The sequence below is a fragment of the Lepidothrix coronata genome, unplaced genomic scaffold, assembly GCF_001604755.1.
Source record: "Lepidothrix coronata isolate B3197 unplaced genomic scaffold, Lepidothrix_coronata-1.0 Scaffold5, whole genome shotgun sequence".
Lineage (NCBI taxonomy): Eukaryota > Metazoa > Chordata > Aves > Passeriformes > Pipridae > Lepidothrix > Lepidothrix coronata.
This window is the reverse complement of record NW_016690185.1, coordinates 3,791,351-3,850,620: the sequence shown is the minus strand read 5'-3', so window position 1 is coordinate 3,850,620 and position 59,270 is coordinate 3,791,351. Positions and strand designations below refer to the sequence as shown.

Genomic DNA, 59,270 nt, shown 5'->3' with positions numbered 1-59,270 from the left:
ACCTGGAACTTCAGAGATGCTTTTTGTGACCTTAACAGTCTTGAGGAGGAATTGCTGTGTTTTCGTGGCTGAATCATGGATTTGGAGACAACATCTGGGAGCAGGCATGCAATCTCCTATGTGAGCCTACTCTCTAGCGCAAAGAGAATGAAGGCTGGATTTGGGGAAGTGTTAGAAAAGCTGTAGGATTGCACCAAGAGGCTGGGGAGAGGTCAGTGACACCATAAGTGCACTATTACTTGTAAGGAGTTTGGCACTCTAAATTGTGTTACAGAAGTTGTCACTTTACAGAATTCAAGGCAACACATATGCCTGTATTTGCAGTGTACCTACAAGTTAGTATTTTTTTAAAGTTATGTACCTTCTTCATGTCTATTACAAGGTTCTTGTTCAAGTAAGCTGTAATCTCTACCACCATTACAAATAGATCAAGAATTATACTTTTCATTAGCTGCATTTTCCAGATCAAAGTGTTGAAAAGATTCAAGCTTGTGACTTTGGCCCACTTCAGCCCAAAGCAGCAGAGAGAGTAGAGACCTTAATATATGAATGAAATCCAAGAATGTATGCAACTGATACCCTCAACGCACTCAAGATAAGCATAAAGATTAACCTTTCTGCTTCATCCATTAATCGTCAATTGAAAACTACAATGCTACTCATATCCTGCTGAGGATTGATGAATATCTCCTCTATTATTAAAGGGAGGTGTAATATTTAAATATATAACCTTATATAGCCTTGCTACTTAGACAACTTTCCTTAACTCTGCAGATTCTCAGGACACAAACATTTTACCTCCCACCCTTAAAAAAACGCTCTCGCTCACACTTGTACAGCTTGCGGAGACTTACTGCACAAGATTCAATGATCTCTTGTGCCGTGTGTAAAGTTACTTTATGCTTAGTGTTTATGACTGGAGAGAAGCTTCTTTCTTTTTTTCTTAAAGACCTGATCTGTATAATTTCTTTTTAGTTTTGCATATCCAAGAAAAGATTTTTTCTTATTCATAACACTGACAGTCACTATCCAATTTTTAAAAACCCAAAAGGTAAAAATAACAGTTTTTAAAAAATGTTTATGCTGGCTATCAATGCTGAACAATTTTTTTATTCAATGCTTCTTGTATTTCATTTACTACTATCATCTCCATTTTTTTATGAAGGATCTTGTAAAACATTTGATGTTGTCACTTCATAAGGAGTTTGTGAATTATTTGTTTTGGGAGGAGCTTAAGATACTCAAGAGTGTTTCCAAAATGCAGTGTCATTGAGTATCAACAGCTCATTGAGTTGTGATTGAGTCATGAGTATCAACAACTATTTCTTGGGGAGGAGTGAGAGATGGGTCAAGAATTTTTTCTTTTAATTTGGTTTCCATCTTCCATTCTTTTCCCTCAGTGACTGCGCAATGTTTGGCTGGTCTGTCAGGGAGTACAGAAGTAACCAGAGAGGAGAAGCCCTTTCTTTTTAGCAAATCTTCTTCAAAATGAACTTGGAATTGTAGCCAAAATGGTTTGAATTTATAACATGGTTTACATTTATGTGTTTGCAAGCCCCACTGAAAATGCATCTCAGGAACTCACAGCTTCCCATTCTTTCAATGAGTTTAATTTTGGGAACATGAGTTTGTGTGTGGGGAGGAAAAAAATCTAAAAGGGAATTGAGAGTCCAGAGTTTCTTTTACCCAGAGCATAGTATTGCCTAGTTCTGTACATATATATGTTAGTGGTTGAAGATGGATGATGTGGCTGCTCTTATCCAAGTTTTCAGTGTGATTTAGAAATCTGTAAATTGAACCGTATTAAAAGGGATTATTATTTATGGTTAGTAGGTGTTGCAAACCTACAGGCTGTAAGATAATATTCAGAACACAGCAGCAGAAATATTACCTACCATCAATACAGTTACCAACCACAGGTGTTTATGTTATTTGTGCTTTATTTTTTTGTTTGTTTTTTGGTTCTTAAAAAAAACCCAACTAATAATTATTTATTTGTGAGGAGAAGACAACACATGGAAACTAATGTGCGACTTTTTTTGGTCATGTTATAATTCACTCCAAATATTTGAAAGTTTACTTCAATAAATGTAGTTGTAAATGCAAGTGTAAACATCTGTTCTTGGGTATGGTTGAAGCACTGGCATGAATGATGTATTTGCAGAGAGAGGAGATTTAGTAGACTACAGCCATCAACCTTGTTTCCTCAGCACCACCAAATATGTTCTTTGTTCCCCATCCCATGACAAGAGAGTAGCTGCAGCCTCTTCCCCCTCTATGTCTGTGTCTCAATTTAACCATCTCTTTGTTAGTAATTTTCTTTTTTAAATGAGATAATTTTGCAGTTTTGAAAATGTTTCTTTAGCTCACTAAAACTAGGAATGGTTGCAGACATTTGCAAACATTGTCTTTTAAGTGAAGGGTTTGCTAATTTTTGCTAGAAAAAAAAGTCCTCCAAAATCTTTCTCTCTTTTTCTGGCTCACTTGTGTCAATTTGTTTAGGCTTATCACCTCTGCAAGAGTACACTCGACTGAAATGGGGAATTATATGAGTTTATTTTAAAAAAAGGTTGTATACCACACTCAGCATTAAATTTAATGAAGTGCTCAATTCTTTTCAACTTACACTAGAGGATACCATATCTTTGAAATGGCATTACTTGTAAACAGATGCAAAACCATCTAATGAAACTGGAAACCAGCAGGCAGAAATAAAGAATAACTTCCTAGGTTACAAACTTGTATTAATAACAGTCTGAGCCTAACGTTTTCCATGGTCATGTTGCCAGAAGTAGAATCAGGAAAAAAAAAAAAGGAAAGAAAAAAGCTGTGGGCAAGCTTTAAGTAATTCCATGTTGCATTTGCCAAATGAGCTCCACATGGGTAATGCATATGCTGAATTCCTCTTTGTTTTTTAAATCTATTTTAAAAACTTTCTTTATGTGATGCTCTTTTAACAATACTTCATTCCATATAATGCCCCAGAGACTTATCTGGTGGAGGAAAAAAATCTGTATCATTGCAGATTGTATCGTGCTGCTGCATTAAGCCTAGAACAAAGTGGACTCAATATTTTAAAAGCAGTCTTTTTCAGCCTGGTGAGCAATTGAAGACAGACAAATCAACATTTAGGATTAAAGTGGAGGAAAGATCAGAGTGAGTGAGAAGGGTTATGAGTCAGAAAACTGGTGTTTTGTGGCTGACTGAGACCTCATTTGGTCAGGAAGGTTTTCAAACACAATAGCAACATACTTTTAAAGTGTCTATTTAGTACCTTTCTGTGGAGAATGAAAGTATGAGGGAGATTTCTGACAGCTCAGATTGGAAGAAAAATACTCAAACACCATGGATTTTAAAATGGAGTCCTTTTCTGTGCTAACAGTCTTCATGTTAACCTTTTCATTATGTGAATGAAAGGGCCGTGCCTCCCTACTTACATCACTGTGCAGGATTTTTTGGTTGTTTTCCTTCTCTCCTTTTTTTTTATTCCCCTACTTTTGGCAGTGTTTTTTCATTCCATGGTCAGTGAGTGGCAACACTAAAGGAATCCACTTCCTTTAGGGGAACAGGCAGGGCTTCTGTAACAGCAGACACATTTGTTACGAGTCTAAAGAATTGTGCTATGCACCTGAACATCAAAAACATAGATGCTTTCCTTTTTTCTTTTTTTTTTTTACCCTAAAGAAAAAAGCAGGGTATTTGTAGAATTGCCCTGCAGAATCTTACATTCTTCTTCTACCTCGAGGGAAACATTAAAACCAGTTAAGGTGGTACATTCTCATCAGACCAGGTGTTGGCCTAAACCATTGACAACATGGGAATAATACATAAATGCCTGATCTCTCTACCCACAGCCAGGAGGAGCCCATGACACCATGTGTACACAGAGCACAAGAAAAACAGTCCCTGCTTTCTGTTTTGCAGAGGTAAGGAATTGTGCAGTATGCGTTTGACTTACGAGATGAGGAAGAAGCACCACTGCAAGGCTGTGCTACTCTGCAAACCCTAGTGAAGTTCTCTTGTATGTGATACCTTTAAAAGTGCTTGCTCAGCTTTCAGCAGCAGTCCAAGGGGTCTGATATGGGTCTCTATTCAGCCTAATTTAAACTTTTTCCTGTTTACCCTTTACAAGCAGGTGTTGCTTAGCCTGAACTGTATTTGCAGGACAGTTCTAAGGCTCATGTAAGCTCTGAAACTGATTTAGTTTGGAAACCATCTTCATTCTTCATGCCTCTGCTTAAAGCTATGTCTGTTGTATCAGAGGGAAGTAAGCTTGGAGGAAGAAAAAAATTCAACCCCTGGTATCTGTAAAGTCTGACATAAGTGTTTTCTGTTCTGTTTACCTTAATAGATATTTCCTGTTCCCAGATGGATGATGCCTTAAGTCTGAAAACAATGAGTTAAATTTAAGATATGAGCTATTTTGAGTGCCTAATCTGAAAGAGCCATTTGGGATTGATGTTGAGAGGAAGATAAGCAGCAGTTCTGCAAGTCAGCACCTCCAAATGAAAGTTACTGTGGAGAGCTTGACATTTTGTAGTTTCTGAATTGATGAACTGAAATTTTGGAACATGAGTTAAGCATTTATGTGACAGCAACAATGATTACTTACTGCATACATGCCTCTCATGGTTCCTCTACACAATGACATGAAAAATTTCTTTACAAATTTCTATTTTTAATATTAAAAATATTTCCAGTACTTTACAAATCTACTTTGGTATGAGTTCATTGTTTGTTTTCTTTTCTCAGATTGCTAAATTGCCTTCTGAAAGCAGGCAAGGAGAATTGTAATGCAGGTCTTGGCTTGTCCCTATCAGGTTCATTGTTAAGTGTGTGGTGAACATGCCTAGGCATGCCACAAAGGAGCAGCAGTGCATGATACCATGACTGGTTTGGCTCTTTGAAGCCCAGAGTAATGCAAACTTTGATGAATAGTTGGGGTAGCTCCTGCAGGGAAAAGTGTTGAGACAGACCACAAATAAAGGCGCGTCTCTTCTGACATGCTGGCTTGAAATTACTTTGCTCAGTTTTCAGTAACAGTCTTGCCAGGAGAGAGCTCAGCTCAGGTTGATTTAAAATTAGGTCTCAGGTAGGCTGAGCTTGTGTATAAATGAAACAATGCTTTTGAGGTGCTGGCTGAATGCGTTCCAGCAGCAGGGTGTTGAACTCTAGTGTTAAGACTGAAACTAAGATATGTGATAAAAAGGAAACAAATAGAAGGGAAATCTGGTGCTGTTGCTGGTCATATCAGAAGGTACAACAATGCGAGTTTCACTTTTAGTCCTGGAGACCTTGCTTCACCAGAGCTGCCTCAGTCTCCCCCACAGCAGCCTCGTCTGTGCTTGTCTAAAAACAAGTAGGTCCTGCCTGTGCAGGCCCAACCATGGTATTTCCTGGCTACCAGGATCACTGAACCCTGCAAGAGGAGCCTTTGGGTGTAGGTATTTACAGAGTTTCAGTCACTGCAGGTTGGCGAGGGGACGCTCCTCTGTTCCCTTTCTTCTGTTGGATCACTTCTGTTTATGGGGCACCACGTAGCTTAGTTTTGCATGCACTCCTTGTGCTGTTTGAGCAACCAACTGGGAACAACCAGTTTTCTGTGCCCCTCCAGAACCTGGAATCATTTCTGGGAAGCACAAATCTGTGCCTCTGAGGGGGTGGGAACCACCGAAAGAGGAGTCAGGGGCTCCACCTCTTCCCTCTTCCCTGTGCAGGAAGTTATATGGGAGTTTGCTAGGCTGTCACCCTGGTGGGGACACTGCTCTCCAGGACAAACAGAGGAGGTATGACCTCAGTCAACTCTGTCCTTTGCAATGAAATGCTGTAAACAAGGGCTGCCTGCATGTAATAGTTCTTTGTTAATCTAAACACAACTAATATAAAAGATGTGCAAGGCCTTGAGAAACTGTTCAGCAAAACAACAGAGCTAAAACCCTCATTACCAAGCACTTAACTAACATGCTTCTGATTTCTTTGAAAAGAAGTTCAGAAAACACCCAGTGAAATCCTGCAGCCTTTTTCCTGAACTCCTGAACGGTCATTAAAATCACTGTTGCCCTGTTTAAGGAATTTGAAGTGTGATTCTTAAGGCCAAAAATGTGTTTAGAGTATCCCCATCTCACCCTGCTGCAATAAGACCCCAGTCCCAGAGACTGAGAGCACTGGATGATCTTTCGTCTCCATAGTGTCAGTTCAAGCATTGTTTCCTTTATTTCTCCTTTTTCACTTGCCCTCACACTTCCTCAGCCTGTGCCAGTAACCTAGTCAAAGGTGACATAACAAGCTGCTTTGGGGAATAGTTCTGGGGCTCAGAATAACCAAGCAAAAAGGTTCTGTCCACTCATTTTCCTACAGGCTGGCACCACTGTAGTGTTGAAGGTAGGTGGGAAGAAGCAAAGGTCATTTAATGTGGTACCACTACTGAAAGAAAGACTTATCAGTTTTTCTTTGGTGTTCCTTCTCCTTGTTACACATAGACCTTACTTTTCAGAGTAGTAATCGCATCAGTTTAAAAGCAGTATTACTGAAGTATTCTATATAGAAGGTGACCAGTCTTTTCAGTATTGATGTTCAAGTGGTGAGTAAATAAGTCCTTGCTTAACAAGAAAACTAGAAAATATTAACTGATTTTTAGAACGATTTTCTCCTTCCAATTTATCATTTCCAATTTAAGGCAATCTTGAGCATTTGATGCTTAAATCCCATTGAGTTCCTAGGCTACTTCTCTAGCAAGGACATCTTGTTAAGTCAGTGATAAAAACTTGACTAGTTTATCAGGGTAAAACCTTACAAACTTCATCAAAAAACAAAAGCAAACTATCCACAAAATAAATTGTCTTGTTTGATCTTTTCACTATTTCAGCTCTTTCCTTCTGTCCACATTCTCCAGCTCCAGGTAGCAAGGCAGGGAAATGCTGGTGCGTGTGGGTGGAGCACTGAAGAGCTGTTACAAACAGCTCTGTTGTGGTCCTACTACTGTGCATAGTTCTATTTATTGTTTCACTTCTACCTGAAGTTTTGTTATGGATGAAGGGTTTGTAAATTCCTTTGGAGTTTCTCTCGGTGAGTTCTGTAGGGGTGAGGGTTCAGTGTGTGATTGACAAAAATACCTGGATGCATCCTTCAAATATTTATTGCCTTAGGCTTCTTGTAGCTGCTTTTATGTTTGGGGATTTTTTTCTATTCCTGCTTTTACTGCTGAGTTTTTTCTGATTCATCATAAAATCCCACTTTATATTAGTAAGTAAATAATTCTGCACAGTCTCCATGACTGTTAAAGTCCCTTCTTACATTGCTTTATAAAACTTGTTGGGGTGATCTGGCACTTTGTGTACTTCTGAATGAGCCCTTATGAATTGACTTCTATTGCTTCCTCTTATTGATGGGAGCAAGGAGGCAACAGTTAGCAAGTATTACCCCAGTGCAAATTGAAGACATTCTTTTATTGATTTTTTTCCTTCCATCCCATCTCTTAAGTTTTCATACCACCACTGAGTCTCCTTTTTATGATCTGAAGCAGACAATAGACAAAGATCCAGTGAAAATAGCTGCAAATGTGACGAATGCCAGATATTGAAAAAACATGTGTAGCACAGGGTAAAATATTAGCAACTCAAACATTCATGCTGACCTTTCCCCTTTAATGCCAGAATGCTTGTGCTCCTTGAAAGCAGAATATTGAGAAATAAATCAATTCTTATTAACCCCACCCTCACAAAATGAATAAGGCAGTTGTAGCTCACTGTCACTGTCCTGAAACGGAAACACATTATACACATAGGTGGGAATGCATTTTGGAGATTTTAAAAGGCCTGGTTTCAGCAGTCTGAACCCCTTTCCCCAAGCCCCAAAGTCTTCTGGAAAACTGATATTGAAATAGCAGGCCAAATAACCTTAAGCAGAATGGTGATTGATTTGTGTAGTTTGGATCTATCCTTTAGAATGCTCTAGTGAAACGATTCCCTATAAAATTCTATAAAAATCTTTAGAAATATTTTCCTTTTTTTAATTATGTAGATTTCTATCAGGTAAACTTTTCCTTTCTGCTCAGCAGCCAAGAAAGTCTGCTCTGCATGGGGTAGCTGAGGGTTACACAGATAAACTGGATTTAAGTGTTGTGAATTTTAGCATGACTGTACCTAAATTTTGATTGCCCACAAGAATGCAGATTCTGAAATGTTGTACCTAAATTTTCTACGATGCAGTTGAGGCAATACCGCTGGAAGCCTACTGAACAAATAGCTCTTAAAGTAGGCCTTAAAAAAAGCTGAGGTATGTTTGTAAACTACCTCACAAACACCCCTTAGGCGACACAGAGAGATGCTCCATTTCCCTCCAATTTCTTCACTTTGGACCTCCTGAAAGTAGGTACACAAATCTCAGATTTTAAAAAAGCAAAAAATTTACTGACTGACCTGTATTTAGCTGATAAAACAGTCTCTGTGCAGTGCTGCACTGAGATGTGCATCTCAGTTGGCATTCCACTGTACAGCTGATAGGATCTTTCAGTTCCTGTTTCAAATCAGAAAAATAGGTCTTAACAGGCTTAAACAGACACTTTTAAAAATCAGTTTATGAAAATCATTGTATTAGTTCTGGTGATAAAATCAATAATTCCCTTTTCTCATCCCAGGAATGGCCACACTGAAGAAAAACACCTTTAAAAAAAATTTAAAAATTCTAAACCTCATGTAGGATCAAGACAGAGCAACAAGTTAATTAAATTTTCTGCACCAATCTGAGTCTCAGGTTGAATTCACCCTGTATTATTTTAGCATACAGGATGTTCTGCATTAACTGATCACAGTTTCCAAGTAACTATGCATAAAAAGGGACAAATAATTCAAAATTAAGTATCTGTGCAATACAGAAGCTACAGAAAAACATCCTTTAAAAGGTCAAACAGACTATGAGGAAGTTCCTCATTTGGGAAAGGGTAGTAAAAGTGCTTTGTGGAAAATTCTCAGCTGGTGTCTATAAACCCAGTCATACTGACACTAGTAGGCCTGTTGAATTCTTGTTATCTTCACAAAACAAAGAAATGTATTAACACATTTGCTCGCTAAATGGTTGTTTACTACCTTCAAATACACAGGTGTTTGCTACTTTGATAGCAGAGTGTGGGTGCATGGTTTTCCATAGAAGACAGTGAAGCTGCATTGTTCAGAATAGTGAATAGCCAGAGAATACTCTGCCACATATGCGTTTCAAAGTTGAGTTGAATGTTTTGGGGTTTTTTTCCACCCATGCATTATACACTAATTCTGCTCCATCAGTCAGCAGATGCATTTAATTCTAGGTGTCAGTTCTGGTCTCTGTGTATTAGCTCAGTATTATTTTATTAAGACTTTTTCTTCCATGTGAGAATTGTGTGGGTGTCTGAGACCACTTGATCTTGAATTCAGTGTGAATGTTTGGGCTTACTGTTTCTTTAAAAGGCTGCTGTAGGTCAGGATTTTAAAGGCCTGGGTAAAAGCTTTAAGCATCTTATCAATCCACTCTCAGTGGTCTGTTTTAGCAGAATGTACAATAACTTGACTATTTTTCTGGAATCACTGAGACGTCTTTTTTTTTCCTTCCCTTTGTAAGACCATATGGACCATTACTGTTTTGAGGGAAAAAAATATTTTTCTTAATAGAAGACTGCATTTGGATGCAAATGTCTTCTGAGATGCTGTCATGGGACTGATGTTTTCTCCAAGAAACACTCAGTACCTGCAACAGCTTGTATGTACAGATAACATTTTCTTGTTGTACCAAAGCAAGGCTGTAAGGGTGCTAACGTGTTGATTGTGAAGAGTACCTCGCACTTGTCTTCGTTCTGTTTTACACACAAGCTTGATCTAGGTAGGCACTGAAGAAATAATCCTCAGTCTGGAGAATGAATATACTCTGTTTTAAGGAAGAATGATCTATGTTTGATTTTATACTAGTGCTTCACATAGAAATCATTGTATCTGTGGACAACACAATTCTTTCCATCACTGGTGCTGCTGGTGGGTTCCCTTCTTATTCCAGGAGTTTTGCAAATGACTTAAGGCTTTTCAAATGCCAAAGTCCTGCTTCTAGCCTTTGTCTCAATTCAGAAAATATGTTTCTCCCTCTTCAAAAACAATTTACTTTAGTAAATACTGAGGTCCTGGCACAATCCTGAAAAACATCACTTCCCTTCTTTTTTTTTTCTTTTCTTTTGCTGGCTGTTGTAATTTTTTAAACCTTTGGGATTTGGTGCTTTACCAATCTATCTGAGGCTCTCTGTCGTTCTCTGCCAAAACCCCACAATATCCTTTTTTTATAGACTGATGACTTAGCAGATGGTATATATTACCTTCTGCAGCCTTGCATGGGAAATGAAGATTTGTACATTTTTGGAAGGCATAAAATTTTCTGTAACTTCATATGGTTGTACATACACACACATATATGTTTGTTCTGACAGTGATGCTGTGCCATTACTGAAACAGTACGTCCTTGATCAATTTAATTTAGTGAGCTTGGAATAAGAGAGTTAGTGGAGAAGCTACACAGTTCTCTACCAGTTAATCTGTATTAGCAGGAGCATGTTTCTCTCTATGAAATAAAATGATAACTTTACTTTTTGGGCCAAGTATCTCCACAATTTTGCTTCTTTTTGATGTTACAGTGTTTGTTTTTGAGAGGAAAGGCATTACTGCTGAAAAACTGTTTGACATATCAAAACCTGTGACCTGCATGTGCTCTTTATGTGATGTTTTCTGCTTGATATTTGATTATTTGCAGAGCACACCACACACAGCAAATGCAGGTTTCCAGTATCTGTGTTGATAATCTTCACTTAAGGAACTGAGCCCAGAATTCTATGTTATGAAAAGTTTTCTGTTCTCTTTCATTTTTCTTTGTAAAATCAAAAATATTTTACAGTCCCTTCCTGCCAATTCTTTTCAGGCTTTCTGCAATCTCAGCAAACCTTCTTCTTGCTATTTCAAGTGGACTGGCTAGACATGCAACAAGTTACAGATTTCAGTCCTCTGTACACAGGGAAGCTGCTCTCCCTTTCTCATTGCAGATACCACGACATGCTGGACTTATCCACTCTCACAGTCCTCACTTAAGCTCTTAGATTTGTCAACTGTTTCCAGACTTTAATTTTTTTTTTTTTAATCCTGGTTCCAGCTGTAAAGTAGGTCATTCAGAGTTAGAAAAAGATTAAGTTTTTCAGATCTTATTCCCAAAATATGTCACCTAGTATTGACTGAAACCATTTTGAGAACTTACAAAAGCTAGAACTGTGCAGAATAGTAAAATATTTAACTTAAAAAATATTTTCTTTTTTTTTTAGTCTTCTTTTTAACAAGTACTACCTCTAAGTAAATGTTGAATCTAGAAGTGAATTTGAATTAGTGGTGAGTACTAGCTTTATAACTTTCTATTGTCAAGAAAAAGTGAAAAGCCAAACAAAACTCACCCCGGCTAATATTCACTTTGATTAGTGAGTGAAAAAGCAAACTCAGCAGCTTTGCTGCCACTTCTGGTGCTGGAGACTGCACAATTGTCTCACCCTTCCCCACAGAGTGGGGGTCACTCCTTATTTTGTTCTCTTAGTCAAAATTTGGACACACTAGGCATATGAGGATCTATACAAGGGTAAATTGAAAGCAATGTTATATGCAAGATGTGAGTATATGGGTAGTCACTATATGGGAATATCTGTGCAGCTGCATCTCATTTCCAGGTTGCTGTCTTTATTAACTGCATACAAATACACCAGCCCTCCAGATGTTGAACTGGCCTGCCTCTTGAGTGGAAGGCAGACATATGAATAAATATGATAGGATTTCTAGATGTTATGTAACCTCTTGATTTGAGAGCTGAAAATCTGTGCCAGAATATGTAATAAGATCTTTCCTTGAAGATGGAAAGGAATGTTTTTATGGATAGGTACATACTTTTACAGTGACATTTGGAATTATCTGCTTTGAAGAAATAGATATGAATCTCAGTGGAAGGGCAAAACTCTTTTGAAATTAGGTCTCTGGGAGAATGCTGGATAGTCTTCTGAGATCTGCTTAAAATATGTTCATTTATCCTAATGATAATTTGTTGGATGGATTTAATATTTTTAAGTGAAATGGGACTTCATGTTTTGTAATGCTGAAACAGATCATACCATTTTTCTAGCCAAAGAAAGGGAAAGAGCCTGAATGTAAATCTCATCTTCCTCTTGAACATTAAAATATGGCTGGAAAACAGCAACTACCGAAGAAGTATTTTGTTCATTGTCCTGCTTTTCATACGAGTGTAATAGTAGAGTGATTCTTCTGGAAATATCCTAACTTTTTGGGATGGGAGGGTAAAGGATATTTAGAGTAAAGGATGCTTCATTAATACAAATATCAAAATAGTACAGGCAACAATCTGAACATCCATTCTTATTGAAACTACCAACAGAGCACTAGTAGACTAAGAAATGAAAATACTTTAACTGCTTCGAGGAAGTAGCAAGAAAGATGGATTTGAGCACATGCCAAGAGATGTGTAAATAATAACTATGATTACAGTGGCCTTCCTGCATAACTAAGGCCAAATGAAAAACATGCTTTAGCGATCTTTTCTGAGAATTTAACCCCTGAATGTGTACAGTTGCAGCCTGGTCAATTCAGGCACCTATAACGGGGTGAATATTCTAAAATGAGACATAAAAAAAAAAAGATTAAAAGTTTGGCAGCATGGTCTTTTCTAGTTCCCTCCCATTACATTTTGTCTCCTTTCTCCAGGACAGAGTCTGGCACAGTGACTCTGAACACATGACAGTATGTTCTGCAGGAATACAGCTAATTACTTAGACATGAGTAGCCTTATTTTTAAGGCTGAGCAGGGAACAGGTCCGAGTACACATATATTATTACTGCTGCACGTATTTTTGCAAGAGAGAAGGCTGAGGTGAGCATTTGCAAAAGGTTGCTTCTTTGTTTAAAAACAATTAGTTTAAGTCTCTTAATTCTTAAATTTATTCAAAAAAAAAATCCTAGCCGCCCCATTTCTACTGAGGCAAAATTGTCAGCATTCAGCACCGCTAAGTAGCTTAATGATAACCATAAACCTATGCTTTAGAAAAGCCATTATCCTATCTGTCCTCCAGTCTAGGGTTGCTCAGAGTAAAGCTGTTCCCACACAAAGGAGTGAGAAATGAGCGGCATCATGCATGTCTCCTGCCAATATTTAGACGTTTCAAACCTTTCAATTGGGCACGATGGATGTTGATGTCAACTCTCTTATTAGAACCGGAATATATTTACTTTCTCCTTTTGATGCTAGTCTACTAAACACAGAGTACTAAGTAGTGGGGGTTTTTTGCATAAGACTGAAATCTAAATTGTCCTGGTGAGTTCAGAAACCACCAGGCCCTCACTGAGCTTTTGAAGTTCACCTGTGTGTATGGCCACATGTGACTGTCTCATCTGCTAAACAGGGACTCTGATGTTAGACACATGCAATAACGAGGCTGGTCATTTAATGTCTACATGTGTTGAATTTAAAAAGAGTCTTTCACACACCATAAAGGCAGTGATCAAATTATCTATAGAGATATTCAAGCATAAACCAAGAGTATACATATGACACTGAATGGGGAGCTACTGATAGATAAATCAGTACTAAAATTTATAAGCCCCATCCACTTCTTATACAGATTAAAATCTAGAAAAACAGTTTTAAAGTCCAATGTCTACTATTTGACATTATAATGGGGATGGCACATAACTGCAGGGAAACAACAATAACCATTGACTGGCTTTCAAACTGATCCAAAGGTGTGACAGAATTGATTCATTATTTTCATTCCAAAAGCATAAAATATAAAAAATTATCACAGGGTCTCCCCTCAGGGATCAGAGTGCCATCTGCAGTCTTTATGGAATAATACGGAGCTTGGAGAAAAGCTTACCTCCAAAGGTCTTTACATCGTTCCAGGAGTGTACAATATTCGTATTTGAAAGAGCTTGTCACAGTTCTCCTTTTACTTATGCAAACAGAAAAAAAATGCTTAAACTCTAGGCACAAACCCTGTTGTATGCAGATCCCAACAGAGGATTTATTTTTATTGCTTCTTTAATTTTTTTTTCCCTGCATAAAAGCTGTCTACATGTAGGTGACAGGAAACATTCCCTATCTCTGCAAAGACATGAGAGGAGAATTTCAAAGATAGAAGTAACTATGAAGTTTTACTTTGGCATTTCAAACTGTGTGTGCCTCTGATTTAGCTGAAAATGAAGAAGTCTGAGGCAGACTAAAGTTTCCTCCATTAAAGAGTCTTCATTCTGTTTTTCATGATGGGATAGAGGAAGGTCACACTGTCTTAAATATATGCTTCTGGGTCAAACCGAGTTGCTTTTGAGCCCCAGGAACTGTGTATTGCAGCTGACCAGCCTCTTAAGTACCACGGCTTTTTCCTTAATCCCAACCATACCCACACAGCTAAAGCTTGCCCTATAAATTGAAGATTCTCACTTGTTCAAGAATCACCATTAGTACAAAAAGCTTGGAAAACGTCTTTTTTGCTATGAAAAACTGCAGTTACATACATTGCAGCCCATTTTTTTACTTCTTCCTGCTTCTAATTTCATGAGGGAGTGAATATTACCTGTGGCAGTAACATTTACAGAAGGTCCCGGTGCCACTTTTGTCCCACAGGTGTCCTCCATCATGCCCCAATGGGGAGCAATCCCTTCTGCAAAGCAACAAGTGTTTGTTGAGGTGGATTTCTCCCCAGCAGAGTGCCAGGAGCTCAAAGAGGGAACTCATGGTGACTAAATCAGTGTCAGCTTTCCGAAGTGCTCTCCTTACTAAAACAAAACAAACAAACAGACAAAAAGAGTATGTTTTTCTTTCGCTCCAAGAGCTCTGCCATGAGTAAGCCTTGTCCCCTATCAGCTGAAGCCATCCCCTGGCGCAGGTGAGACTCCATGTTTCAGGACCCCCTTGCACCCTGCCAGGTGCCTCCAAGTGCTCTCAGATGCACCCAGGCAGCCCAATCGAAGGCAGCTTTTGGGCTGTAAACCAGGCAGCTGGGTAGTCAGGGTGCCTCAAAGCACACTGGGCTCAGTCCTGCTCGCGCCCTCTCCCTTAGCTGCAGTGATGCCATAGGCTGAATGTGGGTTTTTAAAGCATGCAGCAGCGTTTTTGATTTTTACAGGAGTATTTTGGGATGGTTTGACCACACTGGTAGCTTCTGGTTCAGTTTGACAGAGCAGTGTGAAGATGCAAACCATAAATGGGTTAAAAGCAAATAATCTGCCCCTGTATAACTTGTATTCTCCCGATTTCCTCTAGTTCTTTACCTACACGAGAAAAAGGCCACAAACCTTGCAACCAGCCTTGTGAGCTTGCAGCATTCCCATGATGGGATCCAAGTGTTTCTGAGGCTGTTTCAGGAGACTTTGCTCAGAGGAGGGTGCACTGTCACCATGTCCTGCATCAGAGCACTCTCTGCAGTTGCCCAAGGCTGATGCTTGTGCATCACCAGACATATGCCCAGTAGCCCCAGGAACTGCTCTGTGCGGTTTCCAACTTCAGGCTAATTTTGATTTGAGATAATCAAGTTCACCAGGTGGGCAGCACTGGGGTACAGATACTCCAGTGAAGAAAATCTTCTATGGAAACAGTTACTATAGTAAATTTTGTGGATGAATCATTTTCCAAAGTGGTTCAGTTAATGAAATTCTCTCGGGTACCCACAGGTATTAGAATTAATGATGGTTCCTATATTGTGTAACAACCAGGCCTTGAGCTAACAAACATCATGTATGAAATACAATTTTACTTAATTCAATTTTGCTAAGGGAGCATTTAGTGGCCTGCTAGACTTGTAAAACCTAGAAACATTCTTTTAGTCTGACGTAATACAGTTTCTTTGCAATGCATAAGTTGAAAAACTCATAGTGATAGAGACCTAAATTATTAGCATGAGGAAATGCTAAAGAGAATCACAAATTAATGTACATACAAAATATAAAAGTAATGATCATTCAACCACAAGAGCTTCAGTTTCAGGGTAAAAATCTCCATGTCAGTGCTGGAGAAGGAATGGAAACCCAAGCATCCGAAGTAGACAGAGAAAGAAGAAATTAATTTAGCCAAACCTAGTTACGTGGGAAGGTAAGGTACTTTCCTCAGATGTTCATTTGCCTGAAAAACAAACCAGCTTAGTCTTCCAGAGCTTTAAATTTCTTCCACCCTGAGAGAAAGTGGTAGGTGTTTCGCTGCTGAGGACAAATCACATTTGCAGGCAAGGGTGGAGAGACTGAAGGAAAACACCACATTGCTGAATTTACATTATTTAATAGTCTAGAGGGAGGTTGAAGGGCTTTTTTTTATTTCCATCACAATAATAGTAAAACCAGTATTATGAATGAGATTTTAGTCATCCATATAAGTGTGTGTGTGTGTGTATGTGTGGACACATATGCTGCTCTCCTAACACAATCAAACCGAAAATGGTTGTTTCGGCCAGGACTGCATTTGTTATGATAACCCTTTCAGATGGACAAGCTTACAGTTTAATTTCCTACAAGCCCAGTCAACAAATTGAGAAAGTATAAAACGGACATAAGAAAACTGAAATGGAATAGACCTATTCATATGACTTTTCAGCAGCACCCAGATTGACAAGAAAATCACTTACTGATTGACAGCTTAACAGATTTGAACCTCTCCAACATTGTCAGCACTAGCATTTTATCCAGGTATATAGTAGTAATTATAATAGTGAGACTGGAACTCAGAGAATGAAATATTACTTGCAAATGGTAAGAAACTGTACTTTTTCATAGTGTGAGGCTAATAAGTCTGTGCCACTGGAATTGGTATTTGTGCCTGCATTTACCCATTTGAGTGAACAATGTGGTTTTAATGTTTGTGAAATTATGGTTTCTGTTCTTCATCTAGGAGGTATTTGAAAGAAAACAATAGATATAAATCCGTATTTTGCATCAGCATACCTGTGTTCTGTTTTCAACAGGCTGTGCTCAACACTAGTTACTTTGAGCTGCTTCAGCTTGTTTCAGAAAGCTGCTTCTCCTCTTTATGGGTTTGCACATGAGCAACCAGCCCTTAGGCAACCCAAGAACAGCATCACCCGCCCATAAAATTCCTGTACAGAAATCACAGCTGGAAGTAAAAACTTACAGCCCACTGTCCATCTGTGTTGAGTGAAGGAGTGAAAAGGAGCATGTGTTTCTCAGAGAGACATATTTCCCCTGGGAGTCAGGCTGAGCACATCCCACATATTTCACATAAGGTACTGAAGAACCCTCACGTAGATAAGGGCTCTGAGTGGTTTGCCAAAGGGGTAGGATCTTACTAGCCTGAGTGTAGGAAGGCATCATACCCCATTCCTATCTCCCTGAGGTTCCCCAGTCATCCTGACATTGACTTTTTAACGTGCCTGAAACATCATTCTAAACTGGATTCAGGGGGGTCTATCTTCAGAGGCTAACATACCAAGACCAAAAGCCAAAAGAAGAGACTAGAAAATCTTCTAAACCTCCTTTCCAACCCAAAGAGCCTCCTCCAGGCCCACTAACAACAGCCTTCACAAAAACAAAAACCCAGAACTAAACAATGATCACAGGTATGTTTTGTGCTTGAAAAACCAGTTAGATAAGTGATACTTCTAAGAAAGTAAACTTTTTCTATTAATGCTTGCTACAGACGTAAACACTTTCTGAAATACAGTGGCTTGCAGCTAGAGAAAGAAAATGCCACAACATTTTTATGTAATCATTAAGAATTATGTTAAACAGATTGATGGAAAGAAAGTACAGTTTTCCTGAAGAAAAATTGTGAAAGAAAAAAGATTTTGGAAATAAGACCCAGTGTACCAGATGTCTTTGATAAGGCTAAGTAATTTCAAAACTTTCTTATTATTATTACAACTTGTTCAGCTTTATAGGGTTCAGTAATAGTAAGTGCTTTTGCTCAGACAACTTTCACATAGCCCTTTGTATTTCCACTACAAGATTGATCAAAAATCCACTGAAATAAAATAACCAAACCACTTCTCTTTTTCCAGTGGGACTGAGTTGGATGGGACATTTTATGCAACTGGAATAAACGGTTAAGATAGAAGTAAAGGATTATTGAGGATTTCTTAGAAACAAACTGCAAGACATCATTGATTTTTCACCATTAAGGATTGATTCTTCACCATTAAGGAGTCAGCATCTTTTAGAAATCTGGGATGTGAGTTTTTTTAACCTGATATAACATTAGCTGCTCCAAGTTCTTGCATCCCTCTGATGCTATTATCCCTCCCAGTCCTTGGAGTGATGCTATCAGATTCCCTTTTAGCTTCATTTCCCTTGCAAGGGACAGAGGAAAGAGGACAGAGATAGCAACAGAGAGTAAATAACATTAAAGGATTATATTAGTAAATATATTTGTTTCCTGTCAATCTCAGTACAAACTGGAGCAAGGTGATAAGAGGAACTACCACTCCTGACTTGTGCCAGGGCCATTTCTTCCAGCTGTGTAGACCAAGGGAAAGAGCAGATGCCTCCTTGGGAACAGCAGAGATGGGACAGCTGACAGTTGCTTCTTCTTATGATGCATTTAATCAAAAACAGAGGTTATTTTCTTTTGCAAAGCACATTGCCCTACATTTCTCTTCTGACATGGGAGCTTCCTGCTCAGCTTTGAGGTTTGTCACACTTCACTTTTCCCAGCTTGGTAGCTACGACAAAAGATGCTAGTCAACAGAGGCTTAAGGCAGACTGGTTTCAGATTCTGCAGATCCTGTTGGTGAATCCTATAAAGAATGAGAGAAATCTTCCTTTGACTGAGCCTGCTTGCTGATTGAACACACTATGTTCATTCTCTCTCTGTAGGAGCTGACATAATTCTCTCTGGAAAAAACATGGGACAGACGGACACTTGGACTGATGTATCTGTACCCATACCCTTAAGATGATTAAGTTTAGTCCTGGAACTTCTTGGCCTAAACTATCCTTTGGGGGAAGGGAAAGGAAAAAAAATTAAAAAAAGGAAACCTTGGGAAAAAGGATCCTTGAAAAAGAAAAGTTATTCAACAAAAGGATTTTATTCTTCATTTAGTGCAGAGCAGAATCTGACATGCAGAACATCTGCTATTAAAACAGTCAAATAAAATACAGTTTGGTCGAGGCAAAAATAAAGATGGGTTATGTACATATTTTAAATACATATTACGTGGCATATCCTTTCAAAGAAAAAGACTGTGAGGCTGTGATGGATAGATCAGCTGCATGAGACCTTCTGTTACCAAAATGTAGCAGTGAAATAGTTAACAGGTCTGGCTTTTACACTGTCATAAGGAGACTTCATTGCTAGTATCCCACTGAGATGAATGAAGGCAGCTTATGTCTAGTGTTATTGTTTCCATGTGTTTGGCTCCAGACTCAAGCCAGCATTCCCCTCAGTTTATACTTGAAAGGTTATCTTCACAACCAGAAGAGACAGAAACTTTCTGTAAATATATGTATGTGTAAAGAGGAGGGCAAATACAGGTTAACTCCACTTACTCAGTTACAGTTTTCCCAAATTAATGTTTTGATAGTTATAGCAAAAAGAACTTTGTTTACAGAAACTTCTGATTATCTGAGTGGCAGAAATGTCCCTTACAGCACATTTGCTCTGTTTTAAACATACAAGGTGATCTGATCAATACTAACACAATTTTATCTTGTGGTTGATAATTTTTAGTCTTTTAGGCTTTGCAATGAAGTACCAGCTAACAAAGAGCACAGGAAAGTATGCAACAAGGAATAGCAAATGGAAGAAAAAAAAATGTCTGACTGTAATTGTGAAAGGGAAAGGCAAACAATCTGCATTTTGGTAAATGAAAATATACTGCTTGTAACAATAGTGGTCCAGAAGGAAAATGTCTATAAAGCCTGGAAATATTTCAGTTGGCTTGAGTTTTGCCACGTGACTCTCTCTAAAGCCTGGGGCTTTTTTTCCACTTTCTCCATCAGTAATCTAACACCAAAGTTTCTGCACAGAAGAGTACTCGTAATTGTTCATTACCTGTGCTTCCCTGGAGACACGAAGGGATGAGAAACAGCTCATGCAGATTGGTATTTTTACCCTACCTTGAAAATTATCCTTCTTCTCTGAATGACAGGATTCAGATAAAGCATAATTACAAAAGTACTTCTCTTTGGGAACACTAAAAATGTTTCCAGCAATATCTATTTTTGGGTTTTTTGCTGAATCCAGAATTCTTCTGATACGGAGTCTCATAGGTATGCCCCAGCTATAATATTTTTTGTTTTATTTTCTGTAGTACTAGTTAATAGCTCAGGATTTTTCCTCTTTAGAACATGAGATTCTTATTTTACTTTAAAACTGATCTAGGAGGATAACCTTCCTCAGACTATTTTATTAGACATCTGCTAAGAAAGGAGGTAATACATTGACAAGGGTGATGTAGTGCCTAACTTCTAGGCACTCCACCTTCTTTTAAGTTAGTAAGAACCTCTTACAAAGAGCCATTGGTGGCCTCAATTTCAGCCTTGTCCTGAGCCCACAGTTTCTTGCCAACAAGAAACTGAGAGATTAATATTGCCATGAGAAAACACAGGTTTAGGTGGGATTTAGGTTGTCTGAATACGGTCCTTGGGAGCTCAGAGAATCAGACCCACAAAAGCAAGCAAGTCTGCAGACTGGGATGCAGACCTGTAAACCAAATGGAACTGGGAAACAGGGCTATGCCTTAAGTTTGGTCATTTCCAGAAGCAGATCCAGAACAGGACTTTAATACTTCTATTCTGTGGGAGGTCCTTCTTTAGGCACCTTAGTCCAAAGCTGAAGACAAAATATCATTATTTGTGTGCCCCGTAGCAAAGGAATAGTCTCCCTGAGGGGCTTTATAGTCCCCCAAAAAAGTGATTACTCAGATAAATTAGGACTGTATAGATAATTTGGAAATTACAATTCTTGCTACAGGCACCAAATATTCCCAGGAGAAGGAAGAAATCTCTTAAATATGTAAAATAAAATAAAATATAAACCCCTGACTATTAATTATGGGTGGTTTTCCCTGTAAAATTATCTTTTTCATGGATTTCTAGTTTCCACAATGGAATTTTCTAAACAGCTAGTGACAAGGCAAATTTTTAAATGTTCTGATAAAGGAAGCCTTTGGCCACCTCAGTACTGAAAGCAGCAAGACTATTTCTCATTCAGCCCAAGGCAACACGAGGGCTACACTGACCTCCACCAAAATGCAAGAATCTGTCATACAAAGAGTTGTTCCTCTATTAATGTTATCTGATGGGATTTTATTAGCTATGACCAACATAGCTACTCGAGTCCATTAGCAATGTCAGGCCTCTATTTCTCATATGACAAGCTTTAGCAATAGCTGTTCAGTGAAACTCAAAGCTGTTCAAGACTCAGTCAAAACTCCACCAATTTTTCATTACAGACAGAAGAAATAATGACACTTGCTGAGGTTTGAAAAGTCTTGCAGAAAGCCTGCAAGGTCTGAACAGAGGATGCAGACGAGGTGTTCCAGAGAAGACAAGCCAAAACCTACGAGGATACGATGATCTGGAAAGGTCCATCCTTTCAGTTGGTGGCATATGGCTTGAGCAACCTTAATTGCCCCTTTATGATGGTTTATTTTGATGGGGGGGAGGAAGGAGTAAACATAGTTGTTGATTTTTTTTTAAGAGATACTGAAAGAACAGGCTACAATCAAACCCTTATCATTAGTTAATGACAATAGAACAGAAGTAATGAGGTTAAAGCAGCAATAGAGAAAAATTAGCCTTCATGGAGAACTCCTCATTTGCAGGGTTATACAGAGATGGATTTTGTCATAGCAAGTTGTGTAAAAATTTTAATCAAAAATATAGAGGTTAGGGTTAGGGTTAGACTCGGTACATTTCTGATGAACATGGTTCCCAGGATAACAAGTTTGAGATGCAGGATGGACTAAATTCTCTCTTCCTTTCAGCTGGGTCTCTATCTATTCTTCTTTATGCACATCACCCTTGTGTCCTTGAATGAGAAAGAAGAAAAACTACAAAAATTCTTTGGGTTACTTTATGACCCAGCTTTTACTCTTTTGTTTCCATGACCATTCCTTCTCAATCCTCTGGGACCACAAACTGTCCCTCTCGACTGCAGAAACTTAATAAGAATCAAATTTTGATCTTAGTTGCATCTATTCAGCTCCAGTCTAATAAACAGAATTATGTGAGTGAAATGGTAATTAGATAACACAGCTGAGGTTAAGTGTGAAGGGAATTGTTCAGTCCCTCTCACGCTCTTAGGGCTCAGGCTCTCCTTTATGGCTACATACCAAACAATGTTATATTTCCAACAGATCAGGGAAGGCAGTAATCTTCTCTGTGATGCAGGGTTGGAGCTCTTTCGGCTGCTGGGTGGGGAATGCAGTGGCTTAGCAGCCTGGAGCCAGCACAGCAACGGTTTCAGCCTCATGACTTCTGTGAATATCAGCAAATTCAACCCTTCAGCTCCCAAACTTGAGAGGATCTGTTTCAGCAGAAACAAACTCACAGCAGAAGTGCATGCAAGAATGAAAATAATATTTTGGAAGGAAGAGAAGATATTAGGAGCAGGTAACATTGCCTGAATATGTGAAGAGAGTTTCTACTATGCTTTTGCTTGTATTTGCATCTCATGTTGGCATTGAATGTCATAATCATTTTGACCCTGTGCAGGGCTCACCTGACAGGTAAGGGACAGTCACTGAAATCAAGGGAACTAAAAGGCTCCTTAGCACTGCCTCCTGAGAGACATCACAATGATGAAGTAAACTGTAACAAAAAGCAAAAAATCAGGTTGCTCTGCCTCAGTGGAGCAAGGAAGGGTGAACTGACCATAGAGTTTTACAAAGACACAGGCTTTCCATATGCACAGGACAACTGTGAAGATAGGATCCATTCTCTCTTGAGGTGTTAGTTAGGCAGGAGAAACCAATGAGAACGTTATTTCCATCATACTAGCATTGCACAGCGAACACCATTGAGGGCTCTTCTCTCCTTTCTTTCTTTGGCATTATGTTGAAGCCATCAGTGTGACAGCTGCAGGGGCTCACACAAAGGACAACCTCAAGCCATTGCTGCAGGCAAACACTCATCCCAGCCAACAATTTGCATGCATAAAGCTACCAGCAGGAAAACAGAACAGGAAACATTCCACCTTGGGGAAAGGGGACCACTTCCAACTTCCAGGGAGGGAGCAGACAACAGAGGTTGGGTCATACCTGTATGCAACAGTAGGCTCTGCTGAAATGGCCCAAAACCAGTCCCAGATACCTTTGAGGCTGGAAAATTTCTACAAGGCAGCTACATCTGTGTTTTCCTCTTTAGTCATACAAATTTCATGGTATTACACTTCATCTTTAAAATCTCTCTCAGATGCATCTCCCTGTGAAGGCTTGCCCAGGGACCACACACAATTTATCTCAACTGTATTACAGACTTAGCAGTTCTTATATTATGAATGAATACCCATATGGAACCTTATTTTTTAAGTCTTCTTATTTCTTGTGAAGACTTCGAGTAGTTATCATACAAGTCTAGTCTTCTTCCTCCTGGAAAGACAGATTTAATTTGTGGCTCCATCCCTTCAGTTTGAAGACAGGATCCTGCTGACAGCTGGGAAGAAGTACTTAATTACCTTCCCCTTCTCTGACCAAATGACTACTTAAAACCAGCTGCAACGGAGGCAGTCTTGTGATAGTGTGCTGCTTGCAAGAACCTTCAGGTCAAGCAAAATTGTGTAAACTAACAAAAAGAAAACAACCAAGCTGGAAAATCAGAAAATAGAAATATATGGTCATTTTCTCCTTGTCACTGAGCTCCTGATTTGGAATCTATAGTGGAACTACAGTATTTCCAGACAGGAAAAAAAAATAAAGTTTTTTTAGGTACAATTTAAGATATCTTGTTTACTATTTAGCATTAATAAATATTTGCATCCAGTTTTCCTTGACAAATCACAGTTATGAAGAACAGTGTTCCTGATGTGCAGGATTCAGCGAGGCAATGTATATGAGGTGTCTCTGTGTATGTGCTGTGTGGAGAAAGCACGTGTGGTTTTGTGTGCAAAATTCTGGTTAAAATACAGGGGTGACTACATGACAGGGACTATGTGACTGGCTTACTCTAATTCTCCTTTCTGGTTGTAGGCAGTCAGGGCAGGTGGCGATGCTATTGGCATCTTTTGTATTTTATGTTCTTTGAGGAAGGAACAGGAGGGAGCTAAGCAATTTGTAGGACCTGTCCCTTCTCACTGTCCATTCTTTCCATGCAAGTCCTTGATGGTTCTGAGAAGAAGGGGGAGATAAATCTTCAGGGACCAAAGAGGAGCCTGATCCCATGGGACTGCAGAGCAGGGTAAAAAGCAATGGTGATTTTATATGTTATGCATATGGTAAGGCAGGAAGAACTTCCCTATAGGCATGTTTTTTTGTTAGGAAAATCAAGATTGTAGACCTCTCGCATGGCCATTAAGAAAAGGTCAAGTTTAAAGTCTCTCATGTCATTAATTTAACTGGTAGGCTAAACACTAAAAGAAAAGAGCTGTGGAAGGAAGGAAAGGACTCGGTGTGCCCCAAACTGCACATGTATGCTACTAACAGGACACTACTTTGAACCAGAATATTTCCAGTTGTTACATTTCATCCCCCTTTTTAAAGCTTTTTGGCCTTACAAGGAAAACAGCCTGAGAGAGAATTGTGTGACTGCCTGATGAATTTCCTACACTGTTTTGGAAGAAAAAATTAAATCTGCAATTCCTTTATTTGTACAGAGAAAAACTGTATGGAGCGTTTTCAACTGTCAAAGTTGGAGATTTTTCTTCCTGTTGGCTGAACTCGAAGAGACCCATTAATGTGACTTGTACAAAATGGAGCAGTTAAGGAAGAAAGGTAAAATGGATTCTTTAGCCTCTTTCTTGTTTTGAGCCACCGAAGGCAAGTTCTGAATGAGGCTGGCTGCTTTGAAGTGGCATTGCTGCAGCTCCTGCCTGCCTTCGCCACACTGGCTGTGGGAGGGTGTGGTATGGAAGGAGCAAGAGGAGTCCTCCCTGACCCAAGGATGGGTCTGCTGAAGGCTAAGACAACTTGACGCTGGGCAGTGACATAAATCTTCTATGATGCACAGTAACATCTGGTCCATGTCATCTTTTTCTGGTTCAGCTGATGTCTTTTATCACCTGAAAATACTTAGATCCAAAGACTCAATAATTGAGGCTGTAGCAGTTGTTTCTTTTTTTCATTACTATTTGAGAAAACCTTTATAACTCCCTTTAGATTTTGCAGCTCATGGAATATAAATTTGCTCTTCAAAGTAGAGAATGCAGCTTTCTGGAGCTGGGAGCTGTCACATCTCCTTACTGCTCCAAGCTCTATAATTGCAACAGCTAAAGAAAGGATTTGCTTCTTTTTCCTTTCTAGGTCACATAATATGAAGAAACAGACAAGCTGTCTTTATACTGTCCCTCAAAAACATATTTCCTTTCTAGCTAATCCCATTTTTGTCGAATGAACAGAGCAAGGGTAGGAGCAGCTCAGACCTTGCCTTGTTCGCTTTCTTTTCAGCAGAGCACTTCACATATGTTGTCTCCAGAGCTCTTGTAGATGTTACATGTGTCTATAACCACTTTCTCCAGGCCCCTTCGAAGGCCAGGTTAAGTGGGAAGACTGTGACCTTGGTATCCAGTAATCACAGTGAGCAAGGAGCGGGGTGGTAACAGGGGTATTTTGAGGGTAGAGCACCGTAGCTTTGCTACAAGGAGGGATCATCCTGCTGGACACTCCCAGCATATCCCCTTTGCAGCTGGTAAATGGCTGCAGTGGTGGGAATGCTTGTAGTGCTGCAATCATTGGTGAGAGGCTGCAGATTCCTGAATGCTGGCAGTGTGTGCCTCTGTCCTGAGGGACATAAACCAGTAGCTCTAGGGAGCAAAGGAGCTCATGACTGTGGAGGTCAAGAGAAGGGTGCTAGAGGATCACTGGGGGATGTAAAGTTCTCTTCCTAGGCTTCTTGCTTTTTCTTGCTTTTGTCTCCAGGGGCAGAGTGCCCTGTCTGTGTTATTATAGCCTGTAATAACAGATGCTTTTTAATGAGTGCATGGACAGACAGCCTATTGTCTGGGTTTGTGTCTCAGAACTGCATGGTGGGAAGGGCTATTGGCAGTTGACTTTGTTTACCGTATTTTTGTGGACGTGTGGTCATTAGAAGGATGGGGACCTTTCTGTCTTTCAGGTGTTTTTATGAGCTAGGCCAGAACATAGCCTGTTTGTGTTATGTTTGCTTTTCTCAGAGTAACCCAACTCATGCCATGGCCTGAGAAGGACCTCTACATGCATTTAACCTGAACAGATTCCAAGGATATCCAAATGGCCCCAATAAACAAGGGTGGCCTATCTGAAAATATTTTCTGGTTGTGAACACTGCAATGTAGGCTGAGACTAGTTAGAAAGCCTGGCTTGTGTAAATATAGTTTCTCTTCTTTTAGTGTCCCTGTGGGGCAGAGAGTCCCTGAAAGCTATGAAGCTTGGACTAGCTTTCAGAGCTAACTCCTTGCCAGCAGCTTCTCTGTGTGAGGCCAGTAAAATTTGTTTGCACTTGACAACAATAGAGCATTTTTGCGCTTCACAGTGTGTCTCCTCGGGAATAACTGCTGTTTGGGAAGGCCTTTAGGTCTATCCCCCTCCCCTTTATACCACCCCTTCATGCCCTGTCTCTAGAACATGGTTACTACTATAAACATTAAGGGAGGTTTACAGGCTGGGTGGAGAGGTGTTGCTTCCAAGCACTGACTTAGGAGAGGTCAAAGGAGGGATAAAAGCTGGGGAAGTAGAAACTGTCTCTGAAGTCAAATAACTCACATGGGTGAAGGGTGTTTTTTGAGGAACCATAGATTTGAGGTAGGAATGGGAGGCAGCTAGCTGTTCTTCCTGTGGGGCTAGGGGCAGATCATCTGATACAATCTCCTTGTGTCCACCGCTTTTCCCACCCAGCCTCTGTCACCCACACCAAGAGGCCAAAATAAGAAGGTTGATTACTTGCTGGGGAGGAAGGGCATAGGAGAACTTCTAAGAGAATGTGAAGGCCAACTCAGAGTACAGCTACATCCATGTTTCATCTCGGCTGATAAATGATGCTTGGGAAACTGGGTTTTTTTGAGAGGTGGAGAGGGAATATGACGTGTCCCCATGCAACATGAGCATTTCTCTTCTACTCCCCTCCTTGACAGAGATTTTTTTTAAAAATTGGCAAGCAGAGGGCAAGTGTTTCCAGTTTGGTCAGTGTCTCTCTTTGAAACACATTAGTTTCAAAAACATATGGGACATTAGCATATGACTAGGGTGCATCGAAGCATGCACTAGGGTGCATCATGATCAAAAAGGCATTTGAGCACACCATGCAGCCCTGCTGGATCAGAAAGCAGCGCTCTGTTCTGTAGGGCTGGAGCTCACTTTGGCACTGTGTCACGGAGAGGTCTTTTAGTTTTTGAAATGGTCAGCTCCAGGTTGACCACCTCACATCTGGAGGGCACTGTGTTCCCAGGAGCAGTGCTAACCCTGAGTGCCCAGGAGGCTGGGTCAATACAGCAAAGGGTTTTTCACTAGTCCAGTGTAACGCTGAGAGGGATCAGTCACTAAGCACTGCAAAAGCTTTTTCTCTCCCTCTCTGTGGCCATTAGGGAAACTTTTGGATCCTTTTCCTTTCTTTTCAGCCTCATGAGATAAGCATGGACACTAAAAGAATCAGAATAGTAGGTCAAGGGTTATGCATGGGACTGATAGCCTACAGCAAATACAAAAAGGTAGAGCCTTTCTAAAGAATGCTGTAATGAGCTGGGGACAGATGTTTTCCTAGGGTGACCCAAATACTGTGCAGGAGGCTCTTGCCCATGGCAGTCAAGATGCCCTATGAATTCATGAGAAAAGCTCCTTCATTGAGATGTGACACCCTTGCTGGCATAGGAATCCATGGAGCAGCTGGCAGATCCCACCATGAGGAAGAGACAAGCCTTACGCTAGCAGGGATTGCTAACCTGACAGTTTGCTGACTGCAGCTCTTCTTTCTTCAGTGTCTTTGAAACGTCAGTCCACGCCTTTTGTTGTGCTAAGCATATCAGTTCTAAAGCCCTTACGAAATAAAATACTGGTCCTGTGAATGATAATTATTACAGGTCTTATGATCCAGAAAAAAATTTTCTATTAACTCAGATCTATACTGCTTAAATTATTTTGAAAGAAAATGACAGCATCTCTATTTCAAAAACAGTCAGAGAGCATTATATTAAATAACAAGTTGTCTAAAATACTACACAGTATACTTTACTACTGTGCAATAAAAAACAAATAATCTGAGAATTATATCTTCCTCAAGCTTAGCAGCTCAATCTTTTTTTTAAATCCGAGGAGCTTGATTTGCCCAGTTCTTGTAAGGGACAATTAAATTTAATGATCTACTCTTAAAAAATGACCTGTGGTTCTGAGAATTTTAATTTAATGGTTTCCCTACTTGAAATATGTCTGAAGTGCTTTATTGTTTAAAATAATCATGCTTGATAGTTCTTGAAAGTCAAAATGAAAACATCTCAAGGAGACAGAGCCAGTTTTTCCCATATAAAGGGCTGACATACCACACTAGGGCAAAGCCGTTCTTACAAGCGTTTACCTTTTGGTCTGAACACATACAGCTAATTGCAAAAGATGCTTTGTTGAGTTTTTAAAAAGGAGAACATACATTTTGGAGAAGAAATTAGAATTTTAGGTAGAAGGGAACTAAAATGAGTTTCTGATGATGCTTCTGAGTTTGTACAATGGCATGGCATGATATTTACATTGCAGCTCTTTCACTTCCATACTAGACAATTCGTATGGTCAGTTTGGTAAAAATTAAAATCTTTAAGGAAGTTTTCTGGATCATTTATAATCTGATGGGTTTCTTTTAAGATTTAAAATTGCTGACAACATAGCAAATCTGAAGGGATAAAGGAGAAAAAGCAGCAGAAACCATCTTACGTCTTATGGTTTTCATTGCACAGATATATTTCATAGCAGTTCGTATACTTATTTAGTTTTGGAAAGGAATACTTATTTGAAAGGTATACAGAACAGCTTTGGCTGCCTGTTACTGATAAATCAACTTTTCTGGACCCTCACTGACTGCTTTGGAACCTTGAAATATGTTTTATTAGATGAACAGGATAATGAAACCAACCAGTCTGGCCATTAATTATATCATTAGTTGTATTTAAATCAGCATTTGCCACACCACAGTGCTGTAGATGAGAGTTAGCTCTTGATCCTGTCATATGCAGGGCCTCCATGTACTGTCACAGAAGTCAGTTACATGGGTCTCATGAAGCAAACACACAGAACTGGGTTTTTGACAGAGGGCAAAACTGAAGCCTTGCTGTTTATTTCAGGCCATAATAGCAAAAGCTGAATAAAGCACAGCAAGACAAAATCAATTAACACACAAAATATTTTTATGCTAGCAATTTAGTGTAATGCTGTTTGTATAAAAATCATGATTCGTTCCATTCTTTAATGCGCTTAAACAATAGGTGTTCCTTAACAAGGGACATCCTTATACATGCTATTTTATGCAACTTGGTAAGTACAGGCAGCATTCACTCGACAGCTATAGATCAAATTACAAGCAAGTCACAGAGAAATATGTTTCTGCAGAGGAAACCCTTAGTCCCCTACTGAGCTCCTGTGAAAGAAGTGGCCAAAATCCAGATAACTTTGCTCCCCAACTGCAAGGAGCCAGACTGCATTACACTGCTGGCAGCATTCAGCATCCCTGAGGAGGTTTTTCTGAGCAGAGTCCAAATGCAGACACCACCCAGGATTGCACAGTCTGGTCCACAGCTGGAGGAAGCTTGTGCTATAACTTGTGGCTGGGGTGGTGGCCAGGAGAAGACCCCTCCAGGGCTGCTGAAGCCTCACTTCTTCCAGTCACCAATGCTGCTCCTGCAGGACATGTCGGTGTCAGTGTGGGTGCTACCACATCCATGCCTGCCTACTCATGATTGCCCCCATGGGCTGGGGAAACATTTGATACAGGTGCTGCCTAGAGCACTGTCTTCAGGGTTACACCAGGTCACAGGCACTGGCCTGCTCAAGGCGCAAGACCCTGGGCACTTCTTTCCCCCTTCACTCCTTCCTGGAAGTATCTGGACTGATCATACAGAATCACAGAATATGCTGAGTTGGGAGTCCCTTCCAACTTTTCCTTTGTTTGTGAGATGACCATCTCCATCCTGTAATGGGCCACATCCCCATCTCACATTCTTCCATAGAGGGGAAAAATTTGCTTCACACAGGTATAGTTGTGCTCTCACCATGAACTGTATAAACTCACATGGTAAAACTGGCAACCCAGTGACACAGGATACAGAGCAAATATATAAATAAAACCTTTACTGTGTACAAATGATGAGGAGACTGTAGTATTATATAAGGCCATGATTTCAATAGGGATGGTGGGGGGGATGCCTTTACCAATTTCTATTCTGACAGTTACCATTTACAATTACCATTGTTCACCAAAATGTTTACAGCCATGCTTACTATTGGGTTTCAAAATTGTGCTTGATGTTCATTTGTGTCGTATGCCAATACTCATCTCCTGTAAGGCATATGGGGTTTTATATATGTAGTAAAAGTGATATTTCTTTAAAGGCCTGGTGAAACATCTTAAGTTGTAGTAAAAGGTTTGGTAAGGCTGCCCTTTAAAAGATTCATGAGTGACAAGGGAGGATTTTTTGGGGGGGGTTGTTGTTTTTTTTTTCTTTTTTAACAAAATGCCCAAGATGGCTGCAGATCTATTAAAACTCCATCTTAATGACTGTTTTGTTAGAGTTCAGTGCCAACTTTCATTTTAGCTTCAACTTAGCACCTCTTATTAATTTCTCACATTCTTCTGGGACTGGGGATTTCCATATTTGGTTTTACTCTTGAATTATGTCAGAGAAGTTTGAACAAAATCATTTCAGCTAAATGAATGTGAAAAAAAATAATATCTTCCATATGTTGTTATCGAAATCTTCCATAGCTGTTTAAGTAAAAAATGGCTGGCCAGAAATCTTTATGTTGGCCTGTGATACAGTTTCTTCAAGAAAATACTCAGGTTGAAGAAAATTGGTTAAGTAGTTTTAAATCAACTTGTCATTTTTCTGCATACTATGTAGACCTCTTTCATTTTCCCCTCTCCTTTTTTCTTAATTTAGTTCTAAAACCCTTGTTTAAAATGAGTTTGCCAGGGATTCATTTACTAAGAATATCTTTAATGACATCTCAGTTATAGAAAAAATTTGACAAGAACCCCAGCTGTTAAGACCAACTGATGAAAAAGTTAAAGTGGATGCCATTGCTTCAGTATATAAGGGATGAAAAGGTTTAGAGTTTACTGTCAGCTTTCTTTCCCAGTTCATATAATTTTAAACATCAGACCTGATAATCTTACTTAGGTCAGTACAATGACAATTTTGCATGTATACAGTCACACTGTTTCTTGCTCTTTTAACCTAACAATAGAAATAACATACAAAACCTAGGCTAGAAAGAGAAGTTGACAATTATCCACTTAAAAATCAGAAAATCAGAGAGCCTGAGGTTGCTACAACAATGCTAAGACCTTATGCTCTCTCTGTGTTCTTATAAAGCTTACAACCCACTTTGACAAAAGCCCACATTTAGAAAAAGAATAAGCCTTTAAACTCAAGTATTTAATTACAGGAAAAAGTAAGATTAAGGTAGCTCATTCCCTGGTCCCCTAAGTATCCAATAATTTTGAGCCCAATGGGATGACCTCAATGAGAGTGATATTAAACTCTCTCTTTCCTGCTCCTTCTCTCCTTCAAGAGTGAATACAGTGGAGAGAGGGGGGACCACTTCTTTGTGAGATGGGTATTCAAATGTCTTCAGCCAGGCACAGAAGCCTGCCAGCAGTTCTTGAGAGCATGCTAATGCTCAGCTATTGTAAAAATAAGTATATAAAAACACATGTTGAAAGTCCCTTACATTCTTCCTTTCCCCCCTTTGCTGCATTTCCCCCTGGCTAAACAGGACAGCTGGGAGCAGGGCACTGGAACTGTCTTTCACAGGTAGTTAACTTTCCACAGACATTATAAAGGGACCCTAGACATCAAATCCATGTGTGAAGTCAAGGAGTCATGGTATTCCCTGTAATACAGAGAGAACTACGCTGCAAAGTCATTAAAAACAAAATTTCTAAGTGGTCCACTACAGCATGTCTCATTCTCATGAAAAACCTTAAATATCAAAGGACTGACTGTTCCCATTTGGTTAGGTTAGAGAGGTAAATAGTAACAGAATCTGGAAAAAAAAAAACCCTCACATAAAACTTCTAAAATATTGAACTAATCATTTGCTCAACGTTGTATGGGAAACCAGAGACAGCAGTAGAGCACATTTTCCTGGGACTCCAGTTCAGTGCTTTGAGCACAGAACAGTCCTGTCTCTTCTTCATTTCTACTTTGTCACCTGAATTATAGGGATGGAAGATGTAAGAGACGTCAACCTCATTCTGTTCAGTTCTGAGGAACAGTGCATTAGTTTTCTTTGCTGATCTACTACTTAAATAACCACGTCTCAGATGGTTATAGGCACATGAGAGGGAAGTACTACTGAAACTCCTGTGCTGGCTGCTGCAGGTATATTTACAAAGAGACCTTCATGTTTAGGATGACATTATGAAAGTTTCCATGAAAACCCTGTTTGTTAAAAGAACTCAAGTAAAGTTTTCATACGTAACTTTATTTTTGACAGTTTCTCAACATTAGCCTTGTACTTTGTATTTCCTTGTTTTAAGAAGAAACTGGGCTGTAGTGGGTTTCTGTGGCTGGGTTTTGGTAGCCTGGGGGTGCTACAGAGGTGGCTTCTGTTAGAAGCTGCTAGAAGCTTCCCCTGTCTGGTGGAGCCAATGCCAGCGGGCTCCAGGATGGGCTTCCTGCTGCTGGCCAAGGCCAAGCCAATCAGGAGTGATAATAACACCTCCGTGATAACATATTTGAGAACAGAAGGTTGTTGCACAGGTGAAAATTCCAGCCAGAGAAGAGCAGAGTGAGAACATGGGAACAACAATATAGACACCAAGGTCAGTGCAGAAGGAAAGGGAGGAGTTTATCCATGTGCCGGAGCTGAGGCCCCTGCAGCCCGTGGTGGAACAGCTGTGCCCCTGCAGCCCACGGAGGACCATCGGGGTGCAGAGATCCAGCTGCAGCCCATGGAGAAGTAAGCCCACACTGGAGCAGGTTTTTCCTGGGTAGGACTTGTCACCCCTGTGGGGGACCCACACCAGTACAGCTCATTTATGAAGGGCTGCACCCCATGGAGAAGCAACCCACAGGACAGCAGTTTGTGAAGAACTGTTGCCTGTGGGATGGACTCATGGCAGAGAGGTCCATCAAGGACTGTCTCCCATGGGAGGGACCCCACGGGAGCAGGGAAAGGACTCCTCTCCCTGAGAAGTGGCAGAAACAACAACTGACCATTACCCCCCACTCTTCCTTCCTTCTATGTTCTCCCTCCTCCCTGACAGCAGTGCAGGGGGATGGGGAATGGGGGTTAAGTGTTTTTAAGATTATTTTACTTCTCACTCTTTTGCTCTGACCCTGTTAGTAATAAATTTAATTAATATCCCCACTTTGAGTCTCTTTTGCCTGTGATGGTGATCAGTAAGTGACCTCTCTCAGCTCTTAACTCATGAATCCTTTGCTGGTTTTTTTTCCTCTCCTCTGTCCAGTTGCAGAGGGGAGTAAGAGAGCAGCTGTAGTGAGTATCTGCCGTCCAGCCAAGGTCAACCCACTACTTGGGCTCATAACAGAGATCCTTAAATCATATTCCTGTATGTTATTTTAGTGAATAAATTAGAAATTTTGATACTTTAAAAGAAAGAAAGGGAAAACCAAGTTTATTCTGAAGTGCTGAGACTGACAGGAGTCTGAGATCATCTGATGTAAGTCTCCACCTTGATCAAACCATGTTGATTACTGCTCATGGAGTGATGGAAATCACCATTCTCCCTGCTGGCACTTTGGTGATTAATGAAAATACATGTACAGCAGCAGGTGCCTGAATTTCCCTTGAAATAAGACCACTTACACTCAGAAGAGAGTGTTAAAATGTATACACTAGGAGAAAACATCAAATGAAGTAGTGTGTATCCTGGGTAGATATAATACATCAAATGAAGTACTGATGAGACACCTAACAAAATGTAGGCCGAAACCCACAGCCTGTTCAAATCTGGTTAGTACAGTGAGGTAAGCAAGTTGGTTGTAGACTCTCTTTATATGTATATATATATACATATGTAGTTTTTGTATACACACTATATTATATAGAGTTTATGTATAAAAGGATAAACTATGAAAAAGCGGATCAGTTTTAGTACCCAAAAATCAGACCAAAAGGGAGAATTCAATGAAAAATGACGAGCATCTCTCTTTCTCTTTGTTTAAAAGGGTTATTTTCTTATTAATCTCTGCTATTGGGCAACATGTTACGGACATGTTTGCCACTGTGCACAGTTACACTCTACAATACCATTTAGGTGTATAACACTACTGCACATCCATCGTAGATTATAATATATATCTACACTTGTAGATATGTAAACTGCTAAATTTAGCAAACAGTCCTTGTATCTTTGGTCACCACAAAAAATTCAGATGGTTCAATGCCAGATTCTAAAGGACAGGGACATTCCTACGGGAAAACCAGTTCCTTCTCATGAAATCAGAATGGTAATACTTTGGTGCTGTTTTGCTTGCAACTTTTTTCTATATAGGCTATAGATTTTAAGGGGGTTCTAATTTTTGCTGTGAGTGTATAACACCTAACTCAACACAATCCACCTCTTAGACTGAATAGTTAACATGTAACAAAATATTATACTATAAAATAAATATTTAAAAAATTGATTTATTTCCAGAATCTGTTTCTGCTTAGAGACCTCACTGATTACTGCATTAAGAATAATATGTGGCTCTGTTAGTGCATGTGTATTTTTATTTAGTTGGATGTTTATACATATGTATCTCATGAGATAAATTCTGGACAACTGTTATTGTACCCTCCCTTTCCTGTACAACAGTTTAACTTCTACTGAAGCACAAGACAAAGCTTTCCCTGGTCTCTCAAGACTTTTTGGAAATCACTCCATTGAATTAAAATTCTAAAGCAAAGATATATAGGGAGGGAATGGATCTTGAGCTATACGTTTTGACAACCACTGGCATTAATGTAGGATAAAGACAGACTGTACCTTTCAGATTATCTGTTCTAACCTCAAACCTCCACAGGGAAGAAGCTTTTCCACAATGTTCCTATTGTGTAATCTGTTAGACCATTGAATTATACTTGTAGTCAGAAATCCTTTCCTAAAACTTAAGCAATATCCTCTTTCTTACAAACTATACTAATTATTTTTTGTCCTGCCTCCAGCTGACACAGAGAACAACTGATTTCTCTTTATTATAACCTAAATTACAACTAAATCCTAGTCCTCCAAACCTCTTCTTGCCTGTAGTACACAAAACCATCTCTTTTCTAGGTAAAGCTTGTGTGTTGCCTTAGGCAATTTCCATATTGCCCAAGATTGTTCTTAAAGTGTATGTTTTTAAAAGATGCTCAAAACAACCCTATTGGTCCCTTACCACTGCACTAATGCTTGACTGATATTGACTGTGAACCATCTTGGCCCCAGGCTCCTTTCCTGTTGCCTGGGTAGTCCCCATGTTCTGTTTCTGAATTAGATTTCTTTTCCTGAATCATAGTCCTTTGCTGAACTTCTGCTTGATTTTTGGATCATGTCTGTCTCATGTTTATTGCCACGTTAAGTCCCCTAGTATTCTGAGTTCCCTTCTGTATGAACTTCCAGTCCTCCCAGTATAGCAGCAAACCATTGACTGTTATATCTTGAGGTTATTTTTTTAGGTCTTGAATTTGCTCAGCATCTATCTTCCTAGATCTTATTTCCCTGTGTTTATGAGAATGTGGCACAGGACAGCATAAAAAATATTACTGAAGTAAAGATCTATTACAGCTCCTGACTCCCATGGAACTACTAGGCTGGGTACACTGTCAGAAATGAAAATAACATTAAATTGAAATAGTTTACCCTTGTGAATCTGATCCCGACTATTTCTTACTATTTTATCAACCTAAAAATACATTTGCTCTAGTGTATTTTCAGTTACCTTAGTTGGCTGCTTTATCTGTAATTTTTCTAGTCCTTATTTCAGTGTTCTGGTTCCACTCAACATCCATGTCTCTTTGTCCTTCTGCTGGTCCCTGTCTTTTTGTTTTTACTCTCCTCAACCTTATTTTCTCACTCCTCTATCTTTTTTTTTCCCAGATCTTTTGTGAAACTATATCTAAAACAGGTATGGTATTTATTCTTCTCTAATTGTCCAGATTATCCTATTTCTTTTTGCTGCCAAAAGTTCTCACTAATGACTCAGAAATTGTTTGGCTAAGTTCCTAAAGTTGTGTGAAACCCTTTAATTACTTTTTAAAAAATTATTCTTTTAACTTATTTCCCCCCCACACACACACCTTGGCATGTTGTAGATAGAGTTTTCGAAGTTTAACGCTCTTGGTAGCAACAAGTGCTAGGTGTCTCAGTGGTTACATTGGCTACAACAATTTTAGGGAAATTCCCTCCCTTAGGTCTCCCATGTGACTAGCAATACAGAGACTGTAAATATAGCCAAACCACAAGCATTTTTACCACTTTAGCTGATTTATGCAACATCATGGTGAAAATGTCATCAGGCACTACCATTCCTGTCTACATTAGAGGAAAGGTTGGAGAAGTTTTTAAACTTGTGATTTTCAGGTAAGTGTCTCTGATAGATTTGGCAGAGTGTGCTAGGAAATACAGTGAATACAATCAATTTTACAAACCAATGAGGTCACTTTTTTTCCAATGCCATATGAAAATAAATATCAAAAATCTCTAATAAACATGCTTTTTCTTCTATTTAATGCACAATATACACATGCACTTCAGCTTATCAGGCTGCTGGTTCATGAGGACTCACAGCATTCCAGATTATTTATCTGAACCAATTTCCAGGTAGTTCCATTCTAAGTAGTTCCATATTTTCTTCGGTTATCTGTAGTTTTGAAACAAAATTTGGATAGAGTGAATATCTAAATACTCTTAGGAATCTCGAATTATACTGGAAAATTTAGGGTGTTAAGGTACTTTTTAAATAAAAAACAAAATCTATGAAGAATCTTCATTTCTGTACTTGAACATGACAATATTTAATAAAGTTGAGGATAGCTTTTGATAAAGAATGAACAGCTTTTGAAAGAAAAATCATATATCTAAATGCAAATATTCTCCCTAAACTAGGCACCTTCCCTCCTTTCCGAAAAAAACCACACTGGGAATTGCACCAGTGTTCAAAACAGCCACTCCGAGTGAAAAGTATATTAGTTTCAGTACATAAAAATGGCCTCAAAGTGTCACTAGAGAGCTACCGATAATCTGTTTCAAACTACATTCCATTGTTTCTGGGCTGCTTGATCTTTTTACTCAAGAGCCACTTCTAAATTAATCTTATTGCTTACAATGCCCATGACTATGTGTAGCCATAAAAATGCCCTGGCCACTTGTACTCTGATGGCAAGGCTTTCCGTATCACAGTTCCACTTTTATGAAGGCAAAGAGCATGAAGTGAGAAAAGAAACTTGCAAATAACATCGGGGGGGGGGGGGGGAGGGGAGGAAAAAAAAAGGAAGTTGGTAATTTATTCCCTCTCCCTTCAAAATCTTGAACAAGACAAATAGAAATGTGATTCTAACAATGGTAGGAAGTGAAGCAGCCTAACCTTTCTGCATTTAGCCTGGAAGCTTTTTCAGAGTAGNATGTTTACACAGTGCCTGGCACAAGCAAGACTCATATTTAATCTTGGCCTTTTAAGCCTGTATCACAATATAAATATTTCCTAATTGTAGTAGTAGTACAGAAATGAACTTTTGTTTACGCTGCTGTTCAGAAGCGGTCCCCCGCCATGCTCCTCCTTCGGGATTCCTTCCCAGCTGTCCATGTCACTGTCGCCTGCAACTCAACAGCCTTTAATGCAGCAGATTCATGCGAAAGGAAGCCTGAAGTATGCAAAATTTTAAGATGTCCAGTTTCCCTTGCAAATGGTGCATTTCTTACATGTATGTTGCTTCACTCAAGTGCTGCTGGGAACATCTGATGTTCAGCTCCCTTTTAAGTCTCATTTGAACTTGTGTGCCTTTCCTGAAGAGTTATGCTACAAGTGTCCTCATTCTATCTTTGTCACAAAAGATAAACACTGTATTATTTCATCTAAAGTCCTCAGGAACAACTTAGCACTTCCCTCTTCTGCATCTCTATGTGACAGAGCCATGCAGAATGTTTCTCCAACAATTGCTTCTTGCAGTTAAACCTGGTACACCTTCTGTGAAGTATTTAGGAGTAGGGAAACTTCAGAAACACTATTTTGTTTCTACTTCTACATATCCACAGATTATTAAAATAATGACTATCATAACATGTATGCAATAACAAAAACGATGTGCGAATCAAGGCCCTAAAGCCTCTTTAGATCAGATTAGATTAGATTTGCACTGCGATTTAAATAGAGGACAGTTGGCTTTGAATCTCTTTGCTTGTTAAAGCTGATGGTCCTATTCTAACATCGCTTGAAAGATATTTTCTCCTTCTTTCTCCCCTTTGGCCAAATTTATGATAACATCAAAAACATTACGATCTTGAAATGACAATTTTCTGTGCAGGCAACACAAAGGCAAAAAATTCACCAGATAACACAGCTTTCAGTGGACATCAGTGATGACCAAAAAGTACTGTTTTTACATTGAAAATAGCAAACTTTTCTGACAACTTATCCAGATGGGGTTTTGAATACGTTTCTGCACCATCACTTCAATGTTAAGTATTAGACAGATTCCATGTGATGGAGGTAGAGGAAGCCAGGACTGGTGTGAACCTCCAGGGTATAAACTCTCACATATATAATAATGAGGCTAAGTTTCCAGTGGCATTTCATTTTGTCATTCATGACAGCAACATATGAAAATGCTCCTGTCCATTTTGCTAGTGTAGTCCTGCGGGTCTTCAGTCTCTTATTTCATGCGAAAACAATCACTTTCTTGTCCCTTTATTACACACCATTTTATGTGGATTCCAGGTGGATGCTGTATGGAAGAATCAAATGTATTTCTCTTATCATTAGCAACATTTATGGGGGAATTTTATAAGCGCATTGCATAGTTTAACTTCCCTCTCACAGATCATGATGAGAACAGAATGAGGCCAAAATGAGTCCTTTACAAAATTTGTTATCTAATTTAGTACACATTTGACATGTTTTCCATGTAAGCATTAACTCACAAAGTTGTTAAACATCAGAATAAAATAACAATTTTCAAATATACCTGTATAAAAACATCCAGGAGAAAGGATTCAGAGAAATGTTGGAAATATTCTCACTCCACTGTTTTAAATTATTTTCCTGGATATTTATTAGAAAGCAAAACCATATGTATATGCAAAAATAGCACCAGAGGAAAAAAATCAAATAAAGTCATGTTCCTTCCTGTATTCTGAGTATCAGTCCACAATTTCTGCCATTTTGATTGATTACCAAGATGGAAAATATTAGCTATCCAGTCTCCTCAGAGGTGCCATATCTGGTAAATTTGCTTTCACAGGCTCCTGAACTCCAATGTGGGATTTCGTGAGTGGCCTAATGATTCATTCCCGAAAAATGTTACCTTCATCAATTTTGGACTTGGTTTCATTGGTGGTTTTTGGAAGGAGCATGGCTCTGCAGTCCAGTGGAAACAGTGCCTCACATAATTAAATTATATTTTTTTTGAAGACAGAAAGGGAGTACTTTACACCTATGACAGTGTTGCTCCAAAGGGGTAGAAAAAACCAGTTTCTTCCTTTAGGTCCTAAAGGTTGGTGGTCGGTTTCTTTTTTCTGTCATTCTTCTTCTGTAAAGGCCCTGCCTATACAGGACTTAATTTACTGGTTTGAAATGGTTCTTTTCCAGTGAGGATGGATGGTTTCAGCTTTCTTTGAACAGAAGATGACCCTTGTAAGCATGGTTTTTGTGTCATCAAATTAATTTAAAATATTCAGGTTCTACATACCAAGTTTCATAGAGATAACTACTCCAATATAGGCTAGCAAGTAATTTCTTGCAGCTATTAGAGCTACTCAGCAAGAACGATTTACCTTACCAATAGATCCATAGGTATTTTATTTTCTCTCTCTATTTTTTAGAAACTAAGGTGTGAACTTCAGGAGACAAAGTCTAGTTTGGACTGTATCTAAAAATAAATCTCTAGTCACTATGGTCTTTGGAAAGAGTAGCTATCAAATACTTTCATACCAACAGTATCAACTGTGGTGCTGGAAAAGATCTCAGAAGGTAGCATGGCTTGACTCAAAACATTCCCTCTCCAGCACTCTTCTAATGCAGGTTATCATACACATGGCCACAAGAACTATCCTAAGAATCCTAACTCCTGGAATATTTACCTGCTTGGTGATAAAAACGCATACACCACCAGTAATGTTTCCCTGTACTTGCTGTTCTAAAATCAGAATTCTGTTAGGTAAAAAAAAAAATAAAAAATTAAAGTAAGAACACCCTCCCCTCCTCCCATTCCCCCCCCCTTTTAATTGAATGTAATTGAATAATTTCTCTGCTACTTATCTAAATTCATCATATTTTCGAGAACTAACATTCCATGTATCTTGTTTGGGACTTTCTAACTGCAAATATTTATGTCCCGTTTCAGCCAGTATCTTGGTAATCCTGTTCCTGTTCTGGGTAAACATGCCTTCCTACAGCAAAGACTGAGGGCAAAGATGTATAAATAATACTTGTAACCCTCTTCAAGACTTCAAAACATTCTAAACACATTAACTGAAGTTTTATATCACCTTCATCAGATAACAGTATTGATATCCTTAAAAAGGGGCATTCTGAGTCCGAGTCTCTTGCTTTCATATAGCAAGTGTACTCAGTAATACAGGACAAACTTACATATTCCTATCCCTGTACTTTATTCACAGGTCAATATTTTGGTCACTGATCTGTTTAGGTATAACTGCCATTTTGACCCCACTGCCAACCCTCCTCCGATCTTCCCAATAGGCAGTGCTCCCACTTCAGAACGATCTCAACAGTTGTCTCAGTAAACGTACCATGAAACATGCTGCTGCATCTTCCCTAACAGTCCCCTAACAAGCAACAGGCCTTAGAAGCTCACCACCACACTGGCTCTCCCTAGGGCAAGCTGATGCACAGTCAGTCAGTAACCTCGTACTTTGTAGTAAGACCTCTTACATTCATTTCTTAGAGTAACAGGAGGCTGCCTGGCCTGCTTGCCTCTGTCTGCCCTGCTGGACTCCTTGCAATGCCAATAGTTTCTATTCATTGCCAATTATCTGAAGACCCCAGATTTGTAAAGAGAAGAAATTACCCCCACTGTCTACAGTACATTATAAACAATATACCATTCTTTACTTGCTGCTTACTTCAGGAACCAAAGTACCTGTTTTATTGTATCTCAGTGACCTGAGCATGGTAAAAAAAAAAAAATTGTCATAAGCTAGAATCAGGATGCTTTCAACTAAGCTACATCATTATGGAAAACACATGTTATCTCAGTCTCTTAAAACAAATGAACACTGAAAGGAGTCCAGTATCACCAATGATGACCTTTTACTACTCTTTCACTATACAAATAGCACAAAGGCCAAATTCACAGGAAACCATTACCCAGCATTACACCTTTAGACTGGAATGTGTATTATTCTAGATTTTTTTTTAAAAGACAATATAGAAAGACTTACAACTTAGAAAAAAGACTTACAACTTAGAAAAACCCAATCAAAACAGATGAAAACCTTTTACCTTCATCTAATCGTCTGCAAGTGAAGTTAAGGGTTAGGTGTTTCAAACAGTAGTATGTAACAAAAAACATTCTTAAAACACAGACAACATCATAATAAAGGCATAAAATACTCACATATGCAACATTTGCATCTAATACAACCAACAGGAGTTTTTAGGTATGTCAGAAGTTGATATATGAAGACTTGATTTGTATCCAGGGATTGTGTACACAAGCAGGAAGGTGATGGCACTCCAGCAGAAGCCAAAGCCTAGGCTCCACTTTCCTGACCCAGCTTGCCTTTCGCTTTTCTTGCCTTGCTTCCTTGCCTGAAGGCAAAGTCTCTACATGAATATATCAGGACCAGATACAAAAGAGGAGTACTTGAAGTTAGACATTGTGATTTGGAGTTTGAAATGAAGTTTAGATATTACCAAGGTAGGCATGAAATTTGAAAGGATTTTTGTACAGCCAAGTTATATTATTAAACAAGGAAGACTGTTGGGTTGGTTTAAGTAAATAAACATAAAATAAGTAAATCTCTAGAGCCACTAGTCAGGCAAAATTAGATTCCAGTGCACGTTTTACCGAAAAATATGACATTGTTTCAGCACAACAGAAGTTACCTTGTTCATAGCAATAATAACATTCTGCTTCAAAAGAACCACAGCAACCCAAAAATAGGAAAATCAGTTTGAAATCACACATTTTAAACCCACATACATTCCAAGACAATTTGTTGAAATTACAATACTCATTATAATTAGCATTTTCATCGAGGCAATCAATGCAACAAAAAAAAAGTATAAAGCTTTCTCAGTAAGAATATGAACGACCTGACCAGTCACCAGAACACCCAGCTCCTTCATTTTCCTTGGACGTAAATAAGGATATTCCACAATTGCACAGAAGTCACTACTCAGTCCCTTGGGGACCAAGGAAGGATGGTCTTGCACAATTTTTTGGCAGGAGGAAGCATTTCAAAACTCCTCCATTTCCACTACTTCAAGCCTTGACTCCCATCTTCTTGAACCATACAGCAGAAAACTGGTATCATTGCTGGGACCAGAAGAGCAGATGCAACTGGCATTCTTAAGATGTATTTTTGTAACTCTAGTAGTGTTAGGATTTGGAAAGATATTTCAAGTCAAGCCAAGCCACGGAATGACAAAGCCCCAAGCCAGAAGCCTGGCTTCCTGGGGCAGGAGCAATTCTGCACCCCCAGGAATAGGAAGCACTTCAGACAACATCAGCTGGGTGAGGAAAGAACATGAAAGTTTGAGAAGAAAAAATTTGAAAAAGAACTTTACTAGCAATTATTTTCTTCATATGTACACATACAGTTTGGAAAAAAAAAAGAAAAAAAAAGAAGAAATTCAGACTTCTCTTTAAGAATCCTTAGATTTAAATATATATATATATTTATTAAAAAGAGACATTGACTCTACGGCCAAGACATCATGCGTCTCAGAACAGGTTTTTACAGCCATGTTATAAAAACCCCTTAGCAAAGAAGTTATGCACTAGACTTCAAACACATGTACTCCAAGAATGACACTGGTGTGGAGGATCTTGTTTTACATCCATTTATTTTTGTCCCTCAGCAATTATAGCATAGTTTCAATACATTTCTAAAGCTATAGAGAAATACCAGGGCAACTAGAGTACATACAAGCCAAAGTTAAAATGGTAGACAGCTGAATTAAAAAAAAAAACCACCAAAAAAAAACCAAACAAAAAAAACCCCAAACAAACAACGACAGAAAAAAACCCCAAACCAAAACAAAAAGAAGTATGCATTCAGCAGGAAATCTACTATACTTCATTCAGTTTAGGCTTTGTTCTTTAGGGAACAAGGTGCTAACGTGCCATTTTCTCATAAAATGAATCATAATTGCTTCCAAAGAGTTTCTGCTGAAAATGTAGGTGGAAGCAAATAAGTGTAACACTAAACTTTCTCCTATAAACTTAGAAGCAACACTTTCTTGAATCAATTTCCACCCTCCAAACACCACTGCTGCTTTTCTTATATGAACTCACTGTTTTATTAAGGCATAATATGCCCTGAGCAATATGCTGGAAATTAGCCAAAAAGCCTAACAATTAAAAAGCAAGCACCAAGTGATTTTTTTATAGACAAATTTGGAAATCTGTTTTGAAACTCACCTGGACTTGGGAGTAGCACTTGAGGAAAAAAAGAAAATATTGCTTTTAATTACTTTGAGCAGAATGGCAGTGTTAATTTCCCTTTTCTCCTTCCAGGCTAAGGTTTTCAAGCTAATAGTCTAGGTACCAAAGTAGGACCAGCATACTAAGATTTAAGTGGGACATCTGTTCTAGAGCTTAATTTTTAAGCAACTCGGCATAAAAATTTCATTGCCCCACCCTAAGCAATTCAAATTAAATCTTATTTTCCTCAAGAGGCAAGATTCTCATATGCTGGATACCTCTGGTCTTAAAAGCAAGATGGACCCTGGACAGGAGAAACATATATACTGTACATGCTCAGATTGCCTTCCACTCTTCTTTTTAAAGCCAGAAAAGCCTACAAATTACCTGGTGCACTGCACAGTTTCTCTGTAAGATGCACAGTATAAGAGAGTCCAGGATTCAGGAAGTTTTCAAAGCTAACGCTAACAGCACACACAACTTTCTACAAATTTAGGCAATACTGGCTAGTCCCTTTAAGCTACCAGAGTATCCATAAAAGAAAGACAACCAAATTATACATTTTATTCACATTTATTTTTCGCTTTTAGTGTGCTCACAGAAAATTAGAACACCTTAAGCAGGAGTTTAATAGCAATTTTTGTAAGCAAAGTTACATTCCATCTCTAAGTCAAATTGGTCAAAGCTTCTCCAGTATTTACAAAAACATGATAGACAAGATGCTACACAAAAAAAAACATTGCATCTGAAGAGTTTTTCTTTATTTTCAAAGACAACTGGAAAAGAAAGCATTGTCTGCTGTAATCAAAAACATACCACAGTATAAACAGTAACCATTCCACTTATCACAGCTTGGTTGAGTTTAAAATTTGTGTTTAAAAGGTCCAAGATGACTGCAGTTTTACAAAAATGGGCAGGGTGGAAAGAGTTGCAAACTTCATGTGCTTCTGGATATCAAGATTTGTTTTTTTATACAATAGTCACAGTTAAAAACACCCTGCTGGTAATACATAATTACACTTTATTAAGGTCATAAACCAGCAATAAACAATAAAGCCTATACAACTTGTATTTCTACTTAATCACTGACTGATACAGCTAACATGAGATAAGTGAAAAGTTCCTATGGTTTAAATGAATTCCTAAGACTATGATCTCTTTATCTGGGTATTGATTTTTATTTTTTATTTTTTTTTCCTTTTTCCTTTCCTTCTTAATCAAGACTTGTAGTGTTGTAAACCTTATAGAACATCTGCCTCACAAAATACATCGTAATAACTTTCTTTTAAAAAAAAGACTAACCCCTTACATCATTTCTGACGGGGCGCGCTCCCGGCAAGGGCTGCGCGCCCCGGGTTCCCCACTGCGGCCCCTGTCACTTCATTTGATATCCCTTATTGACCCACCCATCTCCTTCATATATGGGCATGTCCATAGACCGATCGGCAAAAGTTTTATAATATGAAGAGAGTTGCAAAGTATGAAATTAAAAAAAAAAAAAAACAAAACAACAAACAAACCAGAACAAAAAAAAAAATTTAAAAAAGAGAAAAAAACCCGAACCAACCAAAACAAAATGTTAATACTGATGAAAAAAAAACCCCAAAAACCCCAAAATATAGAGGGTGGGAGAGGAGGGCGGAGGGGGGCCCCCCTCCGCCCGTTGGAATGGCGGCAACACACAACGATTTGAGATGGGAGCTGCGGGGGGAGAGAAAAAAAAGAAACGAGACATCTTTTAAATCAATCCCTGGTTGTAGACAAGTTCTCCGAGACCAGTACCTGGCACCACTCCAACAAACAAACAGGGGGGAAGAAAAGTCCGTCGGCGAGGGGCGGCGGCGGCGCTTACTACTCCGCCGACTCGGCGGCGGGTCCCTCGGGACTGCTCTCGGCGGGGGGCTCCTGCCGCGCCGGCTCCTCCGCGGGGGCCGCCTCCTGCTCGCCGCTGCCCGCCTCGCTCGTGGCGGCGCCGGCGCCCGCCGCCTCCTCCGCCGCCTTCGCCTTCCCCTCCGCTGCCTGCTGCGGCTGCTGCGGCTGCTGCTGCTGCTCCTCCGCCGCCGCCGCCGCCGCCGGGGCCTCTTCTCCCGCCGCCTTCTCGGGGGCGACCTCGTCCGATTTGGCCTCCTGCGAGTCCCCCGCCTCCTCCTTCGCCGGCTCGGCGCTACCGGCCGCGCACGGCTCCTCGGCGGCCGCCTTGCCCTCCTCGCTGCCCGCCGCCTCGGGGGCCGCCGCCTCCTCCTTCCCGCCTTCCGCGGCGGCGGCGGCGCCCTCGCCCTCGCCCCCCTCGCCGGCCTCCTTCTTGTTCTTCTTGAAGGAGAAGCCGCTGAGCTTAAAGGACTTCTTGAAGGAAAAGCGCTTCTTTTTTTTTTTCGGGGTCTCGCTGCTGGACGAGGGGGTCGCGCCCTCCTCAGTCTTGGGGGAGGACTCGCCCTCCGCCGGAGAGGCCGGCTCGGTGCTCTCCGCCTCTCCCGCCTCCTTCTCGGAGGCGGGCTCCGACGAGGCCGCCTCCTCCTTGCCCGTCTCCTCGGCGGGCGCGCTGCCGTTCGCCTGCACCTCCTCCTTGCCCGCCTCCGCCGCTGCGGGGGAGGCGTCGCCGTTCACCTTCAAGTGGCCGTTCTCCTGCAAGACAGCGACCAGGGTTACCGACGGTGACCGGAGGGTGTGTGTGGGGCGGGACGCGCCCTCCCCGCCCGCCGGCCTCGCTTCTCCCGGTTCCCGCTCCCGCGGTTCGAACGCCGCGCCCTCCGCCGGGCCGGGCCGGGCGCCCCCGGCGGCGGGCGGGACGCGCGACGGCCGCCAGAGGGCGCCGCGGTTCTACGGAGCGGCGGCGGCGCCGCGCACCCGCCCCCGGCGCGCCCCGTCCAGCCGCGGCGGCGGCGCGGGGCGGGGAAGGCGAACAAAGCTCGCCGGGCCCGGCCCCGGCCCCCCGCCCGCCGCGGCCCCTCCGCACCCGAGCGGTGTGGCGAAGCGCCCCCGCCCCCCGTCCCCCCCCCCCGCTCACGCCGCATTTGCATCTCTCAGGCGCCCGGAGCGCGGCTGGCTGCCCCGGGCGGCAGCTGCGGGGGCGGCGGGGGGTGGCTGCCCGCAACGCCGCCGCTGCTGCGCGGGGCAGCGGGGGCACGGCCAGCCCGGCTCACGCGTGGGGAAGGGGCGGTGGGTGACAGAAAGCCGTGCCCCGAGGCTGCCAAGCCACTGGCGGAGCTGCCACAGACGGGGCAGGCGGCGCAGCCCCCAGCCCCCAGTCCTGCCCGAGGGGGATGCCTGCGGAGCCCCCCGTCCGGCGGCTCCGGCCCCCGCTACTACACAGCCATCCTGCTCCACCACGATAAGCGTTTCGCGCGAGTCACCGAGCGTCTTCGGGAGCAGGTTAAGCGGGCAGAAAAGCCAAGCCAAGGTGTAAGATCCTTCCGTTTACGAGCCATTGGGACACTCCACCATAATACACGAGGGATTTAAAAAGAAAAAAAAAAAAAAAAAGAAAGAACCCTGCCCCCGCCCCCCGCAGGAAAGATAAAGGAACGAATCATTCAAAGCCAAGCCCGTTTAACCAAAATAAAGAAATTATTCCTTTGCCTCGAGTTGCAAAGATAAAAGGATCGACCGTATTCTCCATTGAATGTGCCACTGGGGCATCAAAGGAAGAAGAATCAAACAGGATGCGAAAGAGAGTCCGTCGAAGTTGGCTTAAAAAAAGGAGTAGATTTAATATTTTTTTTTAATTTGTTTGTTTGTTTGGTTTTTTACCTGTCCATTCGCCTTGGATGGAGATGCAGCCACTGCTTCCCCAGGTTTCTCGGCGGAGGCTTCGCCCTTTGCAGCGGTCTTGGAGAACTGGGCACCCATGCTGTCTTATTCAACAAAGAAACTCAACAGATCCAAAAGGAGGGGAAACAAAGAGCGTTGGGTTGGTATAAATACTGGGCGACCAGCAGCAGCAGCAACACACACACACACCAGAGGGGAAAAAAAAAGAGAAGAGAGAACAGAACCGATTATAATGCACTCCTTTTAAAAAATTTAAAGTTGAAGAGATCAAAAAGCAGCAGCACAGGAGGGAGGGGAAAAAAAGGGAGGAAAAAGTCGAGCAAAAAAAAAAAAAAAAAAAAGGAGCCCAAGTTTAGTAAAAAAGAAGTAATAAAAAATCCCAGATTTGTAGCCGTACTGTAGACAAGGAGAAAATGGAGAAATCTCCCTGGTTGCTAATAAGATGCGGAGTCCAACGCCCAAGTGCACAGATGAATGGGCTTCCCGAGCGGTGACGGCAGCGCTCCGCCCGCCGCCGGCCAATCGCGGCCGGCGCGCACAAAGGGGGGCGGGGCCCGCCCGCCCGGCGAACAATGGAGCCGCGATGGCAGCGGTTTGAAATCGGCCCCCGGCCGATAATGAATGTGCCGCTCCGCTCCGCCGCGGCGCGGGCGGGCGCGCCGGGACCCGCGCCGGGCCGCGAACAAAACACGCCGAAAGAGCGGGGCGGGCGGGCAAGGACAATGGTGCGAGGGGCGTGCGGGTGAGTGCGAGTGCGAGTGTGAGTGAGAGCGTCCCGGCCCCGCCGTACGCCCCCGCCCGCTGCCGCCGTGAGAGAGCAACAGATAGTGTGTGCGAGCCCCGGGCGGGGGAGAGGGAAGGAGGGGATTTGCTGCTTGCTTTTTTTTTTTTTTTACCCCCTTTGGGGTTTTTTTATTCTTTTCTTCCCTGGGTTTAATTGGTCGCGATTGTTAAATCGCCCCCAATTTGGAAGGTATTCGAACCACGTAGGTCGGATTTCATCGAACGAGATCACGAGTCGAAATTAGTAGGTCTGTAGGCCAGATGTTTCAAACGCTAAAGCAGCGGCGGCAGGAGCCGCTGCCAGAGCAGAAACGGACCCCTCCCCCACAGCGATATTGGCTTGGAATAAAATATTTTGTGATTAGCCTAGGGCTCTAATTAAATTCTGCTGTCTGATTATTCCTGATTTGTGTTTTTAAAGTATTTTCTGAGGCGGTGACCCACTTTACGATTACATTTCCATGCACTGAAGTAGTGGGCGAAGGACGTTATCAGGGAAAGATTCGCGCTTTCCCAAACCCCAGCCCCGAGCGTCTATTTACGTTGAATTTAAACCCTCGAATAAGATGCATCCCGAAACGCGATGCACGCGAATTAACGGTGATCTGGAGCGCTTAGCAGCGCTGGGGTGGGTGAAATATCACGGACCCCACTGATTTTCTTTCTCAGGGGAGGGGGCAGTGTGTGCGGGGAGCGGGGCGGTTCCCTCCCTCCGCGCTGTGATGCGGGGAAGGCTGGCCCAGAGCCCCCCCCTCCGACCCCCTCCCCCGTTTCCTCGACACCCCCATCCCCTTTTAAGGAGTAGAAACGAGCGTCAGAACGATCGTTTCCCTAAATCGGGTAATATCCTCCGAACGCGTCTTGTTTATAAACAAGGATGTTAAAATGATTCCGATAATGAAGGGCTGCGAAGCGGGGAGGCTCGGCCCAGCCTCCCACCTCCCTCTCCCCGCGGATTACCGGGGTTGGCGGGATCGGTGGGCTTCGTGCAGGCGCCGAGAGCCGCCTCTCGGTAATCCCGGCGAGGACAGCCGGCTGCTTTCAGCCGCTCAAGGGAATATTTCGTGTCCTGGGGGCAAAAAGGGGCATATGGTTGGTGTTTTTTATGGGGTGGATGCGAACTCTCCCTCCCACCCGCCGCATTTCACGCACAGCCCCCCCTCCGCCGCCTCTGGCTGCCTCTCCCTTTGTTTCGGCCGCAGCCGCCCGCCCCGCCGAGGCCGACGCAGCAGCTCCCGCTCCCCCGGGGGGCTGCTCCCCGCACGCCCACCCGCGGCAGCGCTCCCCGCACCGACAGCACCCGCAGCCGCGGGGGGCAGCCGCCGGCCCTGCCGGGGTGAGCGCCCGCGGCAGGGTGAGGGTGCCGGGAGCGCCGCCACCGCGCCCCGGGGCTCCCTCGGCGGGGCCGCGCCGCCGGGCGGTTTCCTTGGCGACGGCCGAGGGGCGGTGGGGCCTCCACGGTGGGATCGGGAGCGGAGCGGGGCGAGGGCGGCCGTGCCCGCCCCAGCGTCAGCTGCGGCTGCACCGCGGCGGCCGCTCCCGGGGGCAACGGTGTCGGGAGCCGCTCTCCGGGGATCCGCGGGCCGCCGCCCCCGCCCCGGCTGTGCGTGGCGGAGCGGTGTGTGCGGCGGCGGGCACCACCGGCAGAAGGGATGGAGCGAGCTGCGGAGGGCTCACCTTGTGGCGTGACGGCAGCGCTACCGTGGGGCACGGACAGCTAGACAGCTCCCTTCCTCGGGATCCTCCTCCGCTGCTCAAGGGGACTCCACGTGTAGTGTTTTCTCTGCTCATTTTAATCTGGATATTTAGCAAATCGTGGTTTTGGTGGTGGTGGTTTTGGTTTTTTTTTTCTTTTTAGACTGGTTGATTTAACAGATCACTTAAGAAGACCTGCTGGATGACCACGATAGGACTTCACAACCAGTATTAAAAGGCACCTGTCCATCTTGCATGGGTATGTGCAATTTCACCGACACGGGCATATGCAGTTTTACCGGCACGGTCATGTGCAGTTTTACTTTCCACCGTACTTATGTCTGAATTTCAGAGTAGTGTCACTTAAAAATTTCACAGAGTGACTGTGGGAGTTTGGACAGCGTGTGCTCTGCGTTATGCTTCTGATATATTTTTCAACCATTTCAATGTTTTACAATCTGAAAAGAAAAAGAGGAAGAAAAAAAGAAAAAGCTTTGACTGATCTTACTCTAGGTGCTTAGTTCCACAAGTTCTTCTGTAGAGTCTCTGGACAAGAGACTGGAATATATCTGGAATATATGTACATTCCCGCTGTCAGTCCCATTTCAAGTAAAACCTGGACAGCTATCTCTAACCCAAACCCTTCAACATGAGATGCAAATGCAAGATTTAACGCCTTGAATGACCTCCTGAGCCATCGGCTCTGTGTCACACCACACACACCTTTATGGGCCAAGCAAAGAGACAGACTGGAGGGGAGATTCCTCATTCTTAAACTTCTTCTTTACTCAGGTTCCTGATCTTTTCATCTCCTTCCAAGGGAAAGGAGGGAAGAAAGAAAGAAAGGAGAAAAACCAAAACAATCCCTCACTGGTGTTTTGGAGCAGGACTAATCAGTTATGAATATGAGAATACTGATTTTCTACCTTGCCCTCCACATAAAAAGTTGTTGTGGCATTTCTGTGGCAGGAATGAGGAGGTACGAGTGTAAAGTTGCTCGTGCACAGGGTGTTGGAGATTTAGAATCTGAAAAAAGTGGTACAATTGTCAAGTGTATTTGTGTTAAGGCTTTTACCACAATAGCTGTGTCAGCAGAAAATCAGATTCCCTCCCTTCCCCCCCCCCACCCTGTGGCATGGGTGGCAATATTTCTAAGAACATGACAGCCATGACTGAGAGACAGCTCAAAAATGAAATGAGAGGAGCCCAAAAATTAAGGCAAAGAGACAGGGCTGGGGACCTGTTCTCAGGGGGGGTAGCAGGATTCATCTTCCCTTTGCAACTCCAAAGGTTAAGGGCCTTGTCACAGCCAATCTCCTGATTTCTAAGAGTGTGTTGCATGCCCTAGATGAAGTTGTCTTTTTTTTCAGTTCTTCCAAAATGTAACTCCTCTCAGCACATTTTGCCTGAGGTATTTTCATCTTCTGCCTTTTGAGAAGGGGAAAGACTGAGGTGTGGACTGCTTTGTAGTGTGCTGCCCAGAAAATCAGTGTCACGGCTGACTCTGAGTTACTGATGCTTGCCTGGGCCTTCATGGTCATTAATACTGAATCTGTGCCTTGTAGCTACAACTTCGATCAGGCATAAACACAAACCTTCCAGTCAAGCTAGCCAGGTATAAGCATGGTATGTAGCACTTATGTCAACTTTACACTCACTTTCTGTGGGGAGGTTAGAAAAAAAGCTGATAGCTTTTGGCCCAAGAGCAGCTGAGGCAAAGTTGCCCCTGCAAAGTGTTTGGCCACATCTAGAACAACAGCTGAGCATGGTGCCACGCTATGGGTTATGTGTCTACAGAAATCCTGACCTTACATCCGGTCCTCTGAAGCTGCAATTTACAATCCTGTGAAAGCACGGCTTCACTCCTGCAACCACTGCCCAACCTCCCATCTCACTAATATCCAGCTTTTATTTTTTTTTTATTTGTTTTTCACAATACAGTGTAAAACATTAATTTCTATCCATTCCTGAAAGACAGGCACTTTCATTTGACAGTTCAGGAAAAGGAGAAAGCTATTGAGTAGCAGCTCCCTGCCAGTATGGCAGCTGCTCACTGGAGTCCCAGGAAAACACATCAGTGACACTCACAGTTGGCTAAGGTAAAACCACTATCATGAACATGCTTTAACTCCTATTAAAATTCGAAACTTTTAAAAACATGTCCTAACTTGCCACACGTGGTTGGGACACAAATGTATTTTAACACATTTGCTGGCAAATGCACTAAACTGCAACACACCCTGCCAACACTGAGATTTTGAAAACACGTTAATTAAAAGTTTTCACTGACACTTTTTTCTTTTTTTAATGCACCTTTATCCTCGTCCAGACAAGCCTTTAAAGAAAGTGAATCTAAGAGCGGTTTTGGGAGCTGGAATCCTATGTTTACAGAAATCCTGAACCTGTGTATGCTTTCTGGTGTTCCCATTGTGACTCTCTGAGCTCTGAGGATGTGCTGGGAAACCTCCTTGTGTCCTGGGGTGCACAGAGACTTTTCCTCTGTGCAAAGAGGGCAGCAAGCAAATGAAAAAATAATAATCAAAGTTTACACCGAGAGATAATGTTCCCTATATGCTCATCTACTTTCTTGGAAGTCCTTTCTTCTCTTGTCCTGGTCCTTATGGAGAAAGAGTGTAACATGCATAGGACAAAAACCATCTTGCTTTCCCAGGAAATATCAAACTGGGACAGTTCTGTTAACAGGAGAACAGGATAATATGAGCTGAATAATGTTAAAAGCTTCAAGTTCTAAAACTAAATTCAGATTTGTAAAACAGTTGCATCTTTTCCAATTTCTGAAAAAATGATTATTTCATGATGTCTGAATCAGTGCTGAGATTTCTTACTGGCACATCACTTCAGTTTCTTCAAGCTTTACTCCAGTTCGGCGCAATGCTATCAAAAGCTTTTAACCTTTATGTCACTCACAAGCATTACAAGCCCTTTACTAATATTTGCCAAGCTTTTATTAACTGAATACATTCAACAATGTTTGTTAAATAGGATCCAGGCTGTTTGAATGTCCAGTGTACTGGGAAACTGAAAACTTAACAGAGCTTATATATTTTAGAAGTATCATACAGCTGGTTTCTCTCACAGCTGATAAAAACATATCTCTCAACCAACTAGATAACTGTCCTAGAGTAATGATGCTTGTTACTTTTGGGGAAAAAAATGAAAAAAAACAATTAAAAATCTACAAACTAAAATCAAGAATAAGAAAACAAACAATAAACCCTACCCAACCCAAACAAAAATTCCTTAGATGATATGAAAGGATACACTTCAGTAAAGCCCAAGCCCCTCCCTCAAGAGCAATCACAGCAAGAAACAATCACTAACAGGGAAGGTGTGAGTATACCACTAAAAGACTGGTCCACGCTACATGCTGATTGTGCTTTAAAGAACACCGTTTCAGCAGCAAAGAAAGGGCATTGAGGCTCCATTGCATTAAGAGTGGAGCAGACAAAAAATAGATAGTAGCAGAGAGTTGTAAACACTTTATATCCATCAGTTCTAAGGATAAATACTGTTTCACTGCAGTTTCCGAACAGTTTTACCCGTGCTAAGTCAATGCAGCAGCAGTCCTTTGCTCCCTTCGTTCCTGTGCTCTGGCCCTACAGCTCCACTCCCTCCATTATGTGTGCCCTGGCTTTCCTCTGACTTCCCGATAAACCATTTGGAGAGTTAAAACAGCAGAAAACCATTCTCTCTCTCTTCCCCAATACACCTTCTCCTCTCCCCCTCCCCCTCACTTTTTGAGGGGGGAAGGGTCGTTTCCTGCGGCTTTAGCTTCTGTAACTCTTGGTGTGGCCAGACAAGTAGCAGCGCCGACAAGCAGATGATAACCTGATTCAGCATGAAGTTTAGCTTCAGTTCCAATGACATTTGCTTCAATGGCACCACTGCCTCACACAATCCCCTCTTTCTGCAACTTGTGTTTGGTTCCATTTTCCCGATCCTCCTTCATTTCTGCTGGGAGGAGTGATCTAAGTAAAAAATGTCTGATGGGCAGGTATTTTTTTAGAATGGCATTGACAAATGATGTCTCATCAAGTTTTTGAAAGACCACATGAGATTTAATGATCAGTACTTCATGTCATGTGGCTACAGCCAGCCTGGCTTTTCTGAATTCCAGCTAGATTTGGAGGGGGCAGGACTTAAATAAGAGTGGAACCATGCACATTTATGCAGAAAAGTGTCACAGGGTGTGAAATGAAACTAAACCCAGATAAACAGAAATCCATCTAAAATAGGAAATAGGAAGCATTTGAGCTTGCCTCAGAGATTTGGATTCTTGTCATTTAGTTGTTGTGAATTGAAACTGATCTAGGGCTACATCAAGCAGGGGCTCAGGGTTGTGGAATTAACAGCCTCCACATCAAGTGCCTAGGCTCTCCACAGGGCTCAGGCAACCAGGAGAAAGCCAAGTGCTAGTCTGTAATTTGTCCAGCTGGCAGGTAGAGGCTGGTACGCTGAGTCTGGTTTTATGATTCTGACTGCCTGAAAAAGTACACTACAGCCACAGGGTGCAAAAGGCCAAGCCAGTACAAGTTGTTGTTGTTGTGGTTATACTCAGCTCAGAAGGGCTGTTTGTTTCAGGTAGCTGGAATAAACACTATGTAGTGCATCCCAGTCAGCTTGGCAGAAATGTATGTGATCTATATTGTCTGGTGTCCTAGTAGGGCACAGGTTTTATATCAGTGGTCACATAATCCCCAACTACACAGAAATAAATCACATTTTGGAAATATGAAGCATTTGTGCCTGTCTCAGAGACTAGCATTCCTTATATTTGGTTGTAGAGAAGTATATCCCTTTACTTGGAAGCCAGCACTCTGACCTCTTTCCTGCTGTGAGGTGCTTTGAAAGCTTAAGAGTCAGTCCCCTTTCATCCAGCAACTCAGTGGTGGGGCTCAGGAAGCATGGCTTTAATTCCCACGAAAAAAATTTGAATCCCTTCATTTACCTCCCTCTGCTTTTCCCGTGAAGTTCTAGGATGAGGAAATACGAGCACAAATGTTTCCATTTTCTCTTGCTGAAGCTGTTCAGCAAAGGAATTAAGAGTTACTCTATGACATGGAGAATTACATAGTAATTGCTCCAAAAAAACTGAGCATGATTCTACAGTCTTAATTGCTTAGCAGACCTGCCTGGGAGTGGGAGACATCTTGCCTCTGGTTCCTGCTCCACTGAAAATGCTACTGCTTTCTACTTTCTAGTTCTTGTGGCAAGCAAGGGCTGGTCCTCATGGTCCAGTGTTAGCAGTCTGACCCAGTGACTTCAATACACAGTCATGATCCTGTTTTATCTCATTCTTCATCCTTCAAATAATAATTTCTTTGCAAAGTGGATCACTGAGCAGAGAGCTGGTATGCCCCAGCACTGTCATGCTTCCAGCTAGACAGGTCAGCTGCACAGCTTAAATGGAGTAAGAGAGGGCTGCATGCCGTGGCCCCTTCCCTCTCAAGTCAAAGGACTTCCTTCACATGCAAGGTAGGTCAATGCCCATGTCAGCATCAGTTGCTCTGGACATCACAGATGCAGAGAGATCTCTTCTGTGTTTCCTCAGAGAAGGCCCTTGATCGGCTGCTTCTGAAGTGCTTTGGAGATAGGATGATTGAGGTAGGACATGGTACATTGGTTGGGTACCTCTGGTAACACCTCTAGCCTCTCAATTCTCCTGGCCTTTTGAAAAGCAGTGACAGATCATACTTTAAGCTACAGTTCCTGGGTCCAATATGATGAATTCAGCAACTTATCGATGACTTTAAATTTTCAGTTTGTGTTTGGATGACCAAAATGCGCATATGTGCTTTTGTAGATTTAGCTGCTGTTTGTAATCTCTCAACAGAGAGACAAGCTCACTGACACTTTGTATTAGATACATCAGACTTTCAGGTTTTCCATCTTTTTTTTTTTTTTTTCCCATTGACACAGTGAATGTTTTAGACTATTCATTCTGGTATTACATACCCACCAAATTTTATTTTGGTTTATATTATGACTAAATATATTCTATATTCTGTGCCAAAGGTTACAGAAGAAATCAAGATACTGAATGCCTTCTTTATCTCAATGTTTGCTGGTAAGACCAGCCTTCAGGAACGTTAGGACTCTGAGACCAAAGGGAAAGTCTGGAACAAGGAAGACTCGCCCTTGGTGGAGAAGGAGCCTATTGAAAGGAACATTTAAACAAACTGAATATATACGAGCCCATGGGATCCAATGAGATGTAACCAGAAGAGCTGAGGGAGCTGCCTGATGTCACTGCAAGGATACTCTTGGTTATCTTTGAAAGGTTATGGTGATGAGGGTAGAATCATGAGGACTGAAAGAAAGCAAATATCAATCCTATCGCCTAGAAGGGCAAAAAGAAGGATCTGCTCAACTATAAGCTGGTCAGCATTCCCTTGGTTGCCAAAGAAAGGCTGTGGAGCCTCCAACCTTGGAGATCTTCAAAAGTCAGCTGATCACAGTACTGGGCAACTGGCTCTAGGCAGTCCTGCATGAGCAGGGGGATGGATGAAACGATCCCCAGAAAGGCCTTCCCATCACAGACATGCTCTGATTCTATATGATTCAGGGTGTGATATTTTCCCTACTGCCTTAGCTATGCCTATACTCACTTCAGTTTCAAATTGTATTTCTGAGACCTTGTGTCTTAGTTAAATGATTTATGGAATACGGAAACTAATACACCCTCTTATGTGCCTTGAAAGAATAAATTCACCAAAGATTGTGAGGTGCTTTCAGTGAACGAAGCATACAAATGCCTTCAGTACATATTTATAGGAAAGAAAAACTTTACAATCCATTTTCTCCGTACGGTACGAATTACACTAAAGTGTGAGAAAACAATATCTGTAATAACGTTCTTGAAACTAGGTTCTGAAAAGCTGAGAAAATCATAGGTTTAATGTGAACTCCTGCCTTTATAAGTTCCCATGGCTTCTATGATACCATGTTGGAGTCCGTATAGAGCAGATGAAATAGTATCATAGTAATTTTTGTTTATTCCTTTTAAATTATACTTTCTCACACTTCAGTAAGATCTCCCGTTTCCCCCTATGCAGCTATAAAAGGCTGACTTCAGTCTGTTTAGGCTCAAGACACGCGTGCAGTCTTTTATTGGCAAAAGCAGATGGCAGTTTCCCCTACAATCCATTTCCTTTTCCCTGGTTGGCATGTGAAAAATGGAGAACATACTGGAGGACACGCCGTCATACCACACTAGCCTCAGAGTGCTCCTCTCTCTCCAGGGGAGAGCCCAGGACCTGGTTGCCCACGAGGCGTCTGAATTACTGGAAACTATTTCACATTTGGCTTAGAGCTATTTTGACAATCTTCAGCTGTATCCTTTATTTCTTCCTTTTTAGCATGTAAATGTCCTTTTTATAGTAGCTATTCTAACAGAATTTATAGTTCTCTTTTCTTAAAGCTTCTCATTCCCACTTCCCCATTTTTATTTGAGTCAGTCCCTTTTCATTTCCTGGGCATAAAGTGCTACGCAAAACACATACATTCACTGGGTGAAATCCTGTGTCTTTCTCAAATTACCTCATGATGCTGGCCTATATTATTCACTTTTTATCTTCAATATGGCAATTATGTCCTTTTTTCCTTACTGCCCTTCGTGCTTATATAGAACTCCGCAAAATGAATTGCCTTCCTTCATATGCTTCCTTAAAACACTTCTTTGCTATTACACCTACCAGTGCAAAGAAATGACTGGGTAATCCATTGATTTCTAATTTCCCCCCCTTTGGTTTTATTGGTAGTTATTTTGCATTTGAAATCTCTGTGGGATCAGGCCTGTGTTCATGGACTGACATTGCCTTATTGGTTAACATAAGGACAGAAAAAGTGCAAATTTAAGCCTCTGAGGTGCTTTAATCTTGGCAGTCCCTGAGCAGAGTTCTCCTTTCTGCATCTTACTGAGATTTGCTAGGGAGGATGTGCAGCTCAGTGTGTGGGCATAAAGCTTGTAAAGAGCTTTGGAGCAACAACTGGTTTGGCACATCACATGCAAGAAACAATTTATCTTTCTTCCTTAGACCCACATACATCACGGGCACTTTAATTTCTTTTTCTTTATCTCTATTAGGATTTTTAGATTGCTTTTTATATGGCTGTATTCAGCACTATTTCTTTCAGAATCAATTTCATTTAGATTTTTCATTCATGTACAAAGAAAAATTTCTGAAATCAACTAATAAAGCAACTGACTAATTTAAATGCTTATGAGCTTAATGTTGCATTCATATTACTAAAAAATATGGAAATGTTTTTCGTTAAATCTGAATTATGTGAAACATAATCACAGAAACTTTTTGTGTTCTTAAGAATTATGAAGTTTGTAAATGTGATAGCATTTTTGATGCAGCCGTGAGTGATCTGGAAAACTGTGAGCAGCACATGTGAAGCACCTCCACACTAGTAAGGGCAAGAAAAATTCAAGCCAAAAGAAAGGTGGGAAAGACACAATTATTGCTGGATGTGCAGTTGCACATTCAATGTCCAGAGAAAACAGGTAGCGTCAAGCTTTTTTGAGAATGTCTTCTCTTCACTGCACATTTGCAGCAAACTGTAATGCAGTTCTTCTCCAGGCTGCCACTTCTGTGGTGGTGACAAACAGAAACTCACATCCAGGAAGGTTCAAAATGGAGCTGTGCCTGGCTTAAGCAGACAGATTGAGAGCATTCGGACTGCAAAGTTTGTTCTTTATGGAAAGTACAATTTAGATCTTCAATGATATTGATATTAAAAATGTCAAAAGCTATACATGCATATTATAGTGATATCAAACTCTTTGAACAAAGTGTCAAGTGGGTTTCTTGGAAGATTCAGATAATGACATTTTCTTTCTTTATGAGCTCATCAATCCCCA

General features: G+C 41.3%; 1 protein-coding gene across 3 annotated transcripts; it reads right to left on the bottom strand.

Annotated features, from left to right (window-relative positions):
* Window positions 1–43,535: 43,535 nt before the first annotated feature.
* On the bottom strand, window positions 43,536–50,475 carry MARCKS (myristoylated alanine rich protein kinase C substrate). Of its 3 annotated transcripts, XM_017829850.1 has the most exons (4): window positions 50,363–50,475; window positions 49,646–49,754; window positions 47,882–48,054; window positions 43,536–46,756 (listed from the first exon to the last, which is right to left on the bottom strand). In XM_017829850.1, exons 3-4 carry the CDS (start codon window positions 47,978–47,980, stop codon window positions 45,986–45,988), a joined length of 870 nt encoding a protein of 289 aa, XP_017685339.1. In that variant the 5' UTR covers window positions 47,981–48,054; window positions 49,646–49,754; window positions 50,363–50,475; the 3' UTR covers window positions 43,536–45,985. The 3 variants fall into 3 exon arrangements, with proteins under 3 accessions (XP_017685339.1, XP_017685350.1, XP_017685331.1); XM_017829861.1 differs by lacking the exons at window positions 49,646–49,754; window positions 50,363–50,475 and adding an exon at window positions 49,228–49,255; XM_017829842.1 differs by lacking the exons at window positions 49,646–49,754; window positions 50,363–50,475 and adding an exon at window positions 48,300–48,388.
* Between the last annotated feature and the right edge of the window lie 8,795 nt (window positions 50,476–59,270).

Bases quoted from the DNA above. Each gene is read 5' to 3' on its own strand.
- MARCKS (XM_017829850.1), bottom strand. From the start codon at position 47,980: ATGGGTGCCCAGTTCTCCAAGACCGCTGCAAAGGGCGAAGCCTCCGCC. The intron at 46,757-47,881 runs GTAAAAAACCAA...GCTGTCTTGCAG, and splicing joins CATCCAAGGCGAATGGACAG to GAGAACGGCCACTTGAAGGT.